The sequence below is a fragment of the Brassica napus genome, chromosome C9 (genome assembly GCF_020379485.1).
Source record: "Brassica napus cultivar Da-Ae chromosome C9, Da-Ae, whole genome shotgun sequence".
Classification (NCBI taxonomy): Eukaryota; Viridiplantae; Streptophyta; class Magnoliopsida; order Brassicales; family Brassicaceae; genus Brassica; species Brassica napus.
Window position 1 is genome coordinate 54,920,650 of NC_063452.1, and position 56,972 is coordinate 54,977,621.

Below are 56,972 nucleotides of genomic sequence, written 5' to 3' on the forward strand. Positions count from 1 at the left end.
ATCTAAGGCAAAATCCTTAACAATCAACCAGGTCCTAAAATCCTAATCAAAACCAAAAGGTCTTGAAACCCTTATCAAAATCGAAAGGTCTTAAAATCCTAAAGAATCAGGAAAATCCCGAAATTCCTCAATTCCATCCGTTAAACTTCAAAGGCCTCGAAGTCCTTCGAATTAACTCAGGTCCCTATGAATCTAAATCCAGGTTCCTACGAACCTGAACAACCAGGTCCCAGAACCTTTCGAATCGGACTCAGGTCCCCGAGCTAAAATCAAGAACTTCTCTTTAAGGTTATCACGACCGAATATCCATTAAGCTAAATGCTTATCATAAATTAAGACTAAAGGTCCTAATCCGACTCAACGATGACAGCACACAACTCATCTGAGATTCGCAATCACTATGATTAAATGAAACGAGGTTAAGTTCAAAAACTTAAAACAGAAATAATAGCCACGATTTAAACATAAGAAAGGGTTTAAAAGCCTCCCCAGGCTATTGAAATCCAGCAAGTGTTAAGGTTTAAAGGCCTCCTCAGGCACTAAGTCATAATGCATAACGAAACAAAGCCCTTAGGCCGAAGTCTTAAAAACACAAAACATAAAGCTAAAAGAGCCGTAGCTCTCAATCTTCCTTCTCTTCCTGAATCGGATCACCAGCACCGGCAGGAACTCCCTCATCGACCACATTGCCATCACCTCCTATAGCTGCCTCGACTGGAGCTAAGTCAGGAGCCATCAAACCCAAATTAGAGCCATACTCCCCAGAAAAGGATGGATTAAACATGTTAATCTCGAAAGTACCTGAACTCTCCGAGATCTGGGGAAGAGGAAGCTTGCTGACCGAGAAGTCAGAGACTTGAGCCTTCTCATACGCAGTTGTCGCTTCTGGTAATAAGGCCACCAATTGGTTGTACTCCTCTTCAACGCTTTGGATCTTGTTGTTCAGCATATCCTTCAAGAGGTCGGCATTAGCTTGGAGCTCCTGAGCGTACACCAAGGCGTTGACCTCATCTTTCTTCCTAGCAAACTTCTCCTTAACACAGACCAGGATCTTGCCGTAAGCTTCGGCGACTTCTTTCTTCCCTTCCCTGACAGCCAGCTTGACTTCAGCTTCCTTGTTCTTCTGGCTATCCTGGGATGAGGCAATGAGCTCACGTACTTGATGCTCAGCTATCTTTCGAGCAGCCTCCAAATCATTGATCCTCCTGCTCTTCACCTGGATATCGAGCTTTTGACTCTCGATCTCTCCTTGCTGAGCATCGGCCTTCGAGCCTAGCCTCGTCACTTCGGCTTCGAGTTCAGAAATTCGAACCCGGGCTTGGTCAAGATCGGCTTTGGCTGCCTTAACCATCTCGGTAACCTCAGCAAGTTCACCAGCATTGGGGGCAGCACACAGAGCATTCTCAAACCTGAGCTGGGCCCTGTTAACAGCCCCAGCCAACTGCAATAAATCCAAAAAAAATATATATCATCGTCTCCAAAGAATGTAAACAAAGAACAGATAGAGATCACGTACCTGACCCATACAGTGAGCAATATCGAGATACTCATCTCGGTTAGTCAGGTCCTTGAGCGCTGGAAGGGGACATCCCACGCTCTTCAGGTGCCTCATTATCGCAGCTAGGCCCCAAGAGTCGTCCAGGATCGACCCAGGCTTCGAATGGGTAAAGCTCCACCCAACAGTCCCTCCTCTAGAGGACGAGGAAGAAGAACGGGTGGGAGCTCCGCCCTGATCGGTCCTGGGCCTCTTGTGTCTCGACGGCTCGACCTCAGAGGTACCCTTCGGAGCCTGGTAGTCAGCCTCCGGCACCTGGACCTCAGGGAGAGGAGCAGCATCCTGAGCTACAACCTCAGTTGGAGTAGTCTCGACAACAGGTTTGGATCCTCCGTCGTCCAAAACTTCCTTCATTGAGATAAGGAACGATCCTCCTTGGTTCCTGTCGCTTCCACGAGAAGCACTGGCAGCTTTAGAGGGGTTACCCCTAGAACGGAATGATGGTCGCAGAGTCATGTCACCTGGCTGAGACTTTTCAGTTCCCGAAGCACTAGCACCAGTTGAGATCGATACAACTGAATCGCCTGCCGAAACTGGAACAATGGAAATCCTTAAGTTTAAAAACTTCAAAGCGATAAAATCATTAAAAAGGTTCGAACAAGAACTTACTCTCAAGGTTCTCAGCAGGAATGGGATCTTGGAAAGAGGCGTTGTAGGTATCTGGGAATCTGGCTGCACTTATTCGAGAAGTGGTGTAGGCTACCCAGGTACAGGGACTCTGCTGCAACTTGCGGTATAGAGCCCTGGTGAGCTTGGTAGAGAGCTTCGGAGGATCTTCGATTTCTGCAAGTAAATCAGAGCAAAAAGGTTACTCGGCCATAAATGAATAAAACGGAAAAAGCATATCCCTAGAATTCCTAACCAGATGGATTAGTCCAAGTGACCCTAAGGTTCCGACCCACAGGAACCGTCGAAGGATCAACTTTAACGTAAAAATACTTCTTCCTCCAGTCATCATCACTACTAGAGAATCTGAAGATAACATGATTGGGACGACTAGGGAGGTAGTAGGTCCCGGTACCACCCTCCTTAGAGGCGCTTTCCTTCAGGGAAAAGAGGCTCATAAGTTCGGTAAGACCGACGCTAACCCCCTCCTCTTTGGACCTAGTGATAAAGCCGTTTATCACCCGGATAACCGAGGGACAGAGTTGGGAAAGGGCTAACTGATAATGATCTAGTAGATCAAGCAGTAGGGTCGGAAGAGGAAATCTCAAGTGAGACTTGGAGATGTACTTCTCATGGCAACAGAACCAACCCTCCGGAGCGGTCTCGGGGGTTTCGTCGGAATTACAGGCACGGCCAAGCTCCTTTTGGCCGAGAGCTTGAACCATGAGGTTAACCACGTCTTGATTTTTCAGCAACGAAGGCGAGTGAGGACTGCTCCCGCTAGAATCGTCTTTCTTCTTCCGTTTAGAAACTCTGGTCGCGATTGCCTCCCTGGCTGTCTTTTTCCCCTTCCTCATCTTGGCTCCGACTTCTTGCTTAACTTTCAGTAGTTTAGCTCCAGAAGCAGAGGGAGGCATCCCGGATTCCCCGGAACCTTCTTTCGGATGATCCATAGTATGGGAAGGTTAAGGAGAAAATCGATTGCAAGGTTTGGGAGAGAATTTGCAGAGAAAAGTAACGAGGAAGATAAAAAAAATCGCAGTAAAATAAAGAGAGAGGAGAGAAGTTACCTTGAAAACCGAACGGAGGCGTGGAGAAAGTGGGAGGCTAGCAGTTAATGTTCACCGCTTTATATCCCATCACCTCTCGAGATTCGGAAAAGTCATTTCAAACCCTCTCCATCTGAACCGTAGATTCTGCCAAACGTAATAAAGACCGTTAGATCGAGTAAGCTGAATCTAAATAGGATAAGAACTAATCATTATCTTAACGAAAAGATAAGATCGATAGCTAGATTCTAGCTTCCGAGACAAAGGATTTTATTCGGAAGCTGGGGGCAACTGTTGGACCCGAATATGACCCTCAGGTGAGGTACCGATAAGCGTGAGCTAGCATGTGGGTTGCGATAAGCCCATCATAACAAAGGGAGCTGAAAGCCGAGCTGACGACTGGACCTGGGAGACATCATAGCAGAGGTCACGACAGAAAGTGAGCTAACACCTTAAGAGACTCGGTCAAGAGGAGCCTAAAGCGAGTTCCGTAATTGAAGCCGAATATCTCGGAGAACAGTTGAAGGGTTGCCAACGAAACCTAGACTATATAAAGACGGAGAAGATAAAAGACAAGCCATCTCTTTTCCATATATCAACTTTTGTACTAGATTAAAAGCATTACGTATTCTTTAGTAATCATCTCAAGATACATTCCTTTGTATTCATCATCTTTCAACTCATCAATAAAATCATATTCATTCTTCAAGTTTATTTACGGGATTGCCCACGATTCTCATTCATCTCTCTTGACCTAACCTAAATCTAAGAAGTGAAACCTTGTCTCTCACAGCCACCATAGACCACAGTTCGAAAGAGAACCTGCAGTCCCAATAGATATGATCCCTAGATTCATCAGCGATATTGCATAGGAGGCATATGGGAGGAACCAGTGGACCCCATCCGATCAACCTATCACGACTGGGTATCCTATTCTGCACGACTAGCCATGCGTGAAAGCTCTGCCTCGGGATGCTCCTTGAGGTCCAAATCGCTTTAGCCCACAGAGCTTCCTCAACATTTCCTCTCAGGTAGTTGTATACTTCACTTGTGCGATATCTATTAGATATCTTCCCCAAGATTTCCCATTCATAGTAATCCAATCCATCAGTGAACTGTATTGTAGTGATGAAAGTCAGTACCTCAACTTGATGCTCCCTTCTTACAGGAGGAAGGCGCCAAGCCCCGTTGCAGTGCAGTGAGGCCAATGTTGCTCTTTTTGGGATACCAAGCCGTGATCTCCCACCATCCAAGTAGTCTTGAAGCTTCCCGTAGGGGGTCCAATTATCCGTCCAAAACCTACAGCTCTCCCCATTCCAAACTCTGAGATGGATCAAAGGGTAACCATGAAAACGTTTGAGAAGGGTTGGTCGTCCAGTAGTTGGTAACTGATCCTTTGAGAATGACTTCTTTGAACCAGCACACCCACACTGATTCCGGTCTGAAGAAGAGGAGCCATATCAAGCGAAGGCAGCAAGCCTTGTTCCAAATCAGAAGGTCCTTCACACCCAGTCCACCCTCTTCTTTGGTTTTTATCACCGTCGACCAAGCCACTCTTGCAGTGTTGTGAGCTTCCAAGTTCCCTTTCCAAAGAAATACACTGCACATGGAATTTATCTTTGCTACACACGCCTTAGGCAGGACGAAAGAAGAGCACCAGAAATTGGTAATTCCCGAAATCACTGTTTTGATGAGCATTAGCCTTCCCGAGAATGATAATGTCTTTGTTGACCAGGAGGAGAAACGAGTCTTGATTTGGTGCAGCAGGGGTTCACAACTGGCGAGAGATAACTTTCGTGAGTTCATGGGCACACCTAGATACCAGAAAGGCAAGTTGCCACACACCATTCCTGTTGATACTTGTATCCTATTTATTCCATCCTCTGACATTCCTGATGCATAAAAGCTTGTCTTCTGCATGCTCACAGCCAAACATGATCGAGCCTCAAACTCTTTCAAGACCTGAAGGACACACTGGACTGATTCAATGTTCCCTTCTGTGATGATAAGGAGGTCGTCAGCGAATGACAGGTGCATCAATTTTATCTTCTGGCAGTTTGAGTGGTATTTGAGTCGTGATTGAGAAGCCACATCATTTAGCATATGCGATAAGCAATTCATAGCTATCACGAAAAAATAAGGGGATAGTGGATCCCCTTGCCTCAAACCTCTAGTTCCTTTGAAGTACCCGTTGGCAGTTCCATTGTAACCAACCATGAAATTCGTTGTGCAGACGCAGGAGCTCAACCAGTGAAGAAACATTTCAGGAACGCCTAAGCCTCGAAGACAGGAGAATAGAAAGTCCCACGACAGAGTATCGAATGCCTTAGCTATATCAACTTTGATGGTAATTTTTTTTACCTTTATTTTTGTGATATCCGTTGATCAGCTCACTAGATAGGACAGTATTCTCAAGAAGTAGTCTTCCTTGAACAAACGCTGTTTGACATGGCAAGATGAGGCTGGGTAGAATAGGCTTTAATCGTTTGACCATGAGTCGAGAAATGACCTTGTAGATAGTATTTAGACAAGAGATCGGTCTAAACTCAGTTAATTTTGATGCACCAGGGAACTTAGGAATCAGAGACAAGATAGTGGCATTTGCTGAGTATGGCATGAAACCGGATCTGAAGAAGTGTGTGATCGCATTTACGACGTCATCACCAACTGAATCCCAAGCCGCCTTGAAGAAACCTGAGGTTAGACCATTTGGACCGGGAGCCTTGTTGGGATTGAGCTTAAACATCATCTTTTTTTTTATCTCTTCAGGAGTTGGGAGCAGTAGCATTTGGGTGCACTCAGCAGGAGTGACAGCGTGATTTAGAAGCCCTCGGAACCATTCAGGGGAGGAGATAAGTATTGGAGGTGAATAGACTGGCCCCAAAACTGACCCGAAGTGAGAGACAGCTAGTAGACTCATTTCCACAGGGTCTGTTATCCAAACCCCCAAGCCATTTAAGAAAGCTCGGATTGCATTATAGCTTGATCTTACTTGGCAAATCCTGTGGAAGTAAGTAGTGTTAAAGTCTCCTTCTCTCAACCAGTTGATTCGAGACTTCTGTCTGAAGTAGAGTTCTTCGATTTCTCTCAGAAAATTCCATTTGTGGTGTAGGTCTCTCTCAGCTTGGAAGTTTATGGTGCTTGGGTTCTGCAGCGCCTGGACCTGCACAATTTGGAGCAAACTGTGAGTTTCAGTAACTCTCTCTTGAATTTTTGAATAGTTTTCTCTATTTATTTGCTTTAGTTCACTCTTTATTTGTTTCAGCTTCCAGCACAACTGAGACAAAGTATGGCAGACGCTTCCAGCATGAATCCATGCATCAATGATCAACTGAGCGAACCCGGGTGCTTTGTGAGGTAATTTTGGAACTTATAAGGATAGGTACCAGCTTTAGGTAGGGAGAGCGCAAGGTTCATTAGGCAGGGGGTATGATTAGATATGTCAGGAGGTAGAAAGGAGGCGACGGCATGGGGGTAGGCTGAGATAGTGGTGTTGTTGACTAAAAAACGGTCTAGCTTCTTTGCAATAGGGCCTTCTGGTTGATTATTTGACCAGGTGTGACATGGTCCAAGATAGCGTAGATCAAATAGACCAGTTTGAAGGAAGCAGTCTTGCATTTGATACATGAGGTTGTCTGTAAAGTCAACTGATGGGCTTGAGTGTTCCAGGGGGAATAGAATTTAGTTCAGATCACCACCCACAACCCAATTTTTGCTATCAAGATCTAGTGTTGAGTGTATCTGAAAAAGATCATTCCACAAATCAGCTCTTTCATCACTTTGGTTTGAAGCGTAGATAGATGTGTAGTAAATAAGAGCGAGGTTTGGAATGGAGATCAAGCATGTTAAGTGTTGTCTTGATTGAGATAAGTGCTGAACAACAAGCGGGTCCTTCCAAATAAGAATTATTCGACCATCAGGGTCTGAGAGATGATTCGATAGGTATTTCCAACCAAGGAAGAGCTTAGAAAGAATAGGGCTTAGTGACGGTTCTTTTATATGAGTTTCGAGCAGGGCACCAAAAAGGGGCTTTTGAATATTTAGCTAATCTACAAAAGGTTTGTGCTTATCCGGGTCATTTAGGCCACAGACGTTCAAAAAAAAAGAGTTTTACACTCATTGGGAAGGGTTAGTAGGGTCCTCATGAGGAGGCCCCAGAGAACCAAAAGAAAAAGTTGATTTTGTGGGTTTGGGTCAGGGGTTTTTGGTACAGGGTGTTTGGAAGGATAGATTGGGAGATTTAATGGAGGTAATGGAGAGTTTTGGATATCAATGAAAGGGTTGGGAAAAGAACTAGATGGAGGAGATAAAACAGAGGAGGAACGAGAACACTTTAAGGACAGTCTAAGGATGGGATCAGGCAAGGATAAAAGCATTGTGTCACTGATAGGTTGGGGTGGGTCATGGGTTAAAGAAGGGCCATGAAGGAAAGAGTTAGTTTGAGTAAGTTTTGAGGTTGAGGGAGTGTCGATGGGAATTGTAACAATGGGCAAAAATGATTCAGGGCCTGAAGAAGAAACCATAATTGATTTCTTTTTAGGAACAGGTTGGTATCTTTTCTGGTTTTTTTCTGGAGGCTTTTGAGGGAGTAAAGTTTGACTGAGCAGGATTGGTCTTTTCGGGAGTTGCTTTCGGTTTAAAGGTTTATTTTTGTTTAGAGGCTGAAGCTTCCCCATTTTCAGGTGCTGGAGGAGTGTAACTAAGGCAATTCCGCATGATATGACCTAACTCGTGACAGTGAGAACAAGTTGGGGGACCCAAGGATAGTGAACTAGCACTTCCACAACTTCTCCATTTTCCCTCTCAAATTCGACAACAGGAGGCAAAGGTAATGTTAGATCAACTTCAACCTTCACATGAGATACTGAGAGGCTAACCATATTCTTTGTGAATTCGTCTGTCTCTTTAGGTTCGCCAATAAGGCCTGCTACCAAGCTCAGTCCCTCGTCGTAGCGAAGATCAAGAGGTACCCCAGTGAGGTGTGCCCAAATTTGGATAGCTTTTAGTGGAGGAGTGCTCATGGAATGGTTAGAGTTCCATTGAGCCGTGTGAAACATAGATTCACCAACATACCATATGTTTTTCTCCAAAATCTTCTGTCTGAGGTAAGGGCTTTGAATACGCACAATAACAGAATGATTCAACGGGTTGTTGTGTATCTCAGGGCGCTTGCCTTTTCCCCACATGTAGTTAATACGCTTTGTATTTGGTTGTAGGGAGGTGACCTCCCGTTGAAGTAACATATGATGAAGTCTTGATGAATCTCTGCTCCCTTTTTGAAGACAGAGTCTGGGATTACAACACGAGGCCGACCAGAGGGAGCTATGGTTACAGGAGCAAGTCACTTCAGGGACATATCAGCAGAGGCGCGAAGCTTCTCTACTAAGGATTGAGTTGGGAAGGAGTCTTTTGCTAGAGGGGAGGAGGTAGTGATAGGTTTTGGCTTGGCTGGAATGAGATTTAAGGGCTGAGTATGGTTAGGAGAGGATGCTTTATTGGTTTGGATAGGGGAGGATTCTTGAGGGGGAATGATTGAGAAGGTCCGATTTGGATTTGGTTCAGTGAGTTCAGAAGGGACTGTAGCAGAATCAGATCTAGATTCTGAAACAGTACCAACAGTTGGTGAGGTTGAGTTGTTGCTCTAAGTCCATTGGAATGGTTTCAGAGGAGGTAGTCGTTGTTTCAAGTTTCTTCTCTGCAATAGAAGCAATAGTAATCGAAGGTAAAGAGTTCTTACGAGACCCCTTGCGGGAGCAAGATAAGACAGTTTTGGGAGTGGCTTCAGCTAAAGATGGGAAGTTAACAGGGGACAGGGGTGAGGTTGGGTCGGGAGGCTCAGGTGAGAGGGATAGAGGGAGGTTCGCCAGGAGCAAACACCGGTGGATTCATGCCGGAAGAGACACCAGGGACTTGCCGGGCAGACGCAAAAGATTTTTCTCTTTACACACTAAAACTACATGATTACTTTTTTTTTTTTTAACTACATGATTACTTCCACTATAGTTACTACTATAATCATTTTCCCTAACCAGGAAAGTAAATTTATACAAGACTGGCTCTCCACTCACCGTAGCCTTGCCCCTTGGCCATAGATCTCGGTGACGGCTATGTTTTCAGTGAGAAACTCTTCATTTCTAATATTTTTTAAAAAAATATCCACATGAGAACCTTCCAGTAAAAATGCTTTAAATCAATTAGCTAATTAATCATTGAAACCATGCATGGGTAAGTACGAAAATGTTTAACTAATCCACAATTTACCCGAAATAGATAATATACAGATTTGAAAACATATAATTTCTAGGGCTTCCGCAAAATCTAGAAAGAAGATTTCATCACCATGTGGTCTAGATATCATTAATCGCACACTTTCTGTATTTTAAGTTTTTAACTACTACTATCTCGACATAAAATCTCATATATGGGTTCCTTCATATACTTTTTAGCATCTCTATGTACGTTGGCCAGATGGTAATCATAATAAATAAGTAATAAAATAGACATACATCACGTGAACCATGTGGTGTAGGTATCATTCATCGCATACATATAATAAATAAACCCATTATGAATTTTAATTATTACTGTCTCGACAGAAAATCTCATGGGAATTGCTATATTGTTGTAAATTAGAGAGTTTAGAGACCGAATATTTCTGTGTTATTATTAATGATCAAGTGGGTTCCTTTATATAAGGATTACAAGATGAAGATAAATGGAAAGTATCCAAAACCTAAACTCACTAGGATTAGGAAAACTACTAATACATAATAATGGAAAGATTACATATACTAGGAAAAGGATATGGTTTCTTTTTCTCCAAGCTTTGTGGCCGTCTCTCTCTCCTAAAGTCGGCTCTCTCTCTCCTCTTTCTAGGGCTTCGGCCGTCTCTCAATCTTCTAGGTATTGAGCCGGTTTTGGACCGAGCCTGGTTAATGGCAATCCACTCCATGATTTATAACACTCCCTCTTGGATGCCATAACCATACAAGATTTGTAGTACGCTTCATGTTGCCTCATTAAAACCTTATCAGGAAAACCCAGTGGGACAAAACTATGATGAAGGAAAAAGAGTACAACACGCACTACTCCCCCTGATGTGAACCTCAGTGTAAGTTTCTACATTCTACGCATCTGGTGCGTGATATTTCCTGTATATGTAGGAAGGGAGTAATCGGCCAAGTTCATTACTAAGTCGTATCTAGACCACTTTGACCTCTTAGGTCGTTTCTCATGTCTCTTGACATCGAGTGTCCCGGTAAAGCATGTGTGCTCAATAATGTGAACCATATTGTTCTCGGGGATCACTATTGGGTCTTTGCAAATCGTGTTTGAATGTGTCCATAGTCTAGACGTGATCGTCTACTGTTAACTCTTTACTTTGATCGGACAAACTAAGTACTTATGGACAATGTACTAGACGTGGTTATCATGATCCTGTGTCTCGATCTGGCCGATCCATGTCTGGATCATAGACCTCTTCTATACATGTCCACTACTTGTCTCATGAGTGTTCAAGATTAATGATCATTGCTGTGAGTTTATAATCTCTTATTATGGCTCTGTGGCCGAACACTCTCATGGATGTGGACATCGATTTCTTTGCCTTAGGTAATGCCGTATTCATTTTGCATTCCTATCTTAATGATGGCGTCTCATGACCTTAGTTGTTGTGGATCATATCACACACTAAGTATATATTATTAGGTCATGAATCTCGGCTTTCACAAACTTATGGAATACAATACATTTGTATCCGGTTGATCCTTTGTCTATACTAGCCCGTGATCAAGAAGAAGGGCTAGACGCCTTTTAGTCTTAAAAGCCGAACGCGTCTAGTGGGATAGCCAGACGTTCTTTGCTGAAGAGCCAGACGCCCTTAGACGGACAGAGTCGGACATCTTTAGTTTTGAAGGGCCGGGGCCGGACGCTTTTGATCGGACACCCACATAGATTTATTCTATGCCTACTAACCTCTTTTAGGTTTAGTATAATCACAAGGAATTTCAAATATATGGACTGTATTGGATTGTCTTTTATACAACTCCAAGATCAATGATCATGCGTGATCAATTTCTTTTACATACTATATGCAGCTGCTTTATGTTTCAGTCCATGAATCAGCTCAGGAACGAACCTGTTCTTTCATCTTATCCAGTGATCCATATGATGTTTACTACATCATTTGTATCTAATTTCTTTCTTATGACCAGACCATTTTCAATTTCGAAAATCTGTAGCAGCATCCACCACATAGGAGTTTATCTCCTTATAATCTGTTCCTTTGATCTCTGTGAGTACCTTGTGTAACAAGCTATAATCGAATGCTGTTAGTAGGAAAACATGAACACCTTTACATCATGTACATCTCTCACGGTTTCTTTACTTCTCACAGGATCCATCTATTTCACTGGTTTATCAGATGGCGTTTCTGTATATGTATATGGCCAATACGCCCATCTCTCTTTTAGATACTTTGAACCTCCACGTTTTATCTTTTTTAATCTCTATGATCTTTTATGATTGTATGAGTACTCTTTCGTGGGTTCATGATCCTCGTTCATCTCTTTATGCTCAAGTGCTATAACTTTATGTATCTTTATACAAATGTGTGTGTGTGTCGACACTTTCATGTGGTTTCATTATGTTCCAGACATGATCTATAGATTTGAGATTTCATTATCCAGGACCTTTGTTTCCTAGTAGCTTGGCGTCCCAAGACTACATGGTTTGGTACCTTAGATGTGTAGCTGCGCAGCCTTTTCTCAATGTCTGGTATGGTTTCTCTTATAATCTCGGATTTGTATTCTATGCACCATTCTTTTCTATCCGAGATTCCTTTATCTTATGGAACACTTGGTCTATCTTATATAGACTCTATAGCAACTTGATTATGTATCTTCTAGGACATTCATTTGGTGCTAAGTTGGTTAGTCATTTCTCGGGTCAGTGTCTGGCATTTCAATTAGCTTCTCAATTATCTAGCTTTATATAATCTTTCTTTGGACGTCTTAAATTATAATCTCTAGTCCGAGGATCTTTGACAAGACAATGATGGTTAAAACCATTCTTATCATTCTTTTACTCTTTAATCTTTCTTTTATCCAGCTTATAATCTTTCTCCTTTAGTATTGAATATCCGGATTCATTTGTTTCATGCAATCCGTACATGGCCACTATTTGATCACCCATGTTTTGGCTCTCGGTCCTTTTGATTTCGTGGAGAAAGTCCTATTCTTATATATTCCCAATCCCCTTCTGAGGTTCCATCTTTAGACGGCACATGTATGTATGTGGTGGTTTATTCAAAATCTCTTAAGATGGTGTATGTCTGGTTTTATGACCCGTATTCAATCTGAGATGGGAATATCTATGCTCACTTATATGGCCTGATGCATATTATCATTCTTATACATGTCAGTTCATAATGTCTCCAAGCTTATAGACTTTAGAATCTTAGTCTTATAGATAATGGCTTATATGCGGCCAAGCCTGCACTATATAGCCAAGTCATGGCCAAGTCGTGACCAAGCCGTTTATAGGTGATGGTCTTTGCAGCCGACCATAACATGGTCTCTTCGGTTTGGCCGTTTGTATCATGGCCTCTACGGCCGAGGAATGGTCTTTTATGGCCGAGTAATGACCGAGCCATATAACATGGTCTTAGACCATAGTGGTACACGAACTTGTAGTATTGATCATGGGTTTATCCTCTCTCCCCCTCATGACCATACTATAAGGTCGTGGTGCTTGGGACAATTAAGCCTAATGAGTTTTCCTTTGTGTACATGTTTCACAACGTGAGATCTTTTACGGGATAACTCTGTGCCTTTTCAATCTTTGCATCAAGTTTAGACTTTAGGATGGCTAATCCTATCATGCCATATAGTGTAAAATTTCGTGGTGTTATCTCAATATGGTTACCACATCTCTTGCCTCTTTATCATACTGATTTGTAGCATAGTTTTAAATCAGTAGAGATCATAGGTATAGTCTCGACCACTTATAAGGTCTTAGGCGTTTTATTTTTCTTAAAATCTAAAGGAAATTGTTTCCTTCCTTACCCATTGTTTCTACTTGGAAACCATACATTATAACTTCAATGGGTCACATGTTCTTTTGGGTGTGTATAATGCCTTTTAAGGCAATGCCTTAGCCATAGTTTCTTTACTATGCTTACTATACCCATTCATGATTTCTTACTTGGTTTTATGCCCTTTAGGCAACTCTTTAAAACATTCATATGTTCAAGTAAGATCAAACAAGATAATGAATTCAAAATCAATTCTATTATATATATAAAATCGTGAAACATCAAATAGGTTTAAAAGCAAATCACAAAATCATAGACTTAAAATAAAATTATCATGTCGAGATCTTTCTTTAGTAAATGTATAAGCCGGCCTCACAATCTATATTTTCCCAGGCGGCTTTCTTGGATTATTCCTTATCATTTCTAGCCTCATTGGCTTCAGGAAATCTCATCTCACTATCTCGTTGCTCAATGTATCTTTTCTGAAGTTTCTCAAATCGACTAATAGTATTTTTAAGTTTCTGCTCTCTTTGCTTGATTGCAAATAGGTATGACAATAGGTCATTATAGGTTGTGAAACCCTTAGCCTTATGTGATAACAGTACATTCTTTGGATGAAATGTGGAGTATGTTTTATATAATAAATCATCATCTGTTACCACTTCACCACATAATTCAAGACTATGAGCGATTTTCATCAGAGCAGAATTATATTTTTCCACGGATTCAAAATCCTGGAACCTGAGAAGCTTCCATTCATTCATGGTCTTTCGCCAAAATATCATTGAGTATATGGATTCTAGTCTTGTCCAAAGTTCACAAGGATCCTCTATATTTTCATATTGATTTCTCAGTTCCTCAGTGAGATGTTAGCGCATAATTGTTATGGCTCTATGCTTTTCACTTTCAATTGCATTATTGCCTTCAATGATACATCTCCTGAGTCCTCTAGACTTCAAGGCAATTGAAGTGTTCATTTCCCATTCTTGATAATTATCTCCAGAGAGATTTTAGGGCAGCATAATCCGAAGGCTCAAATCTCGACATCTGAAATCATTTAATCTATTTATGATTTAGAACTCTTGCAACCAATTCAAATAATCAGTGCATATGATTTCATAAGTCTATCTATGATACTTAGGCCATATGGCTTTGCATTTGTGATGCTTATACCTCACGGCCATTATAAGATACAACGATCTTAAGGATCGGATCATAATGCAATCCGGTTTATAAAACCATCCGGATACTAGGCCACACGGTCACTTTGATATTCACTAAGCCACACGGCTTTTAATCAATCAAGGGCACAAGGCCGCAAGTATGAACAATGTGTTAGGCAACACAGCCATATACAAAACAGGATCTAGATGCATTCAATCCTATTTCTTAGTTGCATATCTATTAGGTTTTAGAATTAAATAATCTAGCAACCTAACTCTCATTCAATATGTAAATTCTTTAAATCAATCTTTCAAGCTTTAAGTAATGAGAGATTTAAGGTTTCAAGGCCTTTAGAAATATCAATCAAGATTAAGAGTTTCAAGGCCTTAAGGATTTCGAATTTTGAGATTAGGGTTTTAGTTTAAAAAAGATTCAGATTCAAGTTTTAAAACAATCCTAATCATAGCTCTAGGCGATCAATCAAATACTCAAGTTTCAAATCAAAATTTAAAAACCGATTTTCCAAAATTAGGGTTTTAGGGGATTTCGAAAACTTTGATCTTTGATCAAGGGGATTTGATTTGAGATTCAAAAACCTTTAATGTTCTGATTTTAATTGATCAATGGATCAATCTCGTTTTTAGGTTTAGATCGAACTTATAGAGCTTCGATTTACTCATAGGGGATTGATCTATTTAACCTATGGCTTTTAGTTTTAGAGATTATCTTTTAGGGTTTCAATCTTTACAAAACAACCAGGTTCGATTCATGTTCTCAGAATTAGGATTACCTTTGTTTTGAAGATTGTAGAAACCGGACCTCCAAGATGAACAGATGAACCTCGGACGCGAGCTGTGACACGGACGCGAGCTGTGACACGGACGCGAGCTGTCTTCTTCCTATCGGGTCTCGAGTCGAGACGGACGCTTGTAGTCGGGGTCGCGAGATGAGGCTGAGATGGACGCGTGCAGTCGGGGTCGCGAGATGAGGTTGAGACGGACGCGTCTTCTTCTTATCGAGTTCGCGAGCTGGTTGATTGGGAACTCAAGCTGGTTGTGATGGGAACTGGACTAGCTCTGTTGTGAACAGGAAGCTGTGAATGTTTAGGATCAGGAACGCTTAAGAGCTTTAGCTGATCAGGTGTTTGCAAGCTGGAACGCAAGCAAGAACAATTTAGGGTTCTTCGGGATTAGGGTTCCAAAAGACCAAGACGGCGCCGCGTGTTGTTCCTGCAAGTGAGAGCGCGTCTGAGATCGGATCGAAGAACGGTTTGCGCTGGGGATTCGTCTCGTCAAGAGCTTCAAGATGATATGTGGCTCGTCGTCTGGTTCCTCAGGGTTTGAGAGATAGATCGATTTTAAGTTGCGTCTGATTTAGGGTTTATGTGTGACGGATTTTAGGTTAGGTTTAGATGTTTTTCTTTCTCAGGGTTTTGGGAGTCTATCGTGTTGATAACGTGTTGTAAATTAGAAAGTTTAGAGACTGAATATTTCTGTGTTATTATTAATGATCAAGGAGGTTCCTTTATATAAGGATTACAAGATGAAGATAAATGGAAAGTATCCAAAACCTAAACTCATTAGGATTAGGAAAACTACTAATACATAATAATAATAATGGAAAGAATATATCTACTAGGAAAAGGAAAGGGTTTCTTTTTCTCCGAGCTTTGTGGCCGTCTCTCTCTCCTAAAGTCGGCTCTCTCTCTCCTCTCTCTAGGGCTTCGGCCGTCTCTCCATCTTCTAGGTATTGGGCCGGTCTTAGACCGAGTCTGGTTAATGACAATCCACTCCATGATTTATAACACATATATATATTTTTTTAGCATCTGACCATTTAGTTATTAGTAATCACACTAATAAAAATATAGACATATATATAGCACATCATTTGATAAGTACCAGTTACTATTTTTAGTGGCTTTTATGAAACTGTTGTGATTTTAAGGTATTAATTTTACTAGAGTTTTAGTGGATTTTATGAAATTTGTTGACGATATATATAGACCAATAGTATATATTCGTTATTAAAATTAAGTATATCGTCTATGACTTGTTGCAGAAAACATTATGGTCACTAGATTCATTTGCTGATCCACAGCAATAACCCATGTATTACAGTCCCAAGCTACAAGTCTAAGAAAAAGCCCAGTACAAGCATAAAGAAACAAGTCTTCGTTTCTTGTTGTTGTGGTCTACTGTTTAAAAGTGATACAGAGAGATGTAAGTGTTTTATAATCACATCCACTAAACCCTGTTTTAAGGCCTCTGTAAATAACACTTGGTTAGTTGGTTTAGGATGATCAATACAAAAATTGAAACACACACATTGTAAGAGTTTGTAACTACACCAAGTATATGTTATAACTTAGAAACTAGAATTAAGTTATCCTGCAGGATCGACCGACACTTCTCCAATTTTTCAAATATAATCTAGCTGTTGTCAATATATCTATTATATGAATAGTCCTTTATTGCGGGAATGCGTATAATTTAAACACTAGAGAGAAGAACATTAAACGTGCTCAAAACATTAAAGAATACTACTATAAAATTAAAATAATTTCATTTTGTTAGATACAAAGTTTATTTTACATCTATAAATACCATACATCTACAATAGTCCATCTTCATCTCAAACAAACAATCACAAAAAAGCCCTAGAAAACACAAAGATGGGTGTCCGTACGCACCTCATCGTCTTCGTCTCCATTTTTACAGCCATAACTCTGATATCAGAAGCCCAGTACCTTATTCCGGTCATGAAACACGAACCCTCCAAACAATATTATACCACTGTCAATATCGGAGCCGGCGGAATGTCGTCTCCCGTTAACCTCCTCCTCGACCTCGGAACCAACCTCACGTGGCTCAACTGCCGCAAAATCAGATTATTATCATCACTCCACGTCGTCAGTTGCAAGAGCCCCATCTGCAAATCAATCCCCGGCAATGGCTGCGACGTCAAAAACACCTGTCTTTACACGCAACCAAGGCCTCTCGGTAAAAACACCGCAGTGGCCACCGGCCGTGTTGTTCAAGACAACGCCACCATCTTCACTACACAAATAGGAAAACCAATCTCCATACTGTTAGGAAATATGCGGTCAAATTTTGCGGTAAACCAGAATTTATGGGAGCGGGAAAGAAGCACACACACAAAATTGTTAACGGAGTTCGGCCAATGTTGCCTACGTCTCCGGACCTGCTACAGATATTTTATTATCAACCAGAGAAATTTTACAAGCTCACAACTCACACCCCGATCCCAAATACACTCAGAAATTACTCGTAATTTCTTAAAGAAGATTTTTTTGTGAGAAAAAAAAACTTTTTTTTTTCTTCTTCTCTTCTCTCGTTCTCTCTCTGTTTTCTTGTTTTTGGGATACATTTCTTCTTCTCCTTAGCTCTCCTTTTATAAGCATGAAGAAGGTGTTTGGTGAGCTCACAATCTTTGACAAAACCAACGTCAACAATTTCAGCTCACCGTCCATGCCGTCACCGTCCATGCCGACCAACACGTAAAATGTGTTTTTTTTTACTTACAATCTCCCACTTGAAGACTGATTTCAATCTGTCTTCACACATTGATCGATGTAGCAGGTCTCCCCAGCTTGTTACTCCAACAAGCCAACTGAGGTTGCACACAACCTCAGCTTATCATACGGCACGACCTTCGTCAACATGTCTGCCGGATTCTTGCTTCTTGGGATCTTCTCAAGCACCAACATTTCATCTTCCAACGCTGATCTGATGAAATGATACCGACGATGTATGTGCTTCGTCCGAGCATGGTAAACCGGATTCTTTGCCAAATCGATGGCACTTTTACTGTCACAGTACAACACACATTTCCCTTGGTCATGGCCTAGCTCTTCTAGAAAAGACTGTAGCCATATCATCTCTTTTGTTGCCTCTGTTACAGCAACATACTCAGCTTCACAGCTTGATAGAGATACAATTTTCTGCAACTTTGAAACCCAACAAATTGCAGTACCGCCAAAGGTGTAGACATACCCGGTTGTGCTCTTCGTGCTGTCAATGTCACCTCCATTGTCAGCATCAACATATCCCCACAATCCCATCTCAGACTTCGTGAAACATAGCGACAAACTTGGATTTCCTTTTAGATATCTGAAAATCCACTTGACGGCTTCCCAATGTTCCTTTCCTGGATTGCTCATAAATCTGCTGACGACTCCCACTGCATGTGCAATGTCTGGCCTTGTACATATCATCGCGTACATCAGGCTGCCTATAGCAGAAGCATATGGAACCTTATCCATACATGCCATCTCGTCTTCCGTCTTTGGAGACTGTTCTCTGGATAACCGAAAGTGACTTGCCAGGGGAGTACTGACTGGCTTCGCGTCATCCATGTTAAACCTCTTGAGGACTTTCTTCACATACTCCCCTTGTGATAGCTTAAGACCTTCCTTGCTCCTACTGATTCTCATTCCTAGAATCTGTCTTGCTTCTCCAAGGTCTTTCATCGTAAACTCTTCTGAGAGTTTCGTCTTCAAGCTATTGATCTCGTGCAAGTCTGCTCCTACTATCAGCATGTCATCGACATATAGGAGCAATATCAAGTAGGACTCTTCAAGCGTTTTGAAGTAACAACAGTGGCCAGCTTCACACCTCAAGAAACCAACGCCTTTAATAAAGTTGTCGAACCGTTTATACCACTGTCTTGGAGCTTGTTTTAAGCCGTACAAACTCCTTTTCAGCTTGCAAACAAGGCTTTCCTTCCCTTTGATCTCAAAGCCTTCGGGTTGCTTCATATAAATTTCCTCATCCAAATCACCGTGAAGAAATGCCGTCTTCACATCCATCTGTTGAAGATGCAGATCTTCTTGTGCTACCAGCCCAAGAACCGTTCTAATGGTCACCATCTTGACTACATGAGAGAAGATTTCGGTGTAGTCAACGCCTTCTTTTTGTTGGAATCCCTTCACAACAAGCCTCGCTTTATAGCGCTTACTCCCATTAGGTTCTTCTTTTATTCGGTAGACCCACTTGTTATGCAATGCATTTTTCTCCTTAGGCAAATCTGCTAACTCCCACGTGTGATTGGATAACAACGAGTCCATCTCGTCGTTCATTGTAAGCTCCCACTTGATCGACTCATCAACTTGCATAGCTTCCTCATAACATTCAGGCTCGCCTCTGTCTGTGAGCAGAATGTAGTTGAGCGATGGAGAGAATCTTACTGGCTTTCTGATGATTCTGCTTGACCGTCGTAACTCCGTGACTGGTGTATATGAGACCACTTCAGAATCATCACTTTCTTCAGCCTCACCACTCTCGTCTTGAGAGATTTCTTCTTCTGCTGTTGCGGTATCCTGTGGCAACTCCGGTGTCAGGATATCTTCTAAGTCAACAGCTCCAGGCTCTTTCTTCTCCGAGCCTTCTCTTAGCTTATCCTTGTACAACGCTTCTTCGTTGAACACAACATTCTTGCTGCGGATGATCTTCCGATTTTCATCATCCCAAAACCGGTAACCAAACTCCGCGTTACCATAACCGATGAAGTAACACTTCTTAGACTTCGAGTCAAGTTTACTTCTTGCAGCATCATCAATATGAACATAAGCTAAGCATCCGAACACCTTTAGATAAGAAAGATTTACTTTCTTTCCACTCCAAAATTCTTCAGGGATCTTAAATCCCAACGGTACAGACGGTCCTCTGTTTATTAAGAAGGCTGCGGTATTGATTGCATCTGCCCAAAACGTCTTTGGCAATCCACAGTGCAATCTCATGCTCCTTGCACGCTCATTCAAGGTTCGGTTCATCCTTTCCGCTATTCCATTCTGTTGAGGCGTTCCAGGAATAGTCTTTTCCATCTTGATCCCATTATCAGAGCAATATCTGTTGAACTCGTCGGTGATGTACTCTCCACCATTATCAAACCTTAAACACTTCAACTTGAGATTCATCTCAATCTCAACCATGGCTTTCCATATTTTGAAAACCGAAAACACTTCATGCTTGTTCTTCATGAAGTAAACCCACATTTTTCTTGTGGAGTCGTCGATAAAGGTCACATAGTAGTACAAACCTCCCAGCGATGCAACAGGAGCGGGTCCCCACACGTCAGTGTGCACCAGCTCTAACTTCTCAGATTTTGGCTCTCTTCCTCCTTTAGAGAAACTAACTCGTTTCTGTTTCCCAAAGATGCAGCTTTCACACATCTGATGATCCACCGTCTTCAGATCCGGAAGAGCGCCATTTTCCACCATGAGTTTCATCCCTTTCTCACTCATGTGCCCCAACCTACAATGCCACAACTTGGTCTGTTTGGCATTCTCGACAACAGCAACAATGTCTTGATAACTCGTGGTCATATAAAGAGTGCCTCTTTTATGACCTCTAGCCACCACCATGGAACCTTTCTTGACTCTCCAGGCTCCACCACCAAAATTAACATCGTGCCCCATATCATCAAGTTGACCTACTGAAATCAGATTTCGCATCAACTTTGGCACATGTCTGACCTTCGTAATCTTCCACACACGTCCGTCTGACATTTTCAGGTTGATATCTCCAATACCAACTATGTCCAAAGGTAATCCATCAGCAAGATATACCTTTCCGTAATTTCCCCCAACATAATTTTCCATAATGTTATGGTGCGGTGTGGTGTGGAATGATGCTCCTGAGTCAAGAACCCATGAATCGACTGGGCTATCAACAGAGGATATTGACGCTTTGGTGGTACTTGTAGCTGCATCATGAGCTTCAATTTTCCTCGGGGAATCAACAGACACTACCAATGCATCAGCGATTTCACGTGTCACTACATTGGCTCCGCCTCTAGTGTTGTCTTCCTTCTTCGGTGGTGCTCGGCAATTCTTCTTAATGTGACCTGTCTTTCTACAATTCCAGCACTCTGCAGGCTGTCGGAATTTGGACTGACCCCGTCCATTCCTTGACTTCGATCTGCCATTACTCCGATTATTTCTATCTGGGTTTCTCCCTCTGTTTTCCACGTTGAAAGCAGAGCTCGTTGATGCCTCCCCAGAGTCTATCCTTCGAACTTCCTCAGCAAGGATATGATCTCGAACATCATTGAATTTGAGCTTTTGAGTACCCACAGAATTACTAACCGCTGCGCTCATTGGCTCCCAACTATTTGGCAGAGATGCCAACAAAATCAGTGCTCGCACTTCATCTTCAAACTCGATTTCAACTGATGACAGTTGGTTGACAATCGTGTTGAACTCGTTCACATGTGCGGCAACCAGGCCACCTTCTTCCATCTTCAGATGAAAGAGTTTCTTCATGAGAAACACCTTATTGTTTGCCGAAGGTTTCTCATACATATCAGAGAGAACTTTCATGAGCCCTTCTGTGGTCTTCTCCTTCGCAACGTTGTGAGCAACGTTTTTCGACAGCGTTAACCTTATAACACCCAGAACTTATCTGTCAAGGAGCTCCCACTCATCCTGATCCATCTTCTCAGGCTTCTTGCTCAGCGGTTGATGAAGCTTCTTTCCGTACAGATAATCTTCAATTTGCATTCTCCAAAATGCATAATCTGTACCGTCAAATTTCTCGATACTGTGCGCCGAACCGTCTTCGCCTCCCATCGTTTCTGGAACCACCGTGTATTAGAACACCTACGTCGACAAACCGATGTTACCGACAAAAATTCACTATTCACGAATTACTGTTCACGTGAATAGTAACTCCGCAAAAAATTTGACCGATCACCGTAACTCAAGCTCTGATACCAGTTGTTAGGAAATATGCAGTCAAATTTTGCGGTAAACCAGAATTTATGGGAGCGGAAAAGAAGCACACACACAAAATTGTTAACGGAGTTCGGCCAATGTTGCCTACGTCTCCGGACCTGCTACAGATCTTTTATTATCAACCAGGGAAATTTTACAAGCTCACAACTCACACCCCGATCCCAAATACACTCAGAAATTACTCGTAATTTCTTAAAGAAGACTTTTTTGTGAAAAAAAACTTTTTTTTTTTTTTCTTCTTCTCTTCTCTCGTTCTCTCTCTGTTTTCTTGTTTTTGGGATACATTTCTTCCTCTCCTTAGCTCTCCTTTTATAAGCATGAAGAAGGTGTTTGGTGAGCTCACAATCTTTGACAAAACCAACGTCAACAATTTCAGCTCACCGTCCATGCCGTCACCGTCCATGCCGACCAACACGTAAAATGTGTTTTTTTTTTACTTACACATAGCCCCTTCCCGCCGCTTCACATTCTCCTGCGCCGTCGAGAAATACCTCCAAGGCCTTGCCCCTCCCATCGCCGGATTTGTGGCTCTTTCTCTGGGAGAGTTTCCCTTCTGGAGACAGATAGCGTCAGCGTATAACGTCATCCCGAAGTTCGCTCTCTGCTTGCCTTCTTCCAGCCTCGGGTACTTCTATATCGGCACCCATTCGTTCGGTGGCAGTAACCCCGTTCCGATGACTTTGACGCCGTTGAAAATTGACTCGGGAAAATATCTAGTCTCTGTTACCTCGATCTACGTTGACGGAGTTCCTTTAACGTTGGACCCAAGTTTGCTTGCGGGCGGAGCCCAGCTCAGTACAGTGGTTCCATACACCGTACTTCAAACCGATATCTACAATGCTCTTGCTCAGTCTTTTACTCTTAAAGCAAAGGTATTATATAACTAAACTATTTTATGATTTTATCTAGTGAACTGATAAATTTGATTCACGAAACATGTTACCATTATTTTTGGTGAAAACATGTTTAAGCTGTTTTACCAAACTGATTTTGTTGTAAGCATTCTTAAGCCAAGCAAGTTAACTTCATTTCATACCCTCGGTTTAGAGATTACAGAATAATTTGATTATTTGCTATCAAGTGGTTGTTTGATTATAGTACTTATAACTTGCGTTTTAAGGATTCAATTAGAGTTTAGGGTTTAAGAAAAAATATGATAAAGGGGATGATGTGGTAAAATGGTATGGTGTAAATAGATAAGTGATTTTGGGGTTTAGGGATTTGATTTTCGGGGTTTCAGATATAGTCCTAGTAAATTCGTCGTAATAGAAAACGCACGGGCCTGGTAGATTCCTCGTAATACATGTGTCCTTGTAAATTCGTTGTAATGCTTTCCTTGTAATTTCATTGTAAAGCTTTCCTTGTAAAGTCGTGTAAAATTTTCCTTGTAAATTCGTCGTAAATATTCCTTGTAAATTCGTTGTAATTCTAAAAACGCGGACCTGGTAGATTCCTCGTAACACTAAAAACGCGGGCCTGGTAGATTCCTCGTAAAATTACGGCGACTTTACGAGGAATGTTGTTTTCTTATATAAACTCGAAACATGAATGAAGAATGACTCCTTCATTCATCTCAAACCACTTCTCTCCTTCTCTCAAAGGTATGTTGTTTTTAATATTAATTTAGGTTTAGGTGGTTAGTTTAGGTGGTTAGTTTAGGTAATTAGTTTAGGTGATTAGTTTAGTTAATTAGATTAGGTGGTTAGTTTAGGTGGTAATTTTAGGTAACAAAACTATATTCAAATATTAGGTTGAGGCATTTAAACGACTGATTAGATATTTTTTTTAAAAAATTAAATATATTTTTTTTCTTATAATTTTATGTAATTAATTATATTAATATGTTTCTTTTTTTCAAGGTGGCTCCTAAAAAGATGGAACTGACGGTATGAATAAGCTTCATCAATGAAGCCACAAGGACGACTTCATCCTACTCTTCGAGACGGAACCCATAGATGAAGTACGAGACTCTCCAGGAAGAAACACCTCCAACAACTACTTCGACGGCGTTCTCCCTTAGCTTTTTATTTTTCAATTTTTTTGTTTTCTATTATTAATTTGAATATTATTTTATGACATTTATATATTTTAAAAAAAAAATATTTTAATTTTCAATATGTTATTTTATAAATTATATATTTTGATTTTGAATATTTCATAATAATATAATAATATGACAATGAGATGTAAATTTCTCGTAAAAATTACGAGGATTTTACAAGTATTTCCTTGTAAAATCCTCGTAATCTTTACGAGAAATTTACTAGGAAATACTTGTAAATTCCTCGTAAATATTACAAGGACTTTACATTAAAAGACTTGTAAATTCGTCGTAAATTGTACAAGTACTTAAAGACGACTTTACAAGGAAACTATACGAGTCTTTTACGATGAAGCGTAACTACGAAACTACGACGAAATACTCTCTTTCGCTTTTACAACGAATTTATTTCGTCGTAAATGTTACATGGAAGTTACGACGAATCTTGCATTACGACGGGCGTTTTACAACGAAACGCTATTCCTTGTTAATTCGTTGTAACCCTTCTATTACAACGAATTAACAAGGAATATGACCCTTGTAATAAATATGTTTTGTTGTAGTGAAAAACTTGTTAACTAGATATATATCTAGTTGAAAAACTTAAGTAACAACCTTTTAGTAGTAGGTAAAAATAAGACCATGTTTTAATAGATTAGATTCACCAAATGTTTAAGATTTTTGCACATTTATTAATAATTGTGAAACTTGCAAAAAAAATTTTAACAAAATTTAGACATAAAATTCAAGAATATTAATAATTTATTTTTATTCTCTTTTCCAACCTTTTCAATATCTACTTACTATTCTATTGAAACATCAGTCATATACATCATCTATCTGGTTTTATTATTATTTTTTTAATTAATCTGGAGATCTCTCGGGTGACGGAAATGATCGGATTGATCTCTGAATGAAAGTGCAATCTGTGGATATACCCTCTCTTCAAGAATCCAATTGAAACCTAAGACATGATTTCATATCTATATGGCTACATAATGAATTGTAATGAGATATTTTCGAACCCGAGTTGCTTATCTCTCAAAAGTTCGCTTACCACTAGACCATCATCTCGTAATTATCTATCTGAACTTATTTTATAAATAATCTAAAAGTGGATAGTAAAAGTTTCCATAATAGTTTTCATGGGAAATAACAAAATAGAAAACTTCTAAATAAATATACCCAAGGTCTTAAGCTTTGATACCAAAGATCACTCCATAACGCGAAGATATGGAGTTGGTTTAGATCAATTTTACTCAATTTTCTCTTTTACTCTATTTTAGAGGAAAAAATGAAGTTTTGTATTGGAGATGCTCTAATCACACTCTATTTTTTACTCTAAAACATAATTTAGAGTAAAAGTGCTCCAATGGTACCCTATTTTTCACTCTATAATAGAGTAAAAAATGAGTTTACTCTATATATAGAGTACGTTGTTTTTGTTTGCTCATCACTCTATTTTTTTACTCTAATAGAGTATCATTGGATTATAAGAGCAACTTTAACCCCACTCTATTTTCTACTCCAAAATAGAATTTAGAATAAAAACGCTCTAATGATACTCTATTTTCCACTCTATAATAGAGTAAAAAATAGGTTTACTCTATATATAGAGTAAAAAATAGGTTTACGAGGAATGTTGTTTTCTTATATAAACTCGAAACATGAATGAGGAATGACTCCTTCATTCATCTCAAACCACTTCTCTCCTTCTCTCAAAGGTATGTTGTTTTTAATATTAATTTAGGTTTAGGTGGTTAGTTTAGGTGGTTAGTTTAGGTAATTAGTTTAGGTGATTAGTTTAGTTAATTAGATTAGGTGGTTAGTTTAGGTGGTAATTTTAGGTAACAAAACTATATTCAAATATTAGGTTGAGGCATTTAAACGACTGATTAGATATTTTTTTAAAAAAATTAAATATATTTTTTTTCTTATAATTTTATGTAATTAATTATATTAATATGTTTCTTTTTTTCAAGGTGGCTCCTAAAAAGATGGAGCTGACGGTATGAATAAGCTTTATCAATGAAGCCACAAGGACGACTTCATCCTACTCTTCGAGACAGAACCCATAGATGAAGTACGAGACTCTCCAGGAAGAAACACCTCCAACAACTACTTCGACGGCGTTCTCCCTTAGCTTTTTATTTTTCAATTTTTTTGTTTTCTATTATTAATTTGAATATTATTTTATGACATTTATATATTTTTTTAAAAAAATATTTTAATTTTCAATATTTTATTTTATAAATTATATATTTTGATTTTGAATATTTCATAATAATATAATAATATGACAATGAGATGTAAATTTCTCGTAAAAATTACGAGGATTTTACAAGTATTTCCTTGTAAAATCCTCGTAATCTTTACGAGAAATTTACTAGGAAATACTTGTAAATTCCTCGTAAATATTACAAGGACTTTACATTAAAAGACTTGTAAATTCGTCGTAAATTGTACAAGTACTTAAAGACGACTTTACAAGGAAACTATACGAGTCTTTTACGATGAAACGTAACTACGAAACTACGACGAAATACTCTCTTTCGCTTTTACAACGAATTTATTTCGTCGTAAATGTTACATGGAAGTTACGACGAATCTTGCATTACGACGGGCGTTTTACAACGAAACGCTATTCCTTGTTAATTCGTTGTAACCCTTCTATTACAACGAATTAACAAGGAATATGACCCTTATTTTATTTTTTCTTCTAAATCTTATTATGACCAACTTATCAATAACAAAATATACAAACAATGAAGTTACAAATACTTATGACCAATAACACAAAAAATATTATACATACTTCCAAAATATTTTGCACCAAATTATATAATTTTCATATAAGATTAAATTATGAGTATATATGATAAATATTCTGCGTGAATGCGCGGACTCGAACCTAGTTGCACGCGTTTCGAATCGACTACAAGAAAACATGCCTATAACGAGGAAAAATTACGAGGAAATATATTCCTCGTAAATTTACGAGAAAATTACTACGATTTTACGACAAAACTGAATTTCGTCGTAAAGTCGTAGTAAAGTTACAAGGAAAATTTTTCGTGGTAATTTACATGTAAATTTACGTCGATTTTACGAGGAAAGAGAAAATTCGTTGTAAAGTCCTTGTAACGTTACAAGGCTTTTACGACGAAACATGTTACCATTAATTTTTGTGAAAACGTGTTTTAAGCATGCTTTACCAAACTGATACCCTCGGTTTAGAGATTTTGGAATAACTTGATTAGCTGCTATCAAAGTTACACCTCGTGAACGAATAGTTGCTAGAGAAGAATCACTTTTGCAAGAAGAAGTGTGTATCACTGAAGTGGAAGTATCTGAACAACAAACTGATGACATCCTTCTAATTGATGTGGATAACCGTTAATATGAAGATCTTTTCGACGATATGACGAATGAAGAAAGTGAAGAAGAGTTCGATGCAAGCGATGATAATCATTGTACTGATATTGTTGAAAACTCGAATGATTCAGAATGTTGTAATATATGTTTTAAATATTTTAAAAATATATATAAATCAGTTTAAGACTTAATGCAAGTGTATATTGTTTGGTTATAATAATTATTTGTTGACTTTTAAGGATTTAATTGGAGTTTAGGGTTTAAGAGAAAATAGGATAAATGGGAGAATGGGGGAATGGGGTAAAAGGGATATTAGGTTATAGGTAAGAGACTTTGAGGGTTAGGGATTTGATTTTCAGGGATTCAGATATAGTCGTAGTAAATTCGTTGTAATGGAAAACACGGGTCTGGTATATTCCTTGTAATACACGTGTCCTTGTAAATTCGTTGTAATCATTTCCTTGTAAATTCGTTGTAAAGATTTCCTTGTAAATTCGTTGTAATGCTCCCTTGCAAATTCGTTGTAACTCTAAAAACGCGGGCCTGGTAGATTTGTCGTAAACATGTGTCCTTGTAAATTCGTTGTAATTCTTTCTTTGTAAATTCGTTGTAATGTTTTCCTTGTGAATTCGTTGTAACTTTACAAGGATTTTTTTCACGAAACATGTTACCATTATTTTTGGTGAAAACGTGTTTAAGCTGTTTTACCAAACTGATTTTGTTGTAACCATTCTCAAGCCAAGCAAGTTAACTTCATTTCATACCCTCGGTTTAGAGATTACATAATAATTTGATTATTTGCTATCAAGTGGTTGTTTGATTATAGTACTTATAACTTGCGTTTTAAGGATTCAATTAGAGTTTAGGGTTTAAGAAAAAATATGATAAAGGGGATGATGTGGTAAAAGGGTATGGTGTAAATAGATAAGTGATTTTGGGGTTTAGGGATTTGATTTTCGGGGTTTCAGATATAGTCCTAGTAAATTCGTCGTAATAGAAAACACACGGGCCTGGTAGATTCCTCGTAATACATGTGTCCTTGTAAATTCGTTGTAATGCTTTCCTTGTAATTTCATTGTAAAGCTTTCCTTGTAAAGTCGTGTAAAATTTTCCTTGTAAATTCGTCGTAAATATTCCTTGTAAATTCGTTGTAATTCTAAAAACGCGGACCTGGTAGATTCCTCGTAACACTAAAAACGCGGGCCTGGTAGATTCCTCGTAAAATTACGACGACTTTACGAGGAATGTTGTTTTCTTATATAAACTCGAAACATGAATGAGGAATGCCTCCTTCATTCATCTCAAACCACTCCTCTCCTTCTCTCAATGGTATGTTGTTTTTAATATTAATTTAGGTTTAGGTGGTTAGTTTAGGTGGTTAGTTTAGGTAATTAGTTTAGGTGATTAGTTTAGTTAATTAGATTAGGTGGTTAGTTTAGGTGGTAATTTTAGGTAACAAAACTATATTCAAATATTAGGTTGAGGCATTTAAACGACTGATTAGATATTTTTTTTTTAAAATTAAATATATTTTTTTTCTTATAATTTTATGTAATTAATTATATTAATATGTTTCTTTTTTTCAAGGTGGCTCCTAAAAATATGGAACTGACGGTATGAATAAGCTTCATCAATGAAGCCACAAGGACGACTTCATCCTACTCTTCGAGACGGAACCCATAGATGAAGTACGAGACTCTCCAGGAAGAAACACCTCCAACAACTACTTCGACGGCGTTCTCCCTTAGCTTTTTATTTTTCAATTTTTTTGTTTTCTATTATTAATTTGAATATTATTTTATGACATTTATATATTTTTTAAAAAAAATATTTTAATTTTCAATATTTTATTTTATAAATTATATATTTTGATTTTGAATATTTCATAATAATATAATAATATGACAATGAGATGTAAATTTCTCGTAAAATTACGAGGATTTTACAAGTATTTCCTTGTAAAATCTTCGTAATCTTTACGAGAAATTTACTAGGAAATACTTGTAAATTCCTCGTAAATATTACAAGGACTTTACATTAAAAGACTTGTAAATTCGTCGTAAATTGTACAAGTACTTAAAGACGACTTTACAAGGAAACTATACGAGTCTTTTACGATGAAGCGTAACTACGAAACTACGACGAAATACTCTCTTTCGCTTTTACAACGAATTTATTTCGTCGTAAATGTTACATGGAAGTTACGACGAATCTTGCATTACGACGGGCGTTTTACAACGAAACGCTATTCCTTGTTAATTCGTTGTAACCCTTCTATTACAACGAATTAACAAGGAATATGACCCTTGTAATAAATATGTTTTGTTGTAGTGAAAAACTTGTTAACTAGATATATATCTAGTTGAAAAACTTAAGTAACAACCTTTTAGTAGTAGGTAAAAATAAGACCATGTTTTAATAGATTAGATTCACCAAATGTTTAAGATTTTTGCACATTTATTAATAATTGTGAAACTTGCAAAAAAAAATTTTAACAAAATTTAGACATAAAATTCAAGAATATTAATAATTTATTTTTATTCTCTTTTCCAACCTTTTCAATATCTACTTACTATTCTATTGAAACATCAGTCATATACATCATCTATCTGGTTTTATTATTATTTTTTTAATTAATCTGGAGATCTCTCGGGTGACGGAAATGATCGGATTGATCTCTGAATGAAAGTGCAATCTGTGGATATACCCTCTCTTCAAGAATCCAATTGAAACCTAAGACATGATTTCATATCTATATGGCTACATAATGAATTGTAATGAGATATTTTCGAACCCGAGTTGCTTATCTCTCAAAAGTTCGCTTACCACTAGACCATCATCTCGTAATTATCTATCTGAACTTATTTTATAAATAATCTAAAAGTGGATAGTAAAAGTTTCCATAATAGTTTTCATGGGAAATAACAAAATAGAAAACTTCTAAATAAATATACCCAAGGTCTTAAGCTTTGATACCAAAGATCACTCCATAACGCGAAGATATGGAGTTGGTTTAGATCAATTTTACTCAATTTTCTCTTTTACTCTATTTTAGAGGAAAAAATGAAGTTTTGTATTGGAGATGCTCTAATCACACTCTATTTTTTACTCTAAAACATAATTTAGAGTAAAAGTGCTCCAATGGTACCCTATTTTTCACTCTATAATAGAGTAAAAAATGAGTTTACTCTATATATAGAGTACGTTGTTTTTGTTTGCTCATCACTCTATTTTTTTACTCTAATAGAGTATCATTGGATTATAAGAGCAACTTTAACCCCACTCTATTTTCTACTCCAAAATAGAATTTAGAATAAAAATGCTCTAATGATACTCTATTTTCCACTCTATAATAGAGTAAAAAATAGGTTTACTCTATATATAGAGTAATTTGTTTTTTTTTGTTTAACACTCTATTTTTTACTCTAAAATAGAGTACCATTAGAGCAACATCCAACTCTATTATAGAGTTATTCTATTTTGGAAGAAAAAATAAAGTAAACCAGGAGGTAGTTTAACTCAATTCTATTATAGAGTTACTCTATTTTAAAGTAAAAAATAGAGTCAACCATTGAAGATGGTCTTAGCGACATTAGTTTTTGATCCAAAATCAGTGTTTTTAAAACCGGACCGACCCGATGGTTGGACCGGGTTCAACCATGAACCGAGTATATAACTGGGTTGGGTCTAATAATTGTTCAACATAGCCGGATTGGAACTTAAAGTTATTAAACTATTAAAACTATCAAAATCTATAAATCATGCATATGAACATAAAACTAGTTTGTATTTATAATTTTTTATGTTTAAAAGTTATTTATATTTTAATTATGTATCATATTTACTAACATTATTTTTAAATTTATATACTAAAAATATATTAAACCAGATTATTGAACCAGGTTTGACCGGATCAAACCATATTGAACCGTGATCCAACAATTCTTTGGTTCAGCTTCCGGTGCGGTTTTAAAAACATTGCCCAAAATAAAACTATAAGAAAACATATAAGCATCATGACCTTGATTCTTTTTATATTGTTTTCGTCTTCTTAGAAAATGTGTGTAGTTATCTCATCATGATCTTAAAAAAGTAACATGTCTTCAAAAGACTAGTAGAACTATGTATGTGGAGAATAAAATTAGGCCACACTGTTCACATACTGTATATTTCTAAAAATATTATAATTAATTATTACTAGTTAGTCAGTGTACATAGAGATGCTAAAGAATATGTAAAGAAACCCATATGATATTTTCCGTCGAGACACTAGTTATTAATACATAATGCAAGTAGAATCCAGTCCATGTGAATTCTATAAGCTCACTTTTTTTTAATGTTAATGAAGAATAGACTTCACTAATCCAGTAGATTGTTTAAGAAAACTATTATTATATATGATGTAAAATAGAAATAAGAGATGGGTAACACGAAGGGTCACTTGTATTGTGAACCGAGTATAGGATAATAGTCCATAAGGAGGAAAAACATTACTAAAAAAAAAAGAAAAAAAGATAAAATTGTTATGAACCAGATTGTGGATGACTTATAATCAAGAGATTATGATTTGTAATTTTTCCATTTATCTATGACGGTGTAATCTCCTATATAAGGAACCTCTATGTTATGAATATTGATAGATTTTTCCATTACTTTTATAACACGTTATCAGCACGAAACTCTAAATCTCTAAGCTAATACCCAAATCGAAAAACCCTAAAACCCTAACCCTAGCCGGCGATCCGACGAACCCTAAACCCCGATCGCGTCTCTTGTTCCCGCATCTGCTCCAGCTCGCGTCCCCGATCAGCTTCAGCCCAAGGCGTTTCTGATCCTAGCTCAGACGTTCGCGACCCGAGAGCAGCTCCAGCATTCGACCTCTTCCTCGTTCGCGACAGCATCAGACAGCTTGCGTCCGACGATCAAGGCGTTCCTGATCAAGCAACAAAGGATGTCCGCGACCCGATAGAAGCGACTCGATCCATTTCAGCCCGCGTCCCGTTCGTGTCCAGCTCGCGGCTCAACTCCTTTGATGGTCCGATTCAACAATCATCTAAGGTTAAAAGGTAATTCAAAACCTAAGAACCCATAATCGAACATGGATTGATTGATAAAGAATGAAACCCTAAAACCCTAATCTTTATGAATCAAAACCATAGGGTAATAGATCAAAAATCTTAATTGAGTAAATCGACGCTCTAAAAGTTCGATACCCCAAACCCTAAATCATGTTCCTACATGATTAAAACCCCAAATCAGTTTTTACAAGTTAAAATCCGATAAACCCTAAGTAATATAAGTATTTGAATTAATTATACTATAATTATCAAATCACATATTAAAACCCTAATCGAATATTTTGAAATCAAAACTGTTTTCGGTTTTGATCACTGAGGTTTTAAATCTGATTGAATCTGATGCTATGTTGCTAGAATTGTTTGACCGTTAAATTGATAGATTTATTTTCTCATCCTGCTTGGTTAATTGTTCATCTGATTTAAAATTGTTTAAACCGACCAGCCTGTTAAAACATTGATTGAATTCGATAGGTTACTAGCTTGCTTTGCTTATATAATCTGATAGGTTGATAGATTGATTGAGGTTTACTTGTTTAAAATATGAATGATCTGATTGCATGATTCTTGAGGTTTAATATCATCTGCTAGGATTGATAGCTTTGTAATCTGATCTGTTTTAAATAGAAACCCTAAATAATCCGTATGATAGGTTATATTGATTTGATTTGGATGTCTTTGAGAATTGAGAATCCGTATGCTAGGTTGATAGATTCATGATAAAATCTAATGTCTTGAGGTTTAAGATTGTATGCTAAGTTCGATTAAATTGATTGATCTGATTATATGTTTTTGAGGTTTGATAAATTCGGATACTAGATAAATTATTTACACATGGTTTATGCTAAATACCAATCAGCCTTGAAACTGATTCATTGAAATTCAGTGACTAATAAATCTTTTTACTAGTCTTGCTAAAATCCATTGATTGTTAAACCCTAATTGCATGATTAATTGAATTCGTTTTTGCTAGTCTTGATAAACCATAATATTATGAGCACATATAAATAGTATTGCTGAGACTTGCTAGAAATTGACTGATTGATTAACTGCCTTTAAGATTGATATTCTCATTGTCCTCACAAGATTGAAATCCGAATTGATTATTTTTAAGAGTAAGGCCGCATGAAAATTATACCTAAATATTGAGTGATATATGATTTGAGATGTCGAAAATCAACCTGGATTTTGCTGCCCTAAATCTCTCTGGAGATAATTATTTACGGTGGGCATTGAATACAAAGATTATCCTAAAGTCAAAAAAACTTGGTGAATGTATCATAGAAGGCAATAATGCCAATGAGAAAGATTGATACAGGGAAATATTAATTGTTAGCCATCATCTAATTAAGAGTCTCAAAGATCAGTATCTGACTATAGAGAATCCTCTAGACCTTTGGACAGAGTTAAAAATCGAGATATGATCACCAAAGAACGGTGTTATTACCAAAGACCTTATTTGATTGGAGGAATCCTAGAATCCAGGACTATAAGTCCGTGGATGAGTCTATTACTAGCTGGGCAAAATAATGGATTACTGATGAAAAACAGTGAATTGAGACCTCCTGGATTAACCCCATTACCTGATACCAATAAGGCCGCAGAAGAAAAAAAAAAGGTAACCACGTCCAGAATGATAGACCACACAGTCATGGCCGTGGAGGGTGGAAAGAACGTGGCGATAGCCACTATAACACATTTGGCTGTGGGAATCACTATGGGAGAGACCGTGGGAATCACTATGGCAGAGGCCGTGGGTATCAATCCAATTTGAGCCATGGTCAAGGCAGTGGCCGTGGTATATCCTTTAAACCACAAAGCTCGACCAAATCAGTGTGCCATAGATGTGGAATGGGGAACCATTGGGCTAAGATATGAAGGACTCCCAAACATTTATGTGACCTCTATTAAAGAGAGTCTGAAAGGGAAGAATCCTGAAATCCACTTGGTCTATAAAGATGGTGAAAATAATTTCGAACATGATCAAGATGATCTTATGGAATATGAGACTTATTATTGCCTAAAAGAATCAAGTTGATAATCTGATTTCGACATCAAACTTGTGTGATTGCTTTGCTTGTATGCTTTCTCTGAATTTTATCTCCTTGAATTTATTTCTATTAGATTGTCTGCTTAGATTAAATGAATGAATGATTTTTCTATATGAGTACACTGAAAAACGCCAATATAAGTACTAAAGCATGTATCGCCAGTCTAAAAGAAGACTATGGCTAGGCTAATATATTATTGCCTAAGGGTATGCATCTAGAAATCAGTGATGCCTTATATTCACTCAGCTCTAAGAGCAAGAGCAGCCTATTGAGTTTTAAAGATATAAGAATGAATGGTTTCTGTATTGAAACAATGGGTGAAGGAAACAAAGAGTTCCTTCAGATATATGTATAAAATCGCCCAAAACCATAATAAGTCATAAAGACTATACCTGCATTCTCTACTGACCTAGACTATGCATAGATCAGTATGATAGAGGCTAAAAGCTTGCGAAAATATACACTTTATGGCACGACCGGATTGGCCATCCTGGCCCAAACATGATGCGAAAATTGATATTCAAAAGACACATATTAAAAGATAAGAAGAGTTATCCCAAATAATCTCACGTGTGTAGCATGTACACAAGGAAAACTCATTAGGCCATCACCAGTAAAACGTCTACGAGCCCCTTTTTCATAAATAAAGATTATATGTCTAGATAATACTGATGAATACATGTCCCAAGCGTTTAAATGATTATGGTATGTCCATGGGGGTAAGTGTGGACAGTTCTGTGATACATGTCCATACCAAGAACGGCTTGGCCGAAATCTTTTAAAACACAAATAGTTGATTGATAGACCATAACTTATGAGGTCAAAACTCCCATTCACAGCTTGGGCCACACAAAATTTACATGCACCTAAGTTAATACGCATCAGGACATTTAGTGAGCATAGATATCCCCTATCACAATTATTAACGGGTCAAGAGCCAGACATATCCCATCATAGGACATTTGGATGTGCTGTCTATGTACTAATTTTTCCACCATAGAGAACTAAGATGAGACCCCAAAAGGAGGATGGAGATATATGTTGGATATGATTCTCCCACAATAATAAAGTACTTTGAGCCAACTATGAGTGATTATATTTGAGGCCAGGTACACAGATTATTTTAAGACCTGGAGGAGAAAAATAATAAAGCTGGTAAAAGAATGGTAAAGAAATAGAATGAAATCAACCATCAATGTCTTGGCAAGATCCTCGGACTAAAGAATGTGAAATAGACGTCCAAAGATTATACATTTACAAAGCTAGCTAATCAAATGCCAGACACATTTGCTGATCCGAAAAAGAATGACTAAGTCATATATAAACCAGCTTGTAAAGCACCAACGAATTTGATGTCCAAGAAGAGACACAGTCAAGCTGCTACATAGTCTAGACAACGTATGAAACGTGGTAGACCAAATAGGTTCCAAAAGATAAGAATCCTCGGAAAAAAAAGAAAGGTGCAGAGAATGATAATCAAAATCCAAATCTGAGGTTACTAAGGAAACCATCCCAGACATGGAGATAAGGCCGGCCGGTTCTAAGGTACAAGTAACAAACAATGTAGCTTGGGATGCCAAGCTGCAAAGTATTAAAGATCCTGATAATAATGAATCTCAATCGATTCTATCATGTCTAGAACATAATGGAACCAATAAGGAATGCCGACATAAGATGATTTATTTGCATACAAGGTAGCACTTGAATTTATGAATATAAGCGAGGATCATGAACCCACGTCAATATAAGAGTGCGCACTCGTAGAACAGATTGGATTGAATGAAAACGTGGGGTTAAATAGTTTAAGGAAGAAAGGCGTATTTGGCCATATGATTAAGACGCCATATGATGTTAAAACCAGTGGATATAAATGGGTCTTGTGAGGAATAGAAATCGTGAGATATAAAGCTGATGTTGCACAATGATTCTCACAAAGACCAGTAATAGATTATGAGGAGACATACTCCCATGTGGTGGATGCAACTACTTTTAGATTTCTCATAAGTCTGGCTATATAAGAGAGAAAATTAGACTTGCAGCAAGTTGATGCAGTGACTGCATATTTATATGGTCCACTGGATAATGAAAGTACTAGAGGGTATTGAGCTGAAAGTACAATAAGTTCTCGAGAACAATATTGATAATCATCAAAGTATATGATCTGAATATCCTAGGAACCTCTGATACAATTTCTCAAACAGTTGAATATCTCAAGAAAGAGTTTGAGATGAAAGATCTTGGAAAACAAAGTTTTGTTTGGGATTACAGCTTGAGTACATTAACAATGAAATCCTTGTGCATCAAATAGTATATACAGAAAAGGGTACTCAAAAGATTTAATATGGACCAGTCTCACCCATTATCTAGTACTAGGTGTGAGATCACTTGTTTTGGATACGGATCCATTCAGTCCAAAGGTGGACGATAAAGAAGTCCATTTAGTCCTGAGATGGACGATGCAGAAGTCTTGTTTTAGACACTGATCTGATTGGTCCATAAGAAGGACGATGAAGAAGCCTTTGATTTTGGTTTATTTTATACTAACCAGCTTAAAGAGGGGTTATTTGGTTTTGTTGATTTGTTTTCAGACAGGTTATGTTTTACACATGGTGGTACACGTATATCACAGCAACATCATCCAGGATTTCGTGTGTGTGTATTTGAGGTCGATGACTAAATATGTTCGATCAAATTGTGGCATGGCCGATGGTAAAGAAGAACCAACTATCATGTTCGAGGACGAAGCATATTCTGCCCAAGATCTTCATCACCCACGGATTTCAGAAAATTGGAGAGGTCCAAGGGACCTTCAGTAATGTCCAAATCAAGGGGAATATGTGTGTTGTACTCTTTTTCCTTCACCTTGGTTTTGTCCCAATTGAGTTTTTCTGGTAAGGTTTTAATGAGGCAACATTAAAACACATTACAAGCTCTAAATGGTTATGGCATCCAAGGGAGAGTGTTATGAACTAGATTGTGGATGACTCATAACCAAAAGATTATGATTTGTAATCTTTCCTTTTATCTATGACGGGGTAATTTCTTATATAAAGAACCTTTATATTATGAATATTGATAGACTTTTCTATTACTTTTATAACAAAAATAAATTAAAGAGAAGATCACATCACACGTGAATCAAGCACAAAGGGTTATGTGAGTAATGGGACACCAATACTGATAATATTATAATGTTTGTTGCTCCATTTCAAGAGAATATGTTTACTAGAGGTAATTTTTCTAGTTCTTTATCATAGGAACAATTCTTGTTATTATGGTAGTTTTATCTAACCAAACCCATTTTCTAGCTAGAAACTAACTAAATCTCTTAGACTATATTTGCGAAGTGATTTTGCCACGTCCTTTCTATAATCAATTTAACAAAACAAATATGACATGACTACTAAAATTGATGACATGGCTTCTAGAAAAATATGACGTGAATAATTTCATTTAATGTTGATTTATATTTTTGGTAAACTTATTAGAATTTGGTAATAATTTATATATTACATTCAATATTGATATTTTTTTTTGGTAATTTTTTTTTTAAATATGGTAATAGCTAATACATCATCTATAAAATAAATATATTCATATATAACATTTCAAATTTCGAAATATTATTATTTTGTGTAATTATACAATTTGTATTACTAAAGCTTTAAAAAATTTCTACAATTTTTAAAAAATTTAAATATCTAATCGTAAGATCATTAGTTTCTTATATATCTACAATTTTATAAATATTGTTTATGCTAAATTTTTGATAATTATACAATTTATATCATTTTTATTAGTTTTATACAAATTAATTTAATATATATCAAATCTATATTAAATATTAATAAGAAAATAGTAAAATCTATAATATTTAATAAAATTTATTTTTAAATATAAGTTGGATTTTAAAATTTTTTTACTGCACCATGGAAAACACCTAGTAAACTTGTAAAAACTAGTAAGTGTGTCCATTACCTTAACTAAGAGGAATAGTATTATTGAGCTTCGAACCCAAAACATGTTATATCGTTGCACTTATTGTTAACCACCATACCACGGCAAATACGTATGCCATTGTTAAAGAACAAAATTTACATATAGTAGAAATATAGTTATTTTAAATATTCAATTTTTTAAAAAAACTTACTCCCCAATTTACTTGCTATTAGACAATATTTATCGTAAAAATATTCAAAATTGAAAATATATATTAAAACCCATAGGTGTACATGTAAGTTTTTGTGAAACATTATACATGTGGAGAGTGAAATATATGTGTACACGTTGACGATACAAACCGTACATGTTGATAGTGAAAATTTTTGGTTTTGATTAAAAGGAGATTTCATAATTTTGTCTATAATTATTATGTTAGACAGTTTTAGCTATAAATTTAATAAATAAAGTAAGATAATTATTTGTCAAAGATTTCTTTTAAAAATATTTCCCATCACAAAAGTATGTTACTATCTGAACATTTTTAAATAAGAAGTAGAGATAAAAGTTCTAGTGGAAAAAATGATTTTAGTACTTTGCATAAAACATGATTTTTTTACTTTGGTGGAAAACATGATTTTGTGGTTTTAGCAAAAAAAGTTCCATCTAACATTTTGACAAGAAATGTATTTTACGGTTTTGAAGTGAAAATATTATTTTGTGATTTTGGATTTTAACCAGAATGTAATTGTGGTTTTAAATAGAAAACATGATTTTACGGTACATTGCTTTTCTAATATACAATGTACACATATGAAGACGTACACATGTAATCTTTGTACAAGGTGTTATTCGTTTGTTCATCTGTCATTTTCCATTTAGATGATCTAGTCAAATGATTCATCTGGATATTATTTGGACTGTTCGTTTCTCCATCCGAATAGTTCATCAAGATGAGTTTAGTAAGAAAATGACTTATATACCTTATTTTGATTTAATCAAATTTTATCTTTTTACCTACATTAATTGTTTAATTAATCAAAATATAATTATTTTAAAATATGTTTTTTTTTGTGGGAAATATAGTTTTGTTGTTTTAAAGAAAAGCATAATTTTGTGGTTTTGGTGGAAAAATGAATTTTGTGGTTTTGGCGAGAAAATATGATTTTGTGGTTTTGGCGGGAAAATGAAATTGTGGTTTTTGGTGGGAAATGCATTTTTCCGATTTGGAGGAAATTGCATTTTTGCGGTTTAGGCGGGAATATGCGTTTTGCGGTTTTGGCGGAAAAAAATATTTTTCCGGTTTGTGTGGAAAAATGTGTTTTTAGATTTTGGCGGGAAAATACATTTCTAGGTTTTGGTGAGAAAATACGTTTTTATGGTTTTGGTGTGAAAATGTGATTTTAGGTAACAGGGAAAATGTGTTTTTGCGGTTTTGGCGGGAAAATACGTTTTTGCGGTTTTGGCGGGAAAATACGTTTTTGCGATTTTAGCGTAAAAATGCGTTTTTATGATCTTGGTGGAAAAATACATTTTTACGGTTTTGGCGGAAAAAATGCGTTTTGTGTTTTTGGCGAAAAATGTGTTTTGCAGTTTTGGCGGGAAAATGCATTTTTGCGATTTTGGTAGGAAAATACATTTTTAGTTTTTGTGGAAAATGTATTTTTTTGCGATTTTGGCGGGAAAATGTGTGTTTGGCGGTTTTTGTGGGAAAATGTGTTTTGCAGTTTTCGCGAAAAATGCATTTTTGGTAAGAAAATGCGTTTTTGCAATTTTGGTGGAAAATACATTTTTCGGTTTTAGTGGAAAATGTGTTAGTTTTGGCGAACAGTGAATTTGTAGTTTTGGCGGAAAATTTTTTTTTTTGTGGTTTTTTGCGAAAATACGTTTTTGTGGTATTGGCGGAAAATACGTTTTTGTGGTTTGGCAGAAAAATATATTTTTGTGGTTTTGACAGGAAAATGCATTTTGGTGTTTTTGGCGAAAAATGTGGCTAAACTTGAAAACAAATATTATTAGAATAAGGGTAAACTTGTCATATGTTTTTGGACATGTTAATCTCCATTCAGATGCACCAATTAAATTCATCTCAATGAACCATCTGGATGAGTCTTATTTTAGGTTAAATTTTCAAAACTCACCGAAATGGATCTTTCAGATGATTTTTAATTTTATGTCTAAAGGGCTGTCTGTTTCACCATCTGTCATTTTTATCCGGATAATCCATTTACATGATTAATCTTGATGTTACTGAGACTGTTCGTTTGTCCATCCAAATGTTTCATTTAGATGATTCAAATGTTTCATTTAGATGAATCATCTAGATAGATCATCTAAATGGACTTATGTTCGTTTCTTTATCTTCATTTCCATCTAGATGAATTTAGTAAACAAATGACTAATATACCCTTATTTTGATTTAATCATATATGTTTATATTAATTTTAACTATTTTAATTGTTAATGATGTTTTTGTTTATAAAATGTATAAAACTAATAGTTTTCTTAATCTATATACACGATCTTAAATCTTCATATGATAAAAGTACCGAGAGAGTATTTATCAACTTATGTATTGATATGGGTATACGACTGGATGCAACAGTTGATGTCATCATCAAAACGCATCAACGAAGGAGGCACAGTGTGGAGATTTTAATGAGATTGAAGCTCTAATACAGAGCCTGAAGGAGAGAGGGCTGGTTGAATGGGACGATATAAGTTGTGGAGGAGAGGAGACAAATACAAATCAATTTTCAGCTCTAAGGAAACTTGGAAACTGATAGGAGTACCTCGAGCGAAGGTGAATTGGAGCCCTGGGATCTGGTTCGCTTGCAACACACCTAAATACTCTTTCATGGCTTGGCTTGCAATCCTCAATAGACTTGCAACAGGAGACAGGATTCAGCAATGGAACACTTAACACCCTAGCTCATGTGTGCTCTGCAATAGTTCGATGGAGTCAAGAGATCATCTTTTCTTCGTATGCAAATTTTCAGAGGAGGTTTGGAAAGGTTTAACTCAGAAGCTGTTAGCTACACGCTATACCTGCCCATGGGACCAAGTTATACAACTGCCGATTGATCAAAACAGAGACAAAACAGAGCTTTTCATTATTAGATATTTTTTCCAAGCAATTATGTATGCTATATGGAGGGAACGCAATCAACGTAAGCAAGGGGAAGAACCAAGGACTCCGGGACAGTTAATCAAAACGGTGGACAAGAACGTTCGCCACAGGCTCTCTTCATCAGGCTCAAGGCGCACACGGGTGATTTATCCATCTGGTTTGCTTAAGTCTGATTTATGAAAAATTCTATCCGAAGTAACACAAAGCATAAAACCGATTTTTTTGTTTGAATTAATTTAACATTCTTTAAAAAAAAAACAATTTATGTATATCATGTCTACTAATTTCATCTTTGTTTGGGTTTTAACTTGAATTTCATAGAATATAGGAATGTCTGAGACCCTAGAACATCCACCATTTAAACACTGCTTCGAAGAAGGCGCTTCCGGGAAGAACATGGATGTATCGGTGATGGAAATTGGGCTGCCAGGGAATGGAAAGGAGGTGAAGTGGAGGTTTCAAGGTGCGAATATAGTGGAGAGAGTATCAGAGACGGTTATTTGTTTGGCGTTCGTCGACGGAGGAAATAAATCTAATGAGTTCATGATCATTGGGACACATCAGCTTTAAGAATATTTGATTGAATTTGATTTAAGAACCACGCGAATGGCTTTTAGTGACCCACTCATGCTCCATAACACTAGCTGCTCCACGTACCCTTCCCAGCTTTAAGATATCGTCTGCGCTGATGTATTTTTTCAAAAATAAGTTGCTACTTGTTTTTCATGTCACTATTATATATCATACTAAGATAAGGCGCGGGATAAGATGATTAAATTTGTTATTTTGAAGATAAGAAAACATTAGATATGTTTAATTTGGATATTAGTTTGTTTTGAGTTGGTTGTTTCGGGTTTTAATATGGTCCAATTCTATAACTACATTTTAAATCAATTATTTTGTTCGGTTATAATGGTTGAGGTTTTTGATTTTATGTTGATAACCCAAAGACTAAAAGTATTTATTTGGTTTCATGTTATATGAATTTTAGACAATTCTAATGTCAACCAATCATTTCATATTAAAATTTCTAAACGGATGCAAAATTAAATCAAATTGAGGTAATTGTTGACGAAAAAAAGAAATTTATAAAAAAACATTTCAGTACAATTTGGTTAATAGTAAGATGACGTCCCATTAAAAATAGATTTTTCCGAAATTACTATAGATTTAGAATCGAATATTTAATTATATAGGTATTCACTTCAATGTACATATATGTATGTGTATGTAAAAATATAAAAAATGGTTGATAAATATATAAAGATACAATTAATTAATATTAAAACAAAATTTTGGTCAATATAACAATTGAAACTTAAAATGCTTAAATAAAATTAATTAATCATTTAGACAAAGTTATTTTATCATATAAAGAAAATCAAATCGTATACATAAACAATAAAAATATTGTGCTCCCATAACTTTATAACTCCAAAAACAATAAAAATATTCTCAAACAGGCAATACTTGGTGCAAACTCAAAATCTTAATTACGAATATATTATATTTCCGATTTCTGGTACCTTATTTAATGGTTTGCGTAATCTCCAAGTCAAATCCGAGCTCCAGCTTATAAGTTGGAGTATAATTTATTTCCGATTTATGCACCTTATATGATTTTCTGGCTTAAACTCCAAGACTAATGAGAGAGTTAATAATAAGGGGACCGATAAAGTATAATTCGAAAATTAGAAGTCATAAAACAATTAATCGAAAATAATTTGACTTGACAATTAAATACGTAAATTCATTTTAATATTTACTATAATATGTATCTAACGTAAACCAATAAAATCAAGCTTACGGAATTCATATATGAGGTGTATCCCGGACTCATAAAAATAGTGAAACGATATTTAAATGGTCAAACCGTTAGTACGAAAAAAATTGAATTTAAATTTATTACTATTTTCTTAGATATTTTCAAATTTAGTATATCATAGTTGTAAAGTTAAATAATCATAAACAAATAAAACAAAACTGAACAAAGTAATAAAACAGAGGGTTTCTATTAATTTAAGAATAACAAAGAAGTTCGAGATAGACAGATCTTCCATAACTCAAAACGATTGTAAAAGACAATTGCAATATAGTAAAAAAAACACCAGATGAAAATGAAAGCCTCTGTAAAACGCCCTGCAATCCCTAATTTCCTTACGTGCGTGCATGAGCTTTTTAGTAAAACAGACCAAACGCATCAATTAACAAAAACGTACGTGCATGAAACAGACCAAACTCATCATCCTAAACTATTCATCAAGTCATGAAGCCGACGCGAAAATGTTTTTTTTTTCGACGCGAAAATGTTTTGACAAATGATTTGAGATTATAAAAAAAAACAAGTATCACACTGTCCGTAGGAAAATATTTTGACTCATGTATAAATCCACCGAAGTCGTTCCCCTCGAGGTTTATAGATAATAACATTGATGCAAAAGGACAACACTTTGAGCTGTTAACGTTTGGGAGCGGTAGGAAAATCTATCCTGGATTAAAGGGGGACGATTTCTGTGAAGTTTTGTCTGGCGAGTCTGTTGTATCATTTTCAATGGGAGTTACCTGAACGCATGGTGGTTGAAGATGTCGACATGGAGGAAGCTCCTGGGATTACTGTGAGCAAGAAAAGTGAGCTTCAATTTGTTCATGTGAAGTACATCACTTAAAAGTAGATTCTTCATCGATTGTACTTCATATAGAACAAAATCTATCTTTATCTAAAAATTTTTTACCGTGTGGTAATTCTGAAGCTTGGAAGAATCTCAATGCTGTTGTATTCTTCCTTTGTAACAGCAAGACATGTTGTGAAAAGTATTTATAAACGTAAGCAGTAAGCCATTTTGACTCTTTGTTACTCGCCGTTTATTCTTCTTGTCTACGTATCGTTCCGGATCACAATTTTCTTTCGTCATAACCATGAAGGTGACCACCACACCGGCTGCACATTTAGCTTTCACTAACTTGGCTTACTGCTCACCCTCTGATCTCTCTCAGTTTGCCGTTCCCCGCTGACGTCCAAACTGAAAAGTTTGTATCCCATTAGTATCTTATATATTAAAACAGAAGTCACAACCTTGATTCATGTGTGATTTTTTTTTTTAAATAGACCTAATGGACATATTCCTAAAAAGTCATGTTACATTTAATCGCTAATCTTATCATTTAAATTTTGGGCCTACCAGAAATTTTTATTGGGCTATCAATAATTGGATTTAAACAATAGATGATCCATTAGATTTATAGATAGTATAAATTAAATAGATATAATTTAATATTTTAATACTATACCTCCATATGTTAAATATTTAAATATTTATCGATGTTAACTTTTAAAATATAAAGATTTTTTTGTTAAATAATAAAAATCATATTATCTAACAATGATTAATCTTTACTACCTTAAACCAATGAAAAAAAAATTTAAACTATATAGTTTATTTTAAAAATTAAACAAAAACTAAATGTTTAATTATTTACTCGATAATATAAATCTATGAAGCAAAAATTTTAATTTTTTAAAAACTTTCTAAATTTGTGAAATATTACAATATCTTTGAATATGACAATAAAAAAATATTTTACTAACCTTTATATATATACTTACGATTTTAGTAATGAAATAATAATCCAAAAATATATATATAGAAGAAGATACAAATACATGTGAAAGTTTGAAACAATCTATTCAATGAAAAAATATACCGTAAACTTATTTTGTTTTAAAAATTGATAGACACATATATATTATAATATATACCAATTTAGAATTGAAAACAAAATATTTATATAAAAATAAATGAAAATAAAAATCCGCGCGGTTGCGCGGTTCGAGATCTAGTTAGTAAACTTAAATTAGGAAACCTTGTCTTTAAACACACAATTTTTTTTTGAGAAGCTCTATAAAGTCGCCACATCAGCAGCCTTGTTCTGAAATCCTTGTCAAGCCGCTACCTGTCAAAGTCAATGTGAATGCATTTAAGACAAATGCTCTTCCTTTAATATAAAGGGGATATGTATCATCATATAATTTAAGGGTGGACAAAAAACCGATCCGAGTCAAACCGAACCAACTGAAGTGAAACCAATCCAAACCAAACCAAAGTCTATTATCAAATAGTTTTGTTTAATATTTCCCAACCCAAACTGAAACCGATCCGAATCGAACCGAAATAAACCAAACAGATAAAACAATGGGTTTTTGTTATTATTTGAATTAAACATACTATCAATATACGATATACTAAAATCCTAAGACTAAAGTCACTGTTAACTTTATTAACAATGTTATTTTTTAATTTTCTCTTTACTTTAGGTAACTTTGGTTTAACTGTGTTCTTATAAAAAATTTATGGGGTTTTAAGGTTTTTGTTTCAATTTTATATTAGATTTAATTTACATAGTTTATTTTCAAGAGTCATTATTATCGATGTTTTTTTAATTTTCTATTTACTTAAGTTAACTTTAATTTGATTGTATTCTTATAAACCTTTTGTGTTTTCTTTAAGGGCTATTGTTTCAGATTTGTATTGGATTTAGTTTACATAATTTATTTTTTCATAGTCACCAACATGATGATTTCATTACTATACGTTTATGTTTTAAAACATGATTTCTCTTAAAATAACTAAATTAGGGAACCTGATTGAATCGAATCGAAACACAAACAAAGCCGAATACAAACTGAAACAAAACCGATCCAAAACAAACTAATTATGGTTTACTTCTGTTGGAAAAATTCTAGAACCAAATTAACCAAACTGAACCCAAACCGAACTGATAAAATAACCAAAGTGCACACCTCAATATAATTAATCGTATGTTATATTGACCATCATAAAAGTAATCATATAGTTATATTATTTTATACGTACCATCATATAAATAATCACATATATTATTTTTTTAAACTTAATGTGAAATATAAAAACCATAACTTAAGTTGGTGTTTTAAATTGGGCTTTGTATTGTATTTTTCTTATATATATTGAAACATTTCTTATAATGGCTATTGGAAAATATTTTAGTAAAAATCAGTTTTTGAATATATGTATATTTTTGAATCAATTTTTGATATAAATCTATTTTAAATTATTATTTTGATTTAAAATATTTATATAAAGTTTAAATTTTTCTTTATGATTATTTTAGACAAAAGATGTTTTTAGGTAATTAGATTGGACCATTTTAGTATATTTTAAAGCTAACTCATATAGATAGTTTCTCATAATATAATTGACTTCTCAATTTTTCCTAATAACATAAGTCCATTACTTCTTTTTTTTCTTAATATACTGTTATCAATGTTTTCAAACAATATTATACTCATTTTATATTGTTATCCATGTTTCCAAACAATTTCTAAATGTACTCTAGTTTTTATAATATAGATTCGCCTAATGTTTAAGAACTTCACACATTTATTAATAATTTTGAAACTTTCAAAAAAGTTTTTTTTTTGTTTTTATACAAAATCTAAACATGAAAATTCATATCAATAATTTATTTTATTCTCTTTTCCAACTGTTTTTATTATCTACTTACTACTATTTAAACATCAGTCATATACATCATCTATCTGAATTTTTTTTAATTAATCTAAGAATATAACATGTGTATGAAAAGGATCATACTAATCTCTAAATGGAAGTGCAATCCATTGATGGACTCTCTCTTCAGATATTTAAATGAAGTCTAAAACATCTATATTACCACAAAGTGAATTGTAATGAAAATTTTCTCAAACTCAAGTTGCTTAACTTGCAAAAGTTTGTCTACCAGTATACTACCATCTCGTAATTATCTATATTTGTCTGATACTCCCTCCGTTTTTAAATAATGTATGTTTTAGCATTTTTTACTTGTTTCTAAAAGATTAATGTTTTAGATTTTCTATGTAATTTTAATAATGAATTGTAAGCTTCAAGAAATGTTAATCGACAATTTTGGATTTATTGAAATGTTATTTGTTTAAATTTATGGAAAATTGTTATAATTTTAAAAATTAATTCTTTGATAGTTAAATATTAATTTTTTTTAATATTTGTGAAAAATCTAAAACATTCATTATTTAGAAACAGAGGGAGTATTATTTTAAAATAATAATAGTTTTCATGGGAAATAACAAAAGTAGAAAACTTCTAAAGAAATATATCCAAGCTCCAAAATTATCAATTGTTAAGATGAGTAAAAAAGGAATGAAAAGCTGTGGATATATATATTATGGTAAGTAATTAATGATAAAATTATGAAGAATAAAAAAGGAAGGAAAAAAATGTATTGAAATTGTTGAAAAGAAGATTAGTTCTATTTTTTGCTTCAGTTTTAGCAAGATAGATTGTCTACTTTGACATATTTACAAAATACATTGACCCATTTAAATGAGTTATACTGTATAAATCTATTGAACAAAAAATGTTGTATAAATTTAAGGTTTGTATATTTCTGCAAAAAAGTAAAAACCTAGTTCCATTTTATATATATTTAAACTAATATATATATTGCATTATGTTTTAATAATCAAACTTTAAATTTAATATATTAGAATCATGTTGGATGCTGACAAAAAAATAATCATGTTAGATGTTTTTCGTTTTGAAGGTAAATAGTCTATTTTATCATACACACAAAAATAATAACAAATAATTTAAATCTTTGTTTACATTAATATTTTAAAATTGTTATAAATACAAATAAAATTAATATATAAATAATTATTTAATTTAAATGTAAAGTATACATGTGAATAGTTAACTTTTAATACAATATAATATTTATATGTGTTGTTTCACACATAAGTTCATTTATCTAATAATCAAATAAAAATCAATATGATAAATATATAATAAATTATGGTTTATAACAATAAATTAAACTACAGGATGTGACTTATTCAATTTTTTTGTTCAAGAAGTCATATAAAAATTTAAATATATTGTAAACATTAAAAATATTAAACACTAAACATTTAAAAAATATTAATGTATATAAGTTAAATCAAATATCCGTACACTCCGGGTCAAGTTCTAGTTTGTATTACTGTAGATAGCTAATCTCCAATTTGAAAAATACATTTTTCGTAAAGGTAAAGCGAGTATATTGTCAATGACTTCTTGGAGAACTACAATATGGTCTCTAGATTCATATTCATTTGCTGATCCACAAACTTAACTTTATATTCAGTTCTCATAAGAGACAGTAGGTCACCAACTTATAACTAACTAAGTAACTAACCACGTAATTAATAGAGTACAATGCCACAAGACTAAACAACAAACCTGATACAATGTCTATAAGCCTGAAGAAATGCTAAAAACCTGCCCGATGTTTGTAGGGTTTCCTATCAAATAAGTTAATATAAATATGCTATTTAAATGAACAAGAGATACGACTTTGAAAGAGTTTATGCTAGTTATGTGAACAAGAGATGTTACCTTGAGAGAGTTGCTTGGGTGCAACACTCTCTTATTAATCTTCTATTATCCAATTAAAAATCTTTTTGTCCTTGGTGAAAATCTAATATTCTTCCTTTTCATTTTTTCTTGCACTTTAATATGCTCTTTATGAGCTATTTCTATTCTAAATACAATTGCATGTGTCTCTTTTGTTAAGTGCTAAAGACAGAGAATGAGCTGTCTTTTATTTTGTTGTGAAAGCGTGTTTCAGGATTCCAAGCTTGACAAGAGGTATAGACAATATGATAGTTAGTTGTATCCAGTAGCAGATCAGGTAGGCTAGCTCAGCTAGCTAAAGTGTTTACCGGAGTCAATTTAGAGTCAACATAGTATATAATATGGATCAATAAGCCTATTTTACTATATTTTCAGTTTGCTCTGGAAAACACAAGTAAAAAAACAATTTCCTTTGATTTCACATGTATCATATGACCCACCTCTCAGTAAACTACCTCCGCCACTGGTTGTATCTAGATGGGCAATGAATCTAGTTTCTGGTAAATTTAAAACGCATCGACATGAAGCTTAAACTTAACATATGATGGTTATTGCGTACTAAAATTGGAGTATGTGTTTGTTTATACAATTTCAAGATCCAGCAATAATTGATCACATATTGCTATATTAAGATCAAGTACCAGAAGTTAACTGAGAAACTAGGGATGAAGTAGCTACTACATGATTTATATTAATACTTTTCTTTTTATTATATTGATACTTGAGCAGCGCTTAAATGTTTAAAGAACACCAATATTTCACCAATTTTCAAATATAATCTAGCTGTTGTCACGTGTATATATCTGTCATGTACTCATGTGCATAGTTAATAGTGTCCTTTGCGGGAATGCGCGAAATTTAAACACTAGAAGAAACATTAAAACGTGCTCAAAACATTAAAGAATCCTACTCCATCTACCTATATTTTCATTTTCTTAGATACAGAGTTTATTTTACACCTATAAGTACCATACATCGACAGTAGTCCATCTTCATCTCAAACGAAAAAAGCACATTCATTGCCGTTACAACAAATAAACCAAAAAAAAAACACCTGAGAAACACAAAGATGGGTGGCCATACGCATCTCATCGTCTTCGTCTCCATGTTTGCAGCCATAACTCTGATATCGGAAGCCCAATACATTCTCCCGATCTTCAAACACGAACCCTCCAAACAATATTACACACTTATCTACATCGGATCCGCCACAACGTCGTCTCCCGTTAACCTCCTCCTCGATCTTGGAACCAACCTCACGTGGCTCAACTGCCGCAACATCAAATCTTTATCATCACTTCGCCTCGTTACTTGCGAGAGCTCCACCTGCAAATCCATTTCCGGCAATGGCTGCGACGGAAAAATCTGTCTTTACCGTGAACCAAGTCCTTTCCTCCTCACAAACCACACCGTGACCAAAACCGACCGTGTCGTTCAAGACAAAGCCACCATCTTCTCTACAGAGAGCGGAATACCACCCTCCCTTGTCTCTTTCCGCCCCTTCACATTCTCCTGCGCCGTCCAGAAAAACCTCCAAGGCATTGCCTGATAGACTTCTATTAGCTCGAGTCTGACGTGGCAGGGAGGACGCTGACGTGTTTAATGAGGAAGAGCCAGGGGAGCCTTGGTTTGGTTCAGAAGGTTTGCAGTTGGAAAGATTAACGGAGAAAGACGATATAAATATAGTTCGTCTTCTTCACTTGTTCTTCATGCTTTGTATGTTGTTGTTCGTAGACGCCATGAGTCTCGGCACGGTCGCCATGAGATCGTCGTGATCAGTCATCTTCGCCATGAGAAGGTGATTGTGATCGGAATCTGCAAAGCTATCTTGTATTCATTGTTCTATCTTGTATTCTGGTTTGATAAAGGAGTTAGAGATATCAATACTCTATCATTGGTGCGGTAAAACTGTGATCGAAGCTAACGCGGTGGTGTTACGGTGATGATGAAGTTCGGTGAATCGGCGGCAAGAATCAAGGGAAGCGATGGTTTTGTTGCTGGATTCGTCGGAGGCGCTATTGAGTTTCACGAACGATGCGAAGATTACGGAAGTTACGGAAATCGCGGAGTTTCCAGAGATGATGCGAACAAGACGATGCAGAGAGATCCGTTGGTGACGCGAGACGATAAGGCGACGGCAGAGCGATTGGATTCTGTGGAGAAGCAGATCGCAACGATCGGAGAGGATTCAAGCGCAGTCATGGGAATCGTTACGGTTCCAGTGTTTCCGGATGTCGACTTGAGGCAGTGGATTTCGTGGATGGAGCATTACTTTGCTCGGAAGGGACTCACTGACTTCGAGAAGTTACACATGGCTTATGGATTCATTGTGGATGAAGCTGAGAGGTACATTAGTGGTATCGATTCTTTGAGGCCTATTAGAAGCTGGAAACATATGAAAGAAACGTTGTTGTGGCAATTTGGCGCTGATGATGATCCAGAGAAGATCAGAATGAAAGCTAGTTATGATAGAGGCCAAAAAGCTTTCTTGGAGTGGGAAGCAGACAAGCGACGACATTCCCGACTGTGTTCAGGTGATAATGGTGACATAACTTTCACGGATGAATCAACCTCACACAATGCCATTGTTCATGAGACTGGAGTAGTGAGGAACTGTTCTCTGTCAGATTTGATTCAGCCAGCTTTAGATTCCGAGACGGTTCATGAAAGAGATATGGTGATACATACTGTCCCTGCTGCAGAAGTTTCTGTACAATCTGAAACAATACTCGAGAACGATGTTTTTGTTGAGACTGGTCATGAGGACGAACTAAGTACAGAGAAAGAAGCAGAGCAGGTGTCAAAGTCACTATGTATTACAGCTCAGGAGGAGAGATTAGTTGCAGAGATGTCTCTAAAGGGGCCAGATTTGGTGAAGACGATGGCATTAACGACTTTGGATAGTGTGTCTGTGAGTTCTAGTGATGGGCATGTTTCAAGTTCAGAAGCTGCTCAAGAGGCAGAAGTAGAGCTTAAGCCTGCGTCACTTCCGGGTATGGAGCAACAAGCTGATGTTAAACGTGAGATATCAGACAGTGCTTGTGTGGAGCAACCTGATTTGTTTCTTGAGAAAGCTCCAAGTTCTTCTCTGGTTGATAGGAAGCTAAAGGAGGCCTTGCATTCAAGGAAGGAATCTGCAGGAACTGTCAAGGGCCTTCAGAAGTTGAGTGGGTTGTTGCAGGCTCAACTGTGTCATGTCCAAATGAAAAGTTTGGATGTAATTACCTTGTTGACTTCAGAACAACAAACTTTGGAGCCAAAGAGGAGGAGTTCCAAGTCATGGCACTTCAAATATAAAGCTGAGAACGTGGGGCTGTGTAAACAATACAATCATGTCCTATATTATACGTGTTGGATTCTGCATATGAGAGACTGGTTGCGGCAGCGCAAGGATGGACAGTGTTTGAAGTTTTGGTACTCTCGGTTTCCATGCGTTCCTGTCCTGGCTGAAATATGGAGATCATTGTGCAAAATAATAACTCAGGGTGAGAACAAGGCAGTTGCAGGAATGTCTCAGTGTGAGAACTTAGCTATTACTCTTATCTCGGTTATCCACACATTTGAGAGGTTCAGAGTAGAGAATGGCAGTGTTTGGATTAGTAGCATAATTCTTCCATGCCACGTACTATACCATGCATGTCTGATGAGCAAGAGGACAGGGCAGATGTTTTTGTTCCAGATGCCGCAGATTTTACAAGTGTTGCAACATTTTTTGGTTGGTGAGGGAGAGTTCCACGTGATTCATAAATGGAGGTTTAAGTCAGTGGCAGATACAAGACCAGAATGGCAGAGATTCCTTATCATTTTCTTCTGTTCAAGCTTGAGGGCAAGCTTGGTTTCAAGGGCGGGTGTATATGAGAGAATACTGACTTGGTTCAGGAGGCTAAATGTACTGATTTGGTGGTTTTCAACAGTAAATGGGACTGATGTTCTTGATATAAAGGTTGGTAAGCATGAAGAAATGACAGAACCAAGCACACAGTTGGAAATACAAGTGGTGAATCATCAATTGTGTAAAGAGAGAAGAGCTGTGTTATTGATGCTTTTCAAGAGATGCATGCTGCACACTCTGATACAAGAAAGGCAGAAATGGAAGAAGAAGAGTTACAAAACTGGGATGTTCAAATACAAAGTTAGATTGAAGCAAGTGCTAGGTCTGCCATTACATGTTGTGCTTTGCCATTGGAGAAGCTCTTCTTTTGTTTGGCATCGCTGGAGAAGTAAGGGTGATTCACTTATTCTTCTGAGAAGGTTGGCAATCTAGAGGGGCAGAGACGAATAAGAAGTGAAAATGGATTGTTCAAGGCATATATACTTGCAATGCTTTCGTCTCAGTGGAGGCTGCACGTCAGTTTATAAATTGGTGGTTTCTTTTCATACAAGCTTGTGGGCAAGCTTGATTTCGTGGGGAATGTATTGATAGACTTCTATTAGCTCGAGTCTGACGTGGCAGGGAGGACGCTGACGTGTTTAATGAGGAAGAGCCAGGGGAGCCTTGGTTTGGTTCAGAAGGTTTGCAGTTGGAAAGATTAACGGAGAAAGACGATATAAATATAGTTCGTCTTCTTCACTTGTTCTTCATGCTTTGTATGTTGTTGTTCGTAGACGCCATGAGTCTCGGCACGGTCGCCATGAGATCGTCGTGATCAGTCATCTTCGCCATGAGAAGGTGATTGTGATCGGAATCTGCAAAGCTATCTTGTATTCATTGTTCTATCTTGTATTCTGGTTTGATAAAGGAGTTAGAGATATCAATACTCTATCATTGCCCCTCCGATCTCCGGAGTTATTGGTCTTTCTTCGGGAGAACTTCCGTTCTGGAGACAGGTGACGTCAGCGTTTAATGTCATCCCGAAGTTTGCTCTCTGCTTGCCTTCTTCCCGCGTCGGTACATTCTATATGGGCGCCACAAGTTCTTATGATACCCCGGTCTTCGGTGGAAAGAATCCCGTTCCGATGACTTTAACGCCCTTAAAAATTGACTCGGGAAAATATCTAATCTCCCCCACGTCAATCTACGTTGACGGAATCCCTTTATCGTTGAACCCAAGTTTGCTTGAAGGAGGAGCCCAGCTCAGCACGGTGGTTCCTTACACCGTACTACAAACCGATGTCTACAATGCTCTTGCTCAGTCTTTTACGCTTAAAGCAACGGTATTAAAATAAAATAAAAAACTCTTTTATTTAATGAACTAATAAATTTAATTTTTGATATCCGATTTCAAATACTCCTTCCGGTTTTTAATACTTAACTTTTTAGATGTAAATTTTTGCTCAAACTTTTATAATACTTTCTTAATTTATATGCATAGTCTAAAAACATCGGGATTATTTTATATTTATGTATATCAAGTCTACTAATCATCTTTGTTTGGGTCTTAATTAACTTCGTTTTCACAGAAAATAGGAATGACTGAGACCACAGGACACGCACCATTTAAACATTGTTTCGAAGATAGCGCTTCCGGGAAGAACATAGATGGGTCGGTGATGGAGATTGGGCTGCCAGGGAATGGAAAGGAGGTGAAGTGGAGGTTTCAAGGTGAAAATATGGTGGAGAGAGTATCAGAGACGGTTATTTGTTTGGCATTCGTCGACGGAGGAAAGAAACCTAATGAGTCCATGGTCATTGGAACACATCAGCTTCAAGAATATTTGATCGAATTCGATTTTAGCACCATGCGAGTGGCTTTTAGTGACCCACTTGTGCTCCATAACACTCGCTGCTACATGCAGTAGGGCTGGGCGCGAGTATTTACTTGCCTTTTATACCCTGTTATTTGACCTGTATCAAGTAGTTCGTTGAGTTTTGTTACTTGCAAGTAACAAATATCACAATAAAAGTTACGACTCGCCTTGATATTACTCGTTACTTGTTTTACGACTGAAAAAATGATAACTAAACATAAAAACTAAAGTCCTAAATAGATATTTCTTTGTTGTAAGAAGTAAACAATACTTGACAAAAAAAAAGTAATCAATACTTTCGTATCGATATATATGTATTAAGTTCCTTCTTCTTTGTATATTAGGTGCAAATATTTTATTTAAAATAACTCTCTTGTTTTTAACAAGTCGAGTAAATATAACAAACTTTCATAACATTCTCTCATAGATTATTATCTACCAAGTAATTCTTACAAACTTGGAAATATATCCAAATTATTAATAAGTACTTGTAATTAGTAAGTAATGAACAAGACAAGTAACTTGCAATTAACATATTTTTGGACAAGTATTCGAAACAACAAGTACTTGTTTCCGACAAGTCAAGTACAAGTCGAAAAATTCATTACTCGTTCAAAGCAAGTCAAGTATTAAGTACACGTAAAAAAGAAAGTACTCGCCTTGCGCCCACCGCAGCCTTCCCAAGAATGAAATCAATCGCACATAACATTAATAGATCCTCTTTGCCATTTCAGCTTTTACTCGTGTGTTCCTATTAAAACTTGAACTAGAACTCGACCCGTGTGGGTACTTATTTTTGTTTTTTATGAATAAATATTTTAACATTTAAGTTTTATTTGATTTAATATTTAAAATAATCATGTACACTAATATTTAAATATTTGATATTGCAAAATGTATGTTATACAAGTGAACTTGATGTTGTTAAAAATTGAGTACTGAAATCATAAAGAAAATAGACTTAAAACATGTAAATATGCCAATATATATCACTTTTTGTTTTTATCATTATAAACCATCAAACCATTATTAAATGTTGATATAATATGACAATAATAATAGAATATTAGAATATCATCTTATATATTAAAACAGAAGTCACAACCTTGATTCATGTGTGATTTTTTTAAAAATGGACCTAATGGACTGACCTATTCCTAGAAAGTCATGTTACATTTAATCTATCATCTTATCACTTAAATTTTGGGCCTACTAGAAATTTTTATTGGGCTATCAATAATTAGATTTAAACAAGAGATGATCAACTGGATTTATAGATAGTATAAATTAAATATGTATAATTTAATGTTGTAATACTATACCTGCATATGTTAAATATTTAAATATTTGTCGCTGTTAACTTTTAAAATTATAAATATTTTTTTTAAAATTACAAAAATTATATTATCTAACAATGATTAATCTTTATTACATTAAACCAATGAAAACAAATTTTAAACTATATAGTTTATTTTAAAACTTAAACAAAAACTAAATGTTTAATTATTTACTCGATAATATAAATCTATGAAGCGAGAAGTTTAATTTTTTTAAAAACTTTCTAAATTTGTGAAATGTTACAATATCTTTGAATATGACAATAAAACAATATTTTACTAATCTTTATATATATAGTTACGATTTTAATAATGAAATAATTATCCGAAAATATATATATATAGAAGAAGATACAAATACATGTGAAAGTTTGAAACAATCTATTCAATGAAAAAAATATACCGTAAACTCATTATGTTTTAAAAATTGATCGGCACATATATATTATAATATATACCAATTTAGAATTGAAAACAAAATATTTATATAAAAATAAATAAAAACATAAATCCGTGCGGTTGCGCGGATCGAGATCTAGTTCATATTATTGCTAGTTATCAAGTATGTTACACTTGAACTTGGTAGACAAAACCCATAAGAGTACAATGTGTGTAATTTAATTAAAAAATAAATATATAATACTAACAATTTGACAAAGATTATAACATCTATAGATATTATTCATTAGCAGAACTGATAGATGAAGTATTGAGAGATTATTTCA

At 36.0% G+C, this 56,972-nt stretch overlaps 4 protein-coding genes and 1 long non-coding RNA gene across 6 annotated transcripts; 4 read left to right on the top strand and 1 right to left on the bottom strand.

The window, feature by feature from the left end:
- Positions 1–433: 433 nt before the first annotated feature.
- LOC111209559 lies at positions 434–2,333 on the bottom strand. Of its 2 annotated transcripts, XM_048769012.1 has the most exons (4): positions 2,165–2,333; positions 1,517–2,088; positions 802–1,441; positions 434–720 (listed from the first exon to the last, which is right to left on the bottom strand). In XM_048769012.1, exons 2-4 carry the CDS (start codon positions 2,009–2,011, stop codon positions 623–625), a joined length of 1,233 nt encoding a protein of 410 aa, XP_048624969.1. In that variant the 5' UTR covers positions 2,012–2,088; positions 2,165–2,333; the 3' UTR covers positions 434–622. The 2 variants fall into 2 exon arrangements, with proteins under 2 accessions (XP_048624969.1, XP_048624970.1); XM_048769013.1 differs by lacking the exon at positions 2,165–2,333 and having other exon boundaries at positions 434–714; positions 1,517–2,020.
- A 3,599-nt stretch (positions 2,334–5,932) lies between these two features.
- Positions 5,933–10,230, top strand: LOC125593059. The gene is made up of 3 exons (XR_007328976.1): positions 5,933–6,220; positions 6,323–6,394; positions 6,476–10,230. It is a non-coding gene; the product is annotated as an uncharacterized LOC125593059 (long non-coding RNA).
- Positions 10,231–16,510: 6,280 nt separating this feature from the next.
- LOC106433631 (probable aspartic proteinase GIP1) lies at positions 16,511–42,964 on the top strand. Its single transcript, XM_013874462.3, has 3 exons — positions 16,511–17,492; positions 22,607–23,035; positions 42,096–42,964. The coding sequence occupies exons 1-3, from the start codon at positions 17,082–17,084 to the stop codon at positions 42,342–42,344; spliced, it is 1,089 nt and encodes a 362-aa protein (XP_013729916.1). The 5' UTR covers positions 16,511–17,081; the 3' UTR covers positions 42,345–42,964.
- A 7,327-nt stretch (positions 42,965–50,291) lies between these two features.
- Positions 50,292–50,771, top strand: LOC125592740 (probable aspartic proteinase GIP2). The gene has a single exon (XM_048768127.1). The coding sequence runs from the start codon at positions 50,292–50,294 to the stop codon at positions 50,769–50,771; it is 480 nt and encodes a 159-aa protein (XP_048624084.1).
- Positions 50,772–54,086: 3,315 nt separating this feature from the next.
- Positions 54,087–55,389, top strand: LOC125593060 (probable aspartic proteinase GIP2). Its single transcript, XM_048769014.1, has 2 exons — positions 54,087–54,376; positions 54,623–55,389. The coding sequence occupies exons 1-2, from the start codon at positions 54,122–54,124 to the stop codon at positions 54,959–54,961; spliced, it is 594 nt and encodes a 197-aa protein (XP_048624971.1). The 5' UTR covers positions 54,087–54,121; the 3' UTR covers positions 54,962–55,389.
- The last annotated feature ends 1,583 nt before the right edge of the window (positions 55,390–56,972 follow it).

Bases quoted from the DNA above. Each gene is read 5' to 3' on its own strand.
- LOC111209559 (XM_048769012.1), bottom strand. From the start codon at position 2,011: ATGACTCTGCGACCATCATTCCGTTCTAGGGGTAACCCCTCTAAAGCT. The intron at 1,442-1,516 runs GTACGTGATCTC...GATTTATTGCAG, and splicing joins TTGCTCACTGTATGGGTCAG to TTGGCTGGGGCTGTTAACAG. The intron at 721-801 runs GTACTTTCGAGA...CTCCTGACTTAG, and splicing joins CCAGATCTCGGAGAGTTCAG to CTCCAGTCGAGGCAGCTATA.
- LOC106433631 (XM_013874462.3), top strand. From the start codon at position 17,082: ATGGGTGTCCGTACGCACCTCATCGTCTTCGTCTCCATTTTTACAGCC. The intron at 17,493-22,606 runs ATACTGTTAGGA...TTTTACTTACAC, and splicing joins AAATAGGAAAACCAATCTCC to ATAGCCCCTTCCCGCCGCTT. The intron at 23,036-42,095 runs GTATTATATAAC...TGAATTTCATAG, and splicing joins CTTTTACTCTTAAAGCAAAG to AATATAGGAATGTCTGAGAC.
- LOC125592740 (XM_048768127.1), top strand. From the start codon at position 50,292: ATGGGTGGCCATACGCATCTCATCGTCTTCGTCTCCATGTTTGCAGCC.
- LOC125593060 (XM_048769014.1), top strand. From the start codon at position 54,122: ATGGGCGCCACAAGTTCTTATGATACCCCGGTCTTCGGTGGAAAGAAT. The intron at 54,377-54,622 runs GTATTAAAATAA...TCGTTTTCACAG, and splicing joins CTTTTACGCTTAAAGCAACG to AAAATAGGAATGACTGAGAC.